The sequence below is a fragment of the Ptychodera flava genome, unplaced genomic scaffold, assembly GCF_041260155.1.
Source record: "Ptychodera flava strain L36383 unplaced genomic scaffold, AS_Pfla_20210202 Scaffold_29__1_contigs__length_4469600_pilon, whole genome shotgun sequence".
Classification (NCBI taxonomy): domain Eukaryota; kingdom Metazoa; phylum Hemichordata; class Enteropneusta; family Ptychoderidae; genus Ptychodera; species Ptychodera flava.
In genome coordinates, this window is record NW_027248351.1 from 1,158,534 (window position 1) to 1,230,622 (window position 72,089).

General features: G+C 37.8%; 5 protein-coding genes across 5 annotated transcripts; 2 read left to right on the top strand and 3 right to left on the bottom strand.

The window, feature by feature from the left end:
• Nucleotides 1-12,926: 12,926 nt before the first annotated feature.
• Nucleotides 12,927-13,994, top strand: LOC139127116 (immunoglobulin superfamily member 22-like). The gene is made up of 3 exons (XM_070693035.1): nt 12,927-12,943; nt 13,174-13,472; nt 13,744-13,994. Exons 1-3 carry the CDS (start codon nt 12,927-12,929, stop codon nt 13,992-13,994), a joined length of 567 nt encoding a protein of 188 aa, XP_070549136.1.
• Nucleotides 13,995-39,065: 25,071 nt separating this feature from the next.
• LOC139127229 (uncharacterized) lies at nt 39,066-41,729 on the top strand. The gene is made up of 4 exons (XM_070693143.1): nt 39,066-39,280; nt 39,836-39,901; nt 40,295-40,570; nt 40,733-41,729. Exons 2-4 carry the CDS (start codon nt 39,849-39,851, stop codon nt 40,944-40,946), a joined length of 543 nt encoding a protein of 180 aa, XP_070549244.1. The 5' UTR covers nt 39,066-39,280; nt 39,836-39,848; the 3' UTR covers nt 40,947-41,729.
• Nucleotides 41,730-49,040: 7,311 nt separating this feature from the next.
• Nucleotides 49,041-51,425, bottom strand: LOC139127230 (uncharacterized). Its single transcript, XM_070693144.1, has 2 exons — nt 50,716-51,425; nt 49,041-49,745 (listed from the first exon to the last, which is right to left on the bottom strand). The coding sequence occupies exons 1-2, from the start codon at nt 51,265-51,267 to the stop codon at nt 49,326-49,328; spliced, it is 972 nt and encodes a 323-aa protein (XP_070549245.1). The 5' UTR covers nt 51,268-51,425; the 3' UTR covers nt 49,041-49,325.
• A 12,700-nt stretch (nt 51,426-64,125) lies between these two features.
• On the bottom strand, nt 64,126-64,695 carry LOC139127117 (uncharacterized). The gene has a single exon (XM_070693036.1). The coding sequence runs from the start codon at nt 64,693-64,695 to the stop codon at nt 64,126-64,128; it is 570 nt and encodes a 189-aa protein (XP_070549137.1).
• Nucleotides 64,696-66,942: 2,247 nt separating this feature from the next.
• On the bottom strand, nt 66,943-68,577 carry LOC139127118 (uncharacterized). Its single transcript, XM_070693037.1, has one exon. The coding sequence runs from the start codon at nt 68,575-68,577 to the stop codon at nt 66,943-66,945; it is 1,635 nt and encodes a 544-aa protein (XP_070549138.1).
• Between the last annotated feature and the right edge of the window lie 3,512 nt (nt 68,578-72,089).

A 72,089-nucleotide genomic window follows, 5' to 3' on the forward strand; every position in this document is an offset into this window, starting at 1 on the left:
TGGTGTGGCAAGGTGTCCCATCATACCATATATGAAGGGTGTAGCACTTGTGGTTACTGAGTTATGGACAAATATGTATATTTTAGGTCATAGGTCATCGAAGTCACGTGATATTTTGTCAAAAAAACTTGTATTACTAAGTTGTCCCTATATACCAAAAATCAGACCTCTAGCTCTATTGGCTTGCTCAAAATTAGATATGTGCATAATTAATGCGGTACAATATGTGGCGTCATAAGGTGTTCCATCATACCATATATGAAGGGTGTAGCACTTGTGGTTACTGAGTTATGGACAAATATGTATATTTGAGGTCATAGGTCATTGAGGTCACATGATATTTTGTCAAAAAACTTGTATTGCTAAGTTATCGCTATATACCAAAAATCGGACCTCTAGCTCTATTGGCTTGCTCAAAATTAGATATGTGCATAATTAATGAGGTACAATATGTGGCGTCATAAGGTGTCCGATCATACCATATGTGAAGGGTGTAGCACTTGTGGTTACAAAATTATGCACAAATATGTATATTTGAGGTCAAAGGTCATTGAGGTCACGCAACATTTTGTCAAAAAAATTGTTTTGCTAAGTTATCGCTATATACCAAAAATCAGACATCCAGCTCTATTGGCTTGCTCAAAATTAGATATGCACATAATTAGTGAGGAACAATATGTGGCGTCATAAGGTGTCCCATCATACCAAATGTGAAGGCTGTAGCACTTGTGGTTACTGAGTTATGGACAAATATGTATATTTGAGGTCAAAGGTCACCAAGGTCACGTGACATTTTGTCAAAAAAATTGTATTGCTAAGTTATCCATATATACCAAAAATCAGACCTCTAGCTCTATTGGCTCGCTCAAAATTAGATATGTGCATAATTAATGAGGTACAATATGTGGCGTCATAAGGTGTCCCATCATACCATATATGAAAGGTTTAGCACTTGTGATACTGAGTTATGGACAAATATGTATATTCGAGGTCAAAGGTCACCAAGGTCACATGACATTTTGTCAAAGTGTCTGAGATATCTGCGTGAACGGATGGACTCACGGACGGACATGACCCAATCTATAAGCCCCCTGGACTTTATCTGTGGGGACTAAAAACTGTGTCACTGCATCCTTTTTGCAATATGAATACGATGAGAAACTAAATTTTTATTATTCTTGGCCTTATACATGGGAGCCTATGGACTGCCTTATACATGGGAGTCTATGGACTGCCTTATACATGGGAGTCTATGGAGGTGAAAACTAAAAAGTCCTCTAACACGGCCAAATTTGGTCGCATTGTGAAACAAATCGACGTGCATCTGTATGGGGTAGGGTATTATCCTTGTGCAAAGTTTGAAAGAAATTGACCAGGGCATGTCTGAGATATCTGCGTGAATGGACGGACGCACACATGGACGCACGGACGGACGCGCGGACATGACCAAACCTATAAGTCCCCCCGGACGGTGTCCGTGGAGACTAAAAATTGGGAGTTCGAAAGTTGAAAATGTGGAGTTGTATAGTTGAAAATGGGGAGTTTGAATGTTGAATGTTGAGTTGTATAGTTGAAAATGGGGAGTTTAAATGTTGAATGTTGAGTTGTATAGTTGAAAATGGGGAGTTTGAATGTTGAATGTTGAGTTGTATAGTTGAAAATGGGGAGTTTGAATGTTGAATGTTGAGTTATATAGTTGAAAATGGGGAGTTTGAATGTTGAATGTTGAGTTGTATAGTTGAAAATTGGGAGTTCGAATATTGGCCTTGATTACACGCCATAGGTCATAGCATAGATAGGTACTATATATAGGTGTAGGCTAGTATTAAAGGGGAAATTTACCCAAACTTTCTTAGGTAATCAGGTCGTTATTTAGTGAAAAATAAACAAAATAGCGTTGGTTTCATTCACTTTCACTTGCGCGTATTGGCGCAGTGGCCAAAAGCTGAACGCACGGAAACCGGAAGTGACGTATCAAACTTACTAGTCACAGCGGGTTCAAAGCGAGGTCACTTATGACCAAGCTCTTCTACGCCAAGTAGAGTACGCGTACGCGGTATGCAAACCTCAGCGCTCGACTAAAAAGCATAATGGCGAAGATAATCGGTAATAACTTCAAACCTGAACGAGCAATCGATGATCCAAGACTGACATCGTCAGAAAGTTACAGCGACTCGAGTTCGGAAAGTGACTATTCTAGCTCCGATGACGAAGTTATCAATCATGCCTGTCATTGTCAACCCAATCGCTGTGAAATCATGCCGACACCGAAGTAATGCCAATGCTCTAAAGAGATCGACATTAATTCTAAAAGTGCGAGCATTTTTAATGTGTTACAGAACTCCTCGATGTAGCCATGATAAGTCTAGAACCAGCGGTCCTGTCTACAGCGTTCCGTTTCTAGTGCCTGAGTGTACGCACAGTCCCATATGTACAGGCAAAGCACTTGGGGCTGGATATGCCCCGGGCAGTTTTCTTTTAGGCTAGTAGCCTAGTTCAGTAGTTGGACTTGCAACTTTCGGTAAAAGCAGTCCTTCTCAAAGTGGTATTCGCAGAAAACTTTATTTCTGCTCGACTTTAACATCGACACCGAGTGCTTGGCCCCTATTCTGTAGCCATTCTGTACACTGTAAGTGGAAAAGCTTACAGTTGCACACGTCGACTGCTTCAATGACCAAGTTTACAACGTCACTTCCGGTATTTTAGTACATCGCTGTTTGTTAGCAAGTGAGTGAAAGTGAATAAAATCGACTCGAAAGCCTTTCAATGACCATATTAGTTTAATATGCAAAATTAATTTTCAGGGTAAATTTCCCTTTAATGGGCCTGGGACATCATCCAGTTCAACGTCTATGGTACCAGCTGTTGCATGATTGGATAAACTCTGCTGCACTATCCACATAACTTTTTTTTTGTATTTAACATTTTATTGGGTTACTTGAGGTTTACAAAAAGGTTGTTTTCCAATTGTTACATGAATGTATTTTACATATCTTATGATTTTCATGTAGTAATACAGATTATAATAATAATAATACAGGTCTTGTACTTGTAAATAAAAGGAATATCAAGTTGACACACACAAGAGACAGAAAGAAAGAGAAAAAGAAAACTTATAATCTTAAAAACTGTACCCATTTCTTAAGATGAGAGTTCAACTTATTCTTTTTGTTAGCAATATGAAATTCCAAGTTTTGAATATTTTGCAGATATTTTTTGAAAGCACCCAAACTTGGTTTTTGTTTTTGATATTTTGATCTATAAATGTAGTATTTAGCAGCAAGGATTACAAAGTTTAAAAATAAAGAAAATCTTCCATCTCCAAGAATAATTTGTCTAACAGTTGGGTGACTCTGAATTCCAATTCTATTTCCCCATACCCTATAAATTCCCTCCCAAAATTCCACCACAAATGCACATTCATGAAACAAATGAACCAGTGTTTCACTCTGATCCTCACAAAAGGTATATATCTCAGAATCAACTCTGGGTGGTGTCATTTTTGATAACGTTACATTGGTTGGAAGTATATTATGCAGTTCTTTAAACTGGAATGCTCTAAGCTTCTTATCATTGTTACTTTAAAAACGTAACTGATACAACAAATCCCAATCTTCAATAATAAACTCATTAAACACTCTAGACTGAAAAAAGAACTCAGATTTTGGGGTAATAAAATTACAATCATTTATCCACTTGGACACACTTCTTGTATTACAACATTTTATCTCTGTACACACTGTGCCAATCTTAAATAAAATCTCTTGTTCAGGAACTCTAAAACTGTCAATCATCTGCTTATCTACTTTTCGTTTCCAGTCTTTTGGTTGGCATTAATAATTCCAAGCCATCGCAACACAGATGAATTTGGAACTCCCATTTGTCTTACTTTTTCTCATGAAATAATTTTACCATTTGATCAAACAATTGTCCCAGATACACAATATTTGCTAGTGCAAATTCTTTAAAGAACATGGATTTTCCCTGAAATAAAATGTTTTGATTATTCCAGATTATTTGGTAAAATACACTTTCTTCATCACATTTTGCATAATTATTAATCTCAGACCGAACCTGTAACATACATCTGAGAAAATTAGAAAAATTCACAGATAATTTCTTAACATTAAAGTTACAATTTAACAACATTTCTTTACCCCCAATTCTTTCCAATTCTTTCATAACAATTCTTTTCCATGGTGTCTTATACCAAAATCACATAATCTTCTAATCCATTTAATCACTGAGCTTTATAAATTGTTCTAATATCTGGCATAGAGATTCCCCCTTGTTCTACAGTACCAATCATTGTTTGTCGAGAGATCTTATCAGGACCCTTCCAAAGAAACTTGTAAATCAAAGAATTAACCCTTCTCAAATCAATACATGGAATTTCAATCATATTCATTACATACTGAATTCTAGAAATGCCCATACTTTTAATTATTTGAATTTTTCCCATAATAGTCAGGTCTCTACTTTTCCAAAAATTTAAGCTACATCTAAGTTTTTTCTAAGGTTCTGCTAAATTCATATGGAGAGCTCTTTCTCTATCGTATGAAATATAAATTCCAACAATTTTAATTGGGTCATCTGTCCATTTTACCTCCAAAGGTTTATCTTTACAGTGTTTTTGTTTTCCAAGCCACATAGCTTCACTTGTATTTATATTTACTTTGAGACCTGAAACACTTGTAAATCTGTCCAATAATTTAAACAGATTTCTTGCAGAATTTACATCTTGTATAAAACAAGTCAGATCATCTGTCTGAACAGTCACTTCACTGTAGTGTTCGCTTTGCATTCTAAATAGTTGCCTATAGGTATTCATACTGTGTTTGTGCATTTAAAGGAATTTACTGCACAGTGTACTAGAAAATATAAGAGGAGTAAGTTTGTCGTTTATTCCATACAGTGTTGCATTGTTGCTGTTTGTCTTTTTTATAACTTTTTTTAACTAATGTGTTTCACTGCTTTGAGAAAGAGCCCTTGTGGCCCAAAACAACCTGTACGTTCTCATCTGCGCATTGGAAGTTGGAATATTCAGGGTGGTTTATCAAATAAGTGTAATGATAGTGATTTTGAATCTATCATTAATAAGTTCGATATTGTTTGTATGCAGGAAACTTGGCTTTCTAAGTCTAATGTTTACATTTAAATGGTTATAGTTATTTCAGATCAGATCGTATTATAAAAAATAGACGTAGTAAGCGTGCTGCTGGGGGAACTGTTGTTTTCTTTAAGTCTTGCCTCAAAGAGGGCATTCATAAACTTGGATCTAATATTTCTGATTTTCTTTGGTTTAAAGTAGACAAAAATGTTTTTCTTTAGAAAAAGACATATTTATTTGTTGTGTTTACATACCTCCACAAGGATCTGTAATGCATTTATCGAATGATTACTTTGAGACTCTTCAGTCAGAGATGTTAAACTATTCTCACTTAGGGGAAATAATCCTTTTTGGTGACTTTAATGCCAGAACTGGTAAGCTTCTAGATTTTATTAAACATGATGATGTAGACTTTTGTCCCACACCTATGGGTTATGTACCTGACATTATTCAGGAAAGGTGTTCAATGGATAATGGGAAATCTTGTAGTAACTATTTTGGTAGACAACTTTCTGAATTGTGTTTTAAGAACAATGTATTAATTTTGAATGGTAGAACTGTTGGAGATTTAATGGTAAACCCACTTGCTATAAAAATAATGGATACAGTACAGTAGATTATTGTATTGCTGCTAAGAACCTTCTTGATGATATTCAATATTTTAGAGTATATGATTACACACGTTTTTCTGATCATTGTCCAGTGGTATTTCTATTGTTTTAGGTACTTGTTCCTCTTCCGCAGTTGATAGCACTGTTTGTAATCCATGTCCAAGCAGATATATTTGGAATGATGATGCAAAACAACAATTTTTAGAATCTTTGCAGAGTTCACCCATTCAAGCTGAGCTCAGTAATTTTAGTACTGTCTGTAATAGTTCTACTTCATGCGATGAGTCTGTTGCTATCTTTGAAGCTATTATCCACAAAGTTGCTGATTGTTCTTTGAAAAAATTTACACCAAGACCTAGTTCCAAAAACTTGAAATCAAAAGTGAAGAAAAAGAAACTTTGGTTTGATTATTCTTGTTATTCAGTACGCACAGAGTTAAATGAGGCTTGTAAACTTTTAAGTCGTTTCCCTTGTGATCCTTTCATTAGAGGTAGATGCTTTACTTTAAAAAAGCATTATAAAAAGCTTATCAAGCAAAAGAAGTATATTTACAAAAAGAACTTGCTTGAACAGTTAGAGAATTCTCATTCTGAAAGTACGCAGAATCATTGGAAGTTATGGAAAGAAATCATAGGCGATAGTGTTACTGACAGAAGTAACGTTTCAATTTCTCAAGGGGAATGGTTTAATCATTTTAGAAATTTAGCTGATGGTGGTCATGATGTTTCTGATAACTTTTCTGTACAGGTACTTTCTGATCTGCATTGCATGGTAAAGAGTAATTATGATAATGAATGTCCTATTCTCAATTGTCCTTTTTCTGAAGCAGAATTACTTAAAGCCCTCTGTAAGTTGAAATCAAAAAGTCCCCAGGTGCAGATGGTATCTTAAATGAAATGTCGAAATTTGGTGGACAAAGTTTGCGTACTCCACTTTGCTCTTTATTTAACACCATTCTTAGATCGGTAAGTTTCCCAGTTCTTGGAAATCAGCTTTTTAGTTCCTGTTTACAAGTCAGGTGACAGAAGTGATCCATCCAATTATCGAGGAATCTCAATTAATAGCTGTCTGGCAAAATTGTTCACTTCCGTTCTCAATTGTCGGCTTGTTAAGTACTTGAATGATAAGGAATTTACACTCCATTCCAGTCTGGTTTCAGAGTCATGAGATCTACTTCTGATAATATTTTTGTTTTGAGATCTGCTGTTGATAAGTATATTTATTCTTCGTATATGAACAAAGCTGATTGCAACTTAAGAAACAAGTATCTTTTTTGTTGTTTTATTGATCTTCATAAAGCATTGATAAAGTTTGGAGATCAGGTTTGCTTTGGAAACTTAGGAATTATGGTATCAATGGTAATTTCTTTTCTGTGATTAAGTCTATGTATGAAAATGTAATTATTGTGTTAAATCTAACAATAGCCTCACTGACATGTTTGAATCTAAAGTAGGAGTTAAACAGGGGTGTAATCTGAGCCCTACGTTATTTAACATTTACATAAATGACCTTCCAGGTACTTTTGGCTCCAGTGAGGACAGCCCAATTACATTAGATTCATTGCGCATCAACTGTCTTTCATATGCTGATGATCTGCTGTTGATTTCAGAAACTCAAGTAGGTTTGCAAAGTTGTCTTGATAAATTACACTCTTATTGTTTGAAGTGGAAGCTTTCTATTAGTACAAAGAAGTCAAAAGTCATGGTTTTTAACAAAAGTAATCACTTACTGAAAGGTACATTACTTACCTATAATGGACTTGCCCTTGATGTTGTGAAAGAGTATTGTTATCTCGGTTTTGTTATAACTCCCAATGGCAAATTTAAAGCAAATTTTCACAATCTAAGATGAAAGCTACTAAAGCTCTTTTTAGTCTTCGTAAAGGTATTTCTTATAATGGGAATTTTTCTGTGAAAGTTGCTTTAGATCTTTTTGATCATTTGATTGTTCCCATTCTTACCTATGGTTGTGAAATTTGGGGAAATGAAATTAATGATAAGAGTAATTTCTTAAATGATGTTAGCTTTTCTTCTACAGATATTTACTGGGAGTTTCAAAACATGCTCCCCAGGCAGGTATTATAGGTGAACTTGGTAGATATCCTATCAAAATTGCCATAGTCAAACGCATGTTAAAATATTGGCATAAATTAGTTTTCAGTGATGACATTCTGTTACGTTCAGCGTATCTTTCTGCAAGATATCATTCAAAGTGGTTTGAGTTCATTCAAAACATATTAGATACTTATAGCGAGGGTAATATTTGGTCAGCTGTGTGTAACATTAATGCCACTATTAAAATTGTACAGAATAACTTACGCAAGCATTATCAAGTTTCTTGGTACAGTGATTTACACAATGATAATAAGTCTCTTGGGAAGGGAAATAATAAGCTCAGAACGTACAGAGAATTTAAAACTAAGTTTGGTTTAGAGAATTACTTACTGGATATTAAGAACTTACGCTGTAGAAAATTGGTCACAAAACTTCGTATTTCTGATCACTGTTTACAAATCGAGTTGGCAGAAGGTCAAAACCAAGAATTCCACCTGAATCCAGATTTTGTAAGTTTTGTAAGTCTTCCGTCGAGGATGAATTTCACTATTTAATGAAGTGTCAAAAATATAATAGTGATAGAGAAGTTCTCTTTTCTGCAATGAAGTTGTATTATCCTATATTTGATAGTTTAAATGAAAGAGAGAAGTTTTTGTACATTTTAACTTCAGATGATACACTATCTCTCATGAAATATATTACAAACACTATGTTTTCCCCAGCAGCTGCAGGTAAAGACATAGACAACAATGTTTTATGCAATGTTTAGTTTTGTTCTTGCTATACTGCACTTTCCGAAGTGTGTTGTTATGCAAAAAAGTGAGTGAGTAAAGTGAGTGAGTGATTTTTAATTTCTTCCCCATGTACATCAATATCTTTTATATCTTTCTCAGACCTGAGAGAATAAAAAAAAATTCCAAAGCCAGCACAAATAACATTGGTGATATACAATCTTCTTGTCTGACTCCCCTGAATAGTTTAAAATAACCTGTACTTGTGCCCTTATGCATGACACAGCTTTCACTATTTTTATAACATGTTTTAATCCAACTTATAAAACTTCGTCCAAAATTAAAAGTTTTTAGAACTTGAAACAGGTATGACCATTCAAGTGAGTCAAATGCTTTTTCTAAATCAACTGTTATTAAAATACCAGGAAAATTGATATCTTCTGTGTAATCCATCACCCCTTCAATAAGTCTGATTACATCACCAATATATCTGTTTCTTACAAAAGCTGATTGAGTTTCATATATTAACACAGGAAGAATATTGTCCAACCTTTTTGCCAAACACTTTGTTACTATCTATAATCAACATTTAATAAAGTAACAGGTCTCCAGTTACGAATATACCTTTTTTCTTTCCCTTTTTTTTCAATAAGGGAAATAACACCTTGTCTTTGGGATGGTGAAAATTCACCATGTTCAAAAGAAGCAACAAGGAGTTCAACAAAAATGTTTTAACAAGTGCCCAAAATTGTAAATAAAATTCACAAGATTATACCATCATTCCAAGGAGTCTTATTTTTTCATGGATTTCAAGGCTGTTAATGCTTCATCTTCAGTAATAGGACCATCACATGAATTTGACATTTCGTCATCTAATTTTAGAATGTTACAATGATTTAGGAAAAAACCTTCATTTTCCAGCATACTACTTATATTATAGTCAAGCTTAGATGAATACAAGTTCTGATAAAAATCTTTTTTCCTGATTTATTTTATCTAGTCCCCTAATTTCAATTCCATCCTCCCTAGTAAGTTTATTTATTTGGCTTCTACTACTATTATATTTTATTAATTAAAGAAAATACTTGGTATTTTTTTCCCCGTTTTCCACCCAGTTACACCTTGACCTAATGATTAATCCCTCTATTTTTTGTCAAACTCATTTTGAAGATCATTTTGAACCCTATCAATTTCAGAAATAATTTCTTCACCAGGGGCATCACTCAATTGTTTTTTCCAAATGAACCAGTTTCTGTTCTAAATCATTTATATATTCTTGTGCTTCTTTGCTTTCTTTTGTTTAATTTTAAATTTCAGCCAGTCCCACTTGACTCGGGGATCCTCTATACACATACTTTCTTGAACCCATGACTTAAAATTATCCTCAATGAACTCAATATAAGGCCAGGAAGAGAAAATAAATTGTTCATCAGAATCGCCGCTTCTACTTTGGCATATTGGAAATTTTTTTTTTGATCGCGGCAAATTCTTACTTCCGCATTTCAAATATGTTTAGTACTACCGCTGGTGGCGCCCTACACTTTGTCGGGTTTTCGCAGGCACAGGATTTTTTGCTCACGTGTTGACACACTTGGGCATATGTTGCAGCGATGTCTGTGTGTCTGTGTGTCTGTGTGTCTGTCAGTCTATCCGTCTGTCTGACTGTGTACTCAATATCTCAAAAACGGCTCATCAGATCAGAATCAAATCTGGTACATAGATTCATTTGCAAATGGCAAGAACTGATTCGGTTTTGGTTGGTGTGGCTTGCTTACTTTTTGCTCATTTGCATAATTAATGATTTTAGAAAAAAACTGATATATATTGACAACGACCGCACACAATTTGATGAGATTCGCTACAAATGTTGATCACACCAAGATATATCAGCTTTCAAAGATATTAAGGGGTGACGTGAAAGATAATTACTAATTTGCATGTTTAATGAAATTTCCTAAGTAGGAGTATATATCTGAATTTACTCGATCAAAATTGACGAAACTTGGAATGCATATTGAAGATACTATGATTTAACCTTATTGAAAGTCATTAAGCATTTTTACTTCATGCAAATCCTAATTTGCATATTTAATGAATTTTTGAAATTAAGGATATCTATTTGAAGTTACATGACCAAAATTGATGAAACTTGCCATGTACATTAAAGATACTATGATAGAACATTATTAAATGTCATTCAGCATTTTTACATCAGCCAATTCCTAATTGCATATTTTATGAACTTTCCTAATTAGGGGTATTTATTTGAATTAACGAGACCAAAGGTGATGAAACTGGCTCTATACATTAAAGATACTATGATAGAACATTATTGAGAGTCATTAAGCATTTGAACTTTAGCCAATTCCTTATTTGCACATTTAATGAACTTTCATAATCAGGGATATTTATCTGTATTGACTGAACAAAAGTTGACAAAACTTGCTATGTACATTAAAGATGCTACGATACGACATTATTGAAAGTCATTAAGCATTTTTACTTCATCCAGCTCCTAATTTGCATATTTAATGAATTTTTGAAATTAGGGATATATATTTGAATTTACATGACCAAAATTGATGAAACTTGCTATGTACATTAAATATACTATTATGTAGGCTAACATTATTGAAAGGCATTAAGAATTTTGCTTCAGCCAATTCCTAATGTGTGTATTTAATTAACGTTCCTAATTAGGGATATATTCTTGGATTTATTTGATCAAAGTTGGCATAACATGCTATGACATTGATGATTATACCAGGTTATACCAATATTGGAAGTCATGTCGCACTTAAGTTTTCATGTCAGCTGATTAATCGTTTGCATAAGTAATGAGCTTTCAAAGTTTGGAATATATAGTTTGAAGGACTTGACCAAAGGCAATTACACTCGCTATATAAGTGGTGATACAATTGTAGCAGTCAAAGAAATTAATTATTTTTATTTCAGTCAATTACATATTTTAATACTTAATGACCTATAGAGTTAATCTGTTGTGAATATTGTTTATTATGTTGATCATAATACTTTCAATGAAGTTGCAAACATGTGGCAAATGTTCAAATTTATACATAACTGCAATATATAATGAAACACGTGAGCATTTACAGTTCATATCTGGTTAATGAGACTTCCTACGTGTTTGTACGGCCGTAGTTGACCGCCAACACGTTGTTGTGACGTCTGAATTTGGCGAATCACGACGCAAAGTGGGTCGATTTGGTTAGGTTAGTACACAGATGGTTTCATTTGTACATCAGGGCCAGGAAACATTTACAGATTGTTCTCTAATACTCCGTCAGCTTCAAGCACTTATGTCGTGTATTTCTACAGGGGAAGGGGGAAATGGCAGTCACTGGTCAAGACTGCAGACAGACAGATAGAGTGGGATGAAGTGAAAAGCATTAATGGCATAAGAATGCATTGCCATTGGTCTGTGCAAAGAGCACTTACCATAGGGTGGTTTGGCAAGTCTGGGATCTGATGGTTCACTTGGTTGACCAACACCAGCAGCATTCTCCGCAGAGACACGGAATTGATACTTAGAACCTTCAGCTAGATCAGTGATAGTATAGGTTAGCTCAGTGACCTTTTCCTTATTGACCTTGGTCCAGCGGCCACCTTCTTTGAGTTTTTCAATGAAATAGCCTGTGACCTCACTGCCTCCATCATTTGCTGGTGGTTGCCATTCAATGGTCATCTCAGTGGCATCAACATTGGTGACGTCAGGCTTGTCAGGAGCACCAGGGGGATCTTTATGAAGAGTAATCAACAGTCATTTCACTTCAGTGACATCAGGAATATATTGCCACGGGTGTTAACTCAAACATTGCACAAAGCATCGCCTCGGCATTCATGCACAATGTAGAATGGCTTGTCAGTGTATCCATGCATGCAAGAGACATCTGTCATAACTCTGTATGAGTCAAGGGAATCAACATTGTCCTTGTGTATCATGGTAATGTACACTTTAGTCACACATAACTACTAGGTATATATACTCATCCTCACATAAAATAAGAGTTGTATGAGTGTATTGTATTCAAAATTAGTGAAAAATCATGGTATGTAATATAAAAATTACAAGTGTGAACACTAGAGGTCTTGGACATTACAAAAAACGTAAGAGTTTATTTAAGTGGATATCTGAGAGAAATCCAAACATAATTTTGCTACAAGAAATGCACAGCACAAATGAAACCTCCAAATACTGGTCTTCCCAATTGAAAGGTCAAAAAATTTTTGCTCATGGTTCAAGTAATAGTGAAGGAGTTCTTACTGTATTTAATGGTATGGATTTTAATGTAAACAAAGTGGTAAGTGATCCTGGGGACGATTTATTATAACTGATATTGACATTGAATGAATGAATATGACATAAGAGATACAGTACAGTTGTCCATTATCAGAAAGTATGTCCTGGTTACACCTGTGAGATTTGTCACACAGTTGCACATCTCATTGCAAGTTAATATTTGCCATTTTATGATAAGTTGCTTTACCATTTATCTGCAAAGTCATGTGTTATAGCAAATATTACCCTAGAAAGGTAAGAATATATTTTTCTCAAAAAATTTAGCAAGAATTTTCCTTGAAATTTTTACATCTTAAATATTAATAATTAATATGTTTCTTTTGTTCTTTTAACTTCCTCTTGACAGATGTACCTGGACCACCTGGTACTCCAGATTTTCAGACATTACTGAATCATCAATACATCTTACCTGGACACCACCTGAAGATGATGGCGGTGCCGAGGTCACTGAGTACATGGTGGAATTCAATGAAACATCAAGCAAGAAATGGAAGGTTGTTGCTGAAGGTGTTACTGATCTGACATACACTGTCAAGAAATTGGTTGCAGGTTCAACATATCAGTTCAGAGTGACTGCCAAGAACAAGGCTGGATACGGAGCTCCAAGTGAATCATCAGGGTCTATAGTTGCCAAACCACAGTATGGTAAGTACTTTGTGAATGGTGTTATATCATCAACTCACTGCACTTGTGGTCATAGAAATAACCAATTCCATCAAAGTCTTGCAGAAAGACACAGCTGTTGCCAAATCATTGTCTGGTTTCCATGACTTAGTTTTTAATTGATGTTATCTGATAATAGCCCTTTCATTTTCTTGAACGGTTTTAGTTTTGCTCCTTTGAAAATAGACTTTCAGTCTGAATCATAGAAAACCAGACAGTGATAATTAACAGCTATTGTTGCTGATGTTAATAGCAAAATGGACACCACCTGCATCTGACGGTGGTTCTCCAATCACCAACTATGTCATTGAGAAACGTGACACAGCCAGAGACAGATGGTCCAAGGCAACCAAGGAGCCAGTCTCGGAGACAACTTTCACTATAACTGATCTCATTGAGGGCAATGAGTATGAATTCAGAATCAGTACCGAAACAAGGCTGGTGTCGGTCCACCTAGCCAGCCATCTGATAGAGCCATTGCCAAGCTACCATTTGGCGAGTTAAATGCAGGCTACATCACTTTCTATTCTAAATTTGAAAGTGCATATGCATGGTGATATGATCTGCTGAGTTGCTATACATTGCATTGCAAGTATAGACATTAGAGTTCTTCACAATTTCTAATAGCTCCACTCCTATAAATCTATTCAGAGTTAATTCTAGGACGCGCCATTGCGCAATTCGCGCAATAAAATCTGGAATGGCCCCCATTTCTATGTTTGATGCGCCACTAAGGGCGCAACATTATGTGAATGGGTCGATCACGCAGAGTTCACGTAGTTCATGCGTAGCTCCCCAAAGGTCATTACCTCAGTCATAGTGTGACATGTAAAACGATTCAGTTACCCATCGACCTTTGCAATTAAATACCCACTACAGCATATATGGTGGTGCATAGTAAGCTGGGTAGAAAGGACCGATGTAGGGGCAACGGTGTATTGGAGCCGTACGCATGTGGCATGGCCGATGAATGTAAACAACGGTACTGGCCGCCGCGCAATGGTGAAAAGCTAGTCGCCACTCGGATTTTTAACGCCGGTAAAGTTGATGAACCCAGAATGATCGGGCAGTCCCTTAAATTGAAGCGTTTGCAACGTCTACCGTCCATACAAACGAAACGTTGAACACTGCAAGGAAAGCATCCATGCTTGGCCGGCCAGATGATCGTTTTGAAGAGCAACAATACATCAAATATTTTAGGTCGGCACATGTATCTCGTTTTCCAGAGTAGCCAGGTCTATGCATAGAACAACACCGCTGTGTAAAACCCTTTGGTCAGAACCAATGATCGTAAATTTGCTAATACATACAAGTTATGTTTAAAAGTTGATGTATCGATCACTTTATTTAGGTCGTACGGGTTACACTCTTGTGCTGTATCAGTGTATGAGTAATTGTCGATGCGTGCAAATCGAGGGCCACTCTCGGAGAAATCCTACCGGTGCGCTAAGCTTTGATCATGATCGTTTCCACAGTCAAAATCACAGTCCTTAGCAATTTGTACAGTTGTTCAAGTCTGACATATCAATAATTCATCACATAAGTCACGTATGTGAAGACCTCTAAGTGGTCCCTGACTTCAAAGTGGTCCTCGTAGTTGTAATTGAACTGAAATTTTACGCAGTCCAGGGATTTTTCCATTCCTATATTTGCATAAAGTTGTTAAACTTTGTAACATTGCCATACTAATCTGTTATTTTGGTCCTTTTTGATATATGCGCTCACTTTTGTTACTTTTTCAAAATTCCGATGCATTTTACAATGCCAAACCAGCCCAAACTGCGCGTCCAATTTTTTATCTGGTTAGGGTGTCTCATATTAGCATCATGGGAGATTCGATTGCGCTGCACACGGCACGGACGAGACCAGCGACCGCGACCCACCGATCACTGTACGGATATATATGCGGATGTCCATATGGCCTAGCAGTTTACTGAGTGAGTACCAGCTCAAACAGTCATTAATTTCAATCTTGTTGCTCGACGTTATATTTCATACTCGCATACAGGCGTTCTGTTTACTGGGTAGCTCTGCATGGCAGGGCTGTGTGTTACCGGCGTTATACGGCCTCCCACCACATGTGTTGGGAGGTCGTATAACGCCGCGCCGCTAACACACAGCCCTGCCATGGCCATGCAGCAGAGCTATTTACTGGGTAGTTTGTTTTATGCTACGTTCCGACCATGGTTCCGACGTTCTGTTCCGTAGACTTTTACGGAACAGAACATCGGAACGTAACATAAACTACACTTATACAAACTATCCAGTAAACAGAACGCCTGTGTGCGAGTGCTGATTGTCTTCGTCCAAAATCAAATTACACTGTGAACTTACACAGAAACATCGCACAATGAATGATGGCCCTGCGTACGATGCTGTGTTTCCGGCGTTATATAACGCAGAGCTAGAACTGCTGTACCTCTCTCGGGGGGAGGGGGGAGTACTTGTTCAGAGAAGTGGTAGGGGTGTGCGGCCGCAGGTATAAAATCTCGTTGTTTTAGGACCCATTTTAGACCTTTATGACCTTTGACCCAGGTCAACAGTCATAGCGTCAACATTTTTAAAATGGAAAAAAGCAAATATTTGCGCCGGCAAAGCCTACCACTGTAAGCTTATACTGCGTTTAGAGCTATTTTGTTGCTGGCCAAGCCATGATTCCGAAAAATCATGAGGAAATACTAACAAATTTTGTGAAAGAAAATGCCTTTCACTCTCACCAAATTTTGGTCCAGCTTCTGCAAATTATCAGTCATCTGCAGTTACAGTCTGAGTGGTGTTTTTTTTTAAATTACAATTCACAACAAACCTCGCTGTTTGTCTGTAAAGCAATACTACTTCATATGGCCATGGTCGACCTGAATAATACTAGGAGCAGTAGAGCCACTTTGTTTGGGTATTTTCTATTGGGCAAAATCTGCATATGTAGAGTTCTGACAAATCAGTGACAATGTTTTAAAACAAAGTCCATATTTACTTTAAGCCAGGGGTTCTCTGTAATGGTTCCCCTGCCACAGAAAAGATATCCATGCTTATTGAGTGCAGCTCAGAACCCTGCTAGCGAGATGGGAACAGACTGTTGAAATTTGTTCTTGTGTGGCACTCAAACTTCAACCCCATTTTAGACCATGGTTTACGGTGGAATTGGCCCCCCATTTTGGACCAAATTGCTGAAATACCCACCCCATTGGGCGGCGCATATACATATTGGCAAGTAATAGAAGTGACCCCCCCCTGACTGCTCTTTGCCAACTTAGATTTTTTTTACCTGTCCGTGGTATTTGGGGAAAGGGTTTTAAACACAGTTTGTCAGGAATTTATGATGATACTTGAAAGAATAGAAATATACTCCAACACCCGACCCTGGCCCACTAAGCCCCAAGGCTGTATCATGCACGCACAGGAAAGCAAATTTAGCACTTTGAGGCAGCCATATTGTCTAGTTTCCATGTGTTGAGTTGTACTCTACATGCCTTGACATTGTTTTCATTGTAACTTAGGTCATTTCACATCATTGGTACAACGTACATTTCAGTGACTTTGAATGACAAAGTTCTTTTACGTCAAGGACTGTGTCATCAGTCTTAACTGATGTCTAGCTGTAAATTCAAGCTGTCAATCTAAACTGAATACAATATGATTGTGCTCATGGAATTTGTATCCATACACTTTTGTAATATACTGTGGTTTCAGTCGGATTTGAACTCACAACGTATAGCACCAGTCACCTAGCGCAGAAGCCATAGATAAAACCGCTGAGCCAAATCCCCATCTCAGCCTCATGTGTGTTCAGCACACAATTTGAGTCTTTACGGTTACACCTATAGTGTACTCATTTATGTATTTTGTTATGTCTCCATTTCAATACTTACCGTAGTCATAATTTTACATATGTGCTTATAATGAACAGACCTGCTTTGAGTCGGTTTTTAGCTCATATTTGGTGTGTATATAAATACCAAAAAGAGATTATATTTAATTTACATACATTTTATCTTCTGATAATGATGACTGGATTGATTTGCTTACTGGTAATACATTTTTCAATTTTAATCTCTCCAGATAACAGAGTTCTTGGAAATGATGTGGAAAGATCAGAGTTATCACTGCTTGCTGATTTGGACCATGCCTACACGTTTTAACAGGCTGAATAATAAACTGGTGACGTACTCAAAAATTGGCGACCAACAGAAAAGTAAAAAAAAACCAGTATTTCCCCGCACATACACACCATGATCATACCAGAAACAAGCATGATGCCATTTACTTAATGCACAACACACGAATGCCAACTATTTGTTGTAATTTTTATTTTCCTGTCATATGATTATTAGTCCCCAAGGACACCGTCCGGGGGGACTTATAGGTTTGGTCATGTCCGTGCGTCCGTCCGTCCGTGCGTGTGTCTGTCCGTCCATTCACACAGATATCTCAGAGACGCCTGGAGCGATTTTGTTCAAACTTGGTACAAGGATAGTACCCTACCTCATACATATGCACGTCAATTTGTTTCACAATGTGATCAAATTTGGCCGTGTTAGAGGACTTTTTAGTTTACACCTCCATAGACTCCCATGTATAAGGCCAAGAAAAATAAAAATTTAGTTTCTCATCGTATTCATATTGCAAAAAGGATGCAGTGACACAGTTTTTAGTCCCCACAGATAAAGTCCAGGGGGCTTATAGATTGGGACATATCCATCCGTGAGTCCATCCGTTCACCCATCCGTTCACGCAGATATCTCAGACACTTTGACAAAATGTCACGTGACCTTGGTGACCTTTGACGTCAAATATACATATTTGTCCATAACTCAGTAACCACAAGTGCTAAACCTTTCATATATGGTATGATAGGACACCTTATGACGCCACATATTGTACCTCATTAATTATGTGCATATCTAATTTTGAGCGAGCCAATAGAGGTAGAGGTCTGATTTTTGGTATATAGGGCTAACTTAGCAATACAATTTTTTTGACAAAATGTCATGGATTTCGTCGTGGATTTTGTCGTGGATGCATCATGGGCCAGTGGCTAGAGCAGTGGACTCACGATCAAAGGATGGTGAGTTCGAGCCCCGGCATGGCTGTGGTGTTGTGTCCTTGGGCAAGGCACTTTATTCCTCATTGCTTCTCCCCACCCAGGAGTGATGGGTACCTGGTAGGACAGAGGTTGTTATGTGTGCGTTTAGCTCTGCTGGCGCTTATTGGCTGCACATGTGAGCTGTTGTCTGCTCCCCAGGGAGTTGAGTGGTATCATATTAGGTCCAGTGACCAGGGGTAATAATAATTGTAAAGCGCCTTGATCACATCTACTTGTGGATATGTGCGCTATATAAGAACCAAATATTATTATTATTATTATAATATTATGTGACCTCGGTGACCTTTGACTTTGATTATACATATATATATGCACAACTCAGTAACCACAAGTTCTTTACGCTTCAATTTTGATAGGATAATAGACCTTAAGATGTCACATCTTGTACCTCATTTATTATGCACATATGTATTTCTTGGCTGGCCAATTCAGCTAGAGGTCTGATCTTTTTTCCCGATTTAAAACCATAACTTAGACATGCCTCTTGTTTCAAATTGGGAACAATGACATAGACCTATGTGCCCATAGATCTGAACATATACATGTACACTCCAGTGATACTTCTTAATGACCACATTTCCCTGCCCCATCAAGACTAATACTCCTATTACAAGTGGGGACTATGTCATTGTCAATGACTTGTTTTTTGAAATTCTCGGAAAATCTAAAATCATGTTAAAAGTTTGAATTTAAATGCTACTTCTTAGGCTATCGACAGTGTTGTACACTTTTTTGGTCTTTAATGTGTCTTACTTGAAGAAAACCCTTGGAAAACTGAGGATAATTTGAGATTGGTTTACAACACATTTGCTGCTGTATGGGGCTTTAAGGTTTGGCTGAAACAAAATAGAATTTTTTACACCAAAACCCCTTGTCTGACAGCACTGATATTTGTTATACAGGTTCATAGGGATGATCAAATTGTGAAATATTCAAATTTTGATAAATCCACAATTTTCTATTTTCAGGACAATTTTTAGCTCACATTTGGTGTATACATGTATGTATATTATACCAAAAAGAGTTTTTATGGTAGGTCAGCGGTGTCTACATTTATGTATGTTAGTATGTGTGCATGCTATCTTCGTGCACATCGAAAACTCAAAAACCGCAGCACTACCATTGTAGTATTTGGTGTACTGGTGCACCTGGGGGTGGAGATGTGAATTTGTTCAAATGAAAGTGTCAGTCTTCAAAATATGATGATGAGGTAAAAAAAAAGAAATGTGGTAGAAAACAGAGAAAATCCAGCAAACGCTTAAACTCTGTAACGGCAGTCTAGATTTTGTTGAAACTCTGTATGCAGGATGTTTATGGTGATTTTCGTTAGTATTGTGGTGAAATTTTCATTTTTAGCTACTATACGATAGTCTTTTGAAGCTATTGGGATGGGTATCTGTCCGGCATCCGTTGTCAGTATGTATGTATGTCCGTTTGTGAGGCGTCCAGTCACTCAAATATCTTGATAACCGCAGTATTTACTGATTTGCTATTTGTTGCGTAGATGAAAAATATGATTGAGAATATATTTTTTTTAATTTTTAGCTCACATTTGGTATTCCAATGTGAGGTTATCATATAAGCTGAATCAGTTCATTTGCATCCAATTTGCATGTCTGTATGTCTGTATATTTGTGGGTATGTGCAGATGTATGTCCGTCACACACAAAGGCTCCCATACCGCCAAAGCTACCATCTCAGTATTTGGTGTACAGGTAGATGCAGGGGTTTAGATGTGAATTTCTTCAAATGAACACATCAGTGTCAAAAATGTGCAAATGAGGTAAGAAAAAGTGAAATCCAGTAAATGTGCAGGAGGCATGCCAGTAAAAAACAGGCAAACACCACTGATCTTGACTCATTTCCTGTCATTGTTTATGAACTGTTACATATTAACAGACCAGCTGCAACCATAGACAGTAGATGGGGAAGACAGTTTATACTAAACTAAGAGGGGCTTGTTTCTGCTATGCATGTTGCTAAAGTTGACCTCCAGTACCAAAAGTTAGACCTTAATTACTTTTGTCATTCTTGTTTTTCTGGTTTAAATATTTCTTGTTGTTTTTCTGGTTGTACTGTGCAGAAATCATTGCCATAACATCAACGTAGAATTTTCCTCCACTGAACAGATAGAAACAACATTTATTGTTGATCATTGGTAACCCATACTGGTATATACCAATTCTGATCAAATTTGAGCGACACCGTATAATTGCGGTATTTTTTCTGAAACCACTCATCTGATTATTTTGAAAGTTGGTATACATGTTCCTCAGGATGACCTCAGTCAAGTTTATACAAATTGAATTGAAATTTTCATATTTGTAATTTAGGGCAATTTTCCGAATTTTTGGTCAAAAATTTTTTTATTCAAAAACAACAAATCTGATAGCTTTGATATTTGGTATACAGGTTCCTCAGGTTGATGAAAATCAGTTTTATGAATATTGTGAAGATATCTTGAATTTTGTATTTTTGCTGAATTTTTTGGTTATTTTTCTCATTTTAAGTAAAATTTCTTCTTTTCAGAAATTGCTCTCAAATTTGGATTGGATGTTTACAAGGGTGTTACCCTTCTAATTGTTGAACTTACGACAAAATTGGAAATATTACTGTTTTGGGCAATTTTTGTCATTTTTGGTCAAAAAATCTTAAAAAATATTTTCTTTTTAAAGCTCCTGGACAGACAACTTGTTCTCAAAATTACTTGTCTGATAGCTTTTTAATTTGGTACAAAAGTCCCGAGGGATGTTATTAGATAAATTTTCTGCTCAAAGTGTTGGGAACCCCCAAATTTTTATATTTTAGGTAATTTTCTCAGTTTGTGACCTTAAATGACCTACACCAACCAGGATATGTTGTGAGAGAGTTTCGAAGGCTGTGAACATAATTTTGTCATATTTAATATCAGTTTGTAGTAAAATTTGATCCAGAAAACAAAGTTGAAGTAAATATTTCATTGCGAACCAATTTTTGCAACTTTTGCATGTTAAGACACATAAGAACTGATGAGAAATTAGGATCAAGGATAATTCCAGATGTTGTAATCCCCCCCCCCCCGCAGTGAAAGGCATTTCACTATCTGTAACTGATTTAAGTGTTGTTTACATTTGAATGATAGCACTCATAGCATTAATTAAAACATCCCCAAGGTTGTAAATACATTTCCTGTCAGCTGGTTTTATTTAAGGGGTGGAACATTTGATATTCAGGAGGGGGTAGGGGCTAGAAGATTGATGAGGAGAAGATTGATGAGGTAGCATTACTTTTTACCAGATCCCTTGTACATTTTTTCCCACTCTTTATTTTTTCCCCACTCTCCCACCTTTTCTTTTTGTCAAGCTTCTCTGGCTAATTTTTTGTTGATGTTGCTTTCTGTATGTAGGATCTGCTTGTCCTGTTGCTATAGAAGAGGATATTCCCAAAGACGACCTCAAGTACCTAAGTTGCAGACCTTATTTGCTTTTGTCATTCTTGTTTTTCTGGTTTAAATATTTCTTGAATTTACCAATTCAAACCGAATGTGAGCACACTGTCCTTGATGGTATTTTTTGATATTGTTGAAAATATGCAAATTAGCGCCAAAAAAGGCGTTTTTGGTAAAAAATCTTCTTCATAATCGCTGGTCAGACAGCTTTGTTATTTTGTATATAGGTCCCTTGGGATAACCCAACTTAGATTTGTTCAAATTGTAATGAAATATGCAAATCTGTACTTTTAAGGAATTTTTTTTGTCATTTTTGGTCAAAACTTTATTTCATCAAAACCGCCCATCTGACAGCTTTGATATTTGGTATTGGTATACAGGTTCCTACAGATGAACTAAATATGATATCTTGAATATATGATGAAATCTGCAATTTTGTATTTTTGGGGCAATTTTTCCAATTTTTGGTCAAAAAATGTTTTTCTCTCAAATTTCTTGTTGGATTGCTTTGAAACTTAATACTCTTGACTCTAGAGTTGTTTTCTATATGATTTCTTAAATTGTGGTGAAATTTTCATCTTTGTGTTTTTGTTTTTTTTTTGCATTTTGGGGCAATATTTTGGTCAAAAAATAATTTTCTTTGAAGTAAATGTTTTGATTGGTTTGAAATTTGTTTTTAATGTATCTAGAGGCAACTCGGTTTATTGTCTTCAAATTTTTGGTGAATATTTTCATATAGGCATTTGTGCGCAACTTTTCCCATATTTGGTCAAAAATCATTTTCTCTGAAATCCCTCTTCCAATGGCTATGAAACTTTGTATGCATGTTGCCAAGGGTAAACATAGTTAAGTATACACACTGTGGCCTGCCTCATCAAATCAAATGAGAGCCAAGTGTCATTGATGCCATGTTTTCCATTATTGATCAAAAAATCTCTTTCTCTAAACACTACTCATCTCATACCACTGGCTGATTTGTTCTCAGGGATAATCTTACTGTGATGTTCAAATTATAATAATATTTTCAATTTGTATTAGTGGTAATGCAGCTTTTTTGACATTTTTTGAAATGTGCTATCAAAGTATCTATCTTCATAAACATATGTGTCACAAAAAGCTATTCTCTACATAGCACAACAAAACCGTATTGGCCTTTGGTAATGTGCTTCTATTTTTGTGAAATTGATGCCCTTTATCTCATTTTTCCGGTTATTGAAAGTAGTTATTTTACTTTATAGAGAAAAACTGCTCTTGTGCTTTACTCTACTGGTAAAATTTATGTACAGTTAAATAAGGATTTTTTTTGGCTAAATAATGCTCATCGTCCATTTGTATGTGTGTATGAGATTGAGTTTATAAGACAGAGTTACTTGTAGGATTATTCTACATTTCTACTGATTTATCACGCATTTGGTATTGTATTGAAAAAATACACATGACACCAAAATGTCCGTAAAGGTGTCCACGGAAATTCCACTTGATTACATGCTCCATCTGCTATGTTCAGCTTCTTTTAAGGAAAATTGAAAAGAATTGTTGACTTGAAAAATGTAACATGCCAGCTGTGTATCAGGTATAATAGGACTATAGTACACTTCCCTGGATTTTTGTCAACTTTTAGTATTGAATAAAGAAAATCAGTTTGACTCCAAAAGTGTCCTTTGACTTCAAAGTGTCCCCGGGAAAATCGAATGATTGTACACTCTGTCTGCTTTATTCAACTTCTTTTGCGTAATTGAGGCAATGTTCTAACTTGAAAAATGGAACATGCGACCTGTGAAGTATCAGGTATTGTTAGGACTATAGCACTCTTCCTTGGATATTTGTCAACTTTTAGTATTGCATAAAGAAAATCAGTTTGACTCCAAAAGTGTCCTTTTGACTTCAAAGTGGTCCCGAAAACTTGGGATGATTTTACGGTCTCTCTGCTGTATTCAACATCGTTTATGTTAAAGAAAGAATGTGTTGACTTGAAAAATGTAACATGCGACCTGTGAGGTATCAGGTATTAATAAAACTATAGTACACTTCCTTTTTTTGTCCAACTTTTAATATTGCATAAGGAAAATCAGTTTGGCTCCAAAAGTGTCATTTTGACTTCAAAGTGGTCCCCGGGAAAATCGAATGATTGTACACTCTGTCTGCTTTATTCAACTTCTTTTGCGTAATTGAAGCAATGTTCTAACTTGAAAATTGTAACATGTGACCTATGAAGTATCAGTTATTAATAGGACTATAGTACACTTCCTTGGATTTTTGTCAACTTTTAGTATTGCTTAAAAGAAATCAGTTTGACTCCAAAAGTGTCCTTTTGACTTCAAAGTGGTCCCCGAAAACTTGGGATGATTTTACGGTCTCTCTGCTGTATTCAACATCGTTTATGTTAAAGAAAGAATGTGTTGACTTGAAAAATGTAACATGCGACCTGTGAAGTATCAGGTATTAATAAAACTATAGTACACTTCTTTGATTTTGTCCAACTTTTGGTATTGAATAAAGAATTTAAATCAGTTTGACTCCAAAAATGTCTTTTTGACCTCAAGGTGGTCCCCAAAGATTTTTGATGATTTTACGCTCTCTGTCCTGTATTCAATCGTTTATGTTAAAGAAAGAATGTTTTGATTTTACAATTGAATATGCGACCTGTTAAGTATCAGGTATAAATAAGACAAGAGTACACTTCCTGTTTTTTCAAACTTTTAGTAAAGAATAAAGAAATTAGTTGACTTCAAAAGCGTCCTCTTGACTTCAAAGGTGTCCATGAAAATTCTGATAATTTTACGCTCCGTCTGCTGTATTCAACTTCTTTTAGGTAATGTATTACCTTAATCGCGTCACTTTCTATGGTAGGTATTGGATATCTTTGTAAACAAAAATTAAGAAAAATATCCCCCTAAAATATTGGCCTCGATCCCTATTCGGGTGTATTTTACATCTGTGCATTCGTAGCATAATGCTGAGGCCTATAGATTGCATTCGTGTCAAGAGATATCGCTTTAGAACCGCTGTTAATCTGTCCATAGACCTTTTCTGTAGTTTACTACGACACCAATCGGTTTTTTTATTTACCTCGCAAAATAATGAAATAGCTTAGTCTTTGAATAAATTCACATGTACCTACTTTATCTCTGACTATCTATGACTCATCTCCTACTTCCGTTAATTATGTTGAATGTGGCAACATCTATAATTTCAGCTTTTTTTAAGAGCCGTCGACTGTTTCTGCTCGGTTCTGAACTTTTGACAGACCCAAAGTATTCAATTACGCGAGAGGGCAAACGTTGCAGAATTCGTGGACGTCGGCTCACGGGAAAACGGTTGAAAATACATGTTTATATTATTGAGGTAGCTAGCAGAAGTAGACAATGGGTCGTGAACTGACCAGTGTTATAGTACCGGTCGAAGTAAACTACCAAAAATGTCTATGGGCTGGCTTGTGGCGATGAATTTTTGACCCCGCAAGTGCGATTGATACGCCACAGCAATGCTGCAAATTGTATTTCATATCCGTTTATGTATTTACGAGCAGCGATTAGAATGACTTCCAAATATCGATATGACTTCAAATGAGTCATTTTATAGATAAGTCATGATTGATGTAGACACTAGCCCTCCCCATTGTTAATTCTGTGCTCAGCCCTTATTTTGTACATTTTTCCCAACTCTAAGTATTAAATACTAAAATAGCAGCTGATATTACATCGGAAACGTCCGTGTGACAACAAAAGCGTCCATTATGCGGTAGGTGTCGTCAGACTTGAGTTTAACCCCCTATCTTACCGGACATTTAGGATGGGGACCACTTTGAAGTCGGGGACCACTTTGAGGTCTTCACACACGTAAACAATTGAATCAAACTAAACGGTTAGTTTGCTGTTGCCATTGTTGGGCCTGTTGCGTAAGTACGGGTAGCTGCTACCTCCATGGTACTGGGGACAACTTTGCAGTAGGCTTGGTTGGTCACAAAGGCCCGATCTCAATATTCTCCCTTTCTTGACTTGATAGACTATAATAGTATTTTCTGCAGAAAATTCAAGGTTTATACATGTGTGATAATGATGGCCCCCGATTTTCTAAAATGGCCCCCTTGGGACAGGAGTTGGGGCCCATAGTGGCCCTTGTTTTTAAATCCTAGAATGAACACTGAAAACTTACTTTTCTCCTCAAAAGCTAGCAATAGTTTGCATGGCTTATTGCTATTCCTTTGATATATATGGCTTCGCCCAAAGTGTCACTGACTGTACAGCTCGGAATTGTGACATGTAACATGTGCCAATCTGAAACAGTAAGACTTTTATTTTTGTAACCATTTTGAAATATATACAGAGAAAAAAAAGACAAAAACAAAACGATGCAAACAGAAAAGGAGAAAAACAAAACAAAACAGTTCCTACCTCAGTGGGAAGACATGTACACGAAAACAGCTGCAATATCTGCAGCAAAAGAAACCGAAAGGGGGAACAGGCAAAAATCGAAACTTCCCCAGCTGCACTCTAACATTACAATCTTTTATGCAATTTTTTTTAATAAACTACTTCACACTTTGTTTTATGTGTTCATACCTTTTGTCCAATCACCTCCGACAACGAAAAAGTTTACACCTGTGTTCACAGCCAGTCAACAATTCCCCTTTTATCGACAAACTTAATTCCATGTCATGCACAACAAACGGGCACGGGTGGTTTACGAAAGATGTTGCAAGCCGTGTTGACCCGGAGCAAATCCTGCTTGTTCAGCCAGAAAACACTTTCACCCTTGCTGTGCCTCTCGCCGACAGAGGCGGCGTATCGGTTTCATCATATCCTCATAACTTTTTCATGTATTGTTGTTTTATCACGTCAAAAATATTGTCAGACTGAGTTAAAAAGAGGGTTTTTCCAAAACACTTAGCCATGCACATTTCATGGGAATATGGATTTAATTTGTGAAATAAACGATTAATTATCACGCTCTATTGTGTCATAATGTCGAACAGTGACCACTCAGTCTACACACATCTTCAAAATCACGTATCATTTTAGTCTGGCTCGAACAACCAAATCTCATTTACTGCTTTGATGCCTGGACTCTCGCCTTAAGTCTTGCAAAATATCAATGGTGTACCTACACAGATCGTTCAGAAAACTCTACACAGATCGTTCAGGAAACTCCATTTGTATTGGAGATGGCAGCTATCAAAAATTCTACATGTGAGAGATAGAGGAAATCATGAAAGGGGTAATCTAAATGGATAGTAAATATCTTGGTTGCTGCTTGCTTGATAGTCTTACTGTTTGACAAAGTGTTCTTGGAGAACATAGGATCATTTTTATCATGAAAGACGTGTGAAGTTTGGGATTTTGCAGCCAAAAGCAGGCTGAAAGTAACTGATAGTGATTAATACAATGTTTACGTGAACCTGCAGTGACTGTAATCTTATTGATGATTTAATCCGGTTGGTGATGGCTGATGGTGGAAATAATATCATGGTGTAGCGTCACCAATTTGGAAATGACCAGGACTGATTATTAAAGTCTAATCAAAATCCTTGTACAATTTCTCACAAAAGTACTATAACTATACAATAGAGAAAAATCTATGAAATAATTCATATCTATTTGAGATACTGATATCACAAGTTTTTCTATTTCTGTGTTTAGTACATCAAAAACTATGACATGTACAACTTCAAGTGACACACAAGCTACACAGGTATTGGTACTCCCTAGATCGTCCCACATGAACTATGGCATTGACATGAATTGACTCAAGTGTTTGACTACAGTTCATCTTAAAATCATTGATGGCATGCCATGACTGCATTCATGCCAGGAACAGTAATGACTCTAAGTACACTGTAATTTTGATGTACTTCTGGTAAAAGCAAATTTTGACCATTCTGTTTGAATGGTTACTTGTTATGCTTGCCTTTACAAATTCATTAATGCATAATAAAAAAAGCTAATGCCCATCTGTGAACTTTTGCCAAAAAAATTTGGATGTAATGCATAAAATACAAAAGTAACAGAAAAACAAATATTTTGAGCCATTGGTATAAAAAACGTGCTATGGTTTGAGTAATACTTGAATGAATTCAGGTTTTGATAAACAACTGCCACATCTTAAATATAAACAAATGTGATATATTTGAAAAATTTAGTTTAAGAAATTTAAAACAGTTATGACAAATTTGAACAACAGTATGTTAATATTTCCTTGAGAATTTTATTTCAACTAAGAACAAAGTATGAGAAAATGGTCATTTTGAGCAAAAAAAAAAACAAACAAAACAAAAAAAACCGTTGTTTATGTATCAATGTATTGCGACACTATGAACAAGCTTTCTTTAGTCTTACAACTTTTGCGAAGGAATTTTCATTTTACTTCAAAAGCAAAACAGAATATGAAGAAAAAACAAATTTTGACCTTGTGTATTGCCATGGTTACTTGTTACACATGATAATACCAATGCATTAATATATATTAAACAAGTTTATGTCAATATGTGACCTTTTGCGAAGAAATTTTGGACCTAATACAAAAAAATACAAAAGTTACTGGAAAATAAATATTTTGAGCAATTGTCTTAAAAGCATGTTGCCATGGTTACTAGTAATAAGTGAAAGACTTTGTATTTTGGTACACAATAGCTACATCTGTAAAATAAACAAATGTGTGAAATTGGAAGAATTTGAAATTTAGTATAAAAAATTAAAATATGTGACAGAAATACTGATTTTGCCTATTTCTGTTGAAAATCTTGCCATGGTAACTTTGCAAAATCACCAATAATTGAATGAAAATTGTAAAAAATAATATCACACTTAAAAGGATTAATTTTGGTTTAAAAATAATTCTGTGGCATTAAAAAAAATTATGTGAATTAAAGTGTTACTTTTACAGCAGTACAGTATGGTAGTAAGCTGTGTAACAATGCATTCAATATTTTTCACAGATTTGACCTTTGACCTTTCAGGTGGCTGGTCAATGACATTGGTCAATGGTCAACATCATGAGCAAGGACAAAAGTTCAATGGACCAAGAGGTATAGCCTTCCACCGTGATAAACTTGTGGTGTGTGACACTGGTAACAATATTGTACAGATATTGAACAAAGATTATACCTGTGACAAAGTCATAGGAAGCTTTGATGGTCAGTTTGCAAAGCCATTCCGGCCAAAGAGTGTAGCCATCTCACATTTCAACCACTATTTCATACTTGATGATGAAAATAAACATATTGTTGTTTGTGATGAAAATGGTAAATTTATCAAAACAATTACTCTACCTGGAGAGACTACAGATGTCTTTGACATAGCTCTGATGGATGACTTTATTTTGGTCATTTTGCGTTTGAGGACATATGTGGACAGAGGTGATAGCCTGGTCAAGTACACTCAAAGTGGAAAATATGTTAAAACGATCAGCAACCAAACAGAACTCAACAGGCCGGTGTCTATGGTTGTAAACAGCAAAAATGTCATCATGGTTTATGACTGGGGCAATCACATCATTAAGTGTTTTGACAGCGACCTGAATTTTTTACATGAATTCGGATTAAAGATGATAAGGAGCACTGCGGGATATGGATGCATTGCTGTGGATGAAAATGATCATGTTTATTCTTGTGATACCTTAACTAATTCTATCTGTAAATATGGATATGATAGAGTAAGGTATTTTGAACTATTAACATATAAGGTGAGTTCACCCTGGTACATTGCAGTCATGGGTGATAAAATTGGTGTTGTAGAGTATCATCACAGAGACCAAATCAAAGTATTTTCCAGGTAAATAAAATACACCAAAATGAAGTGTATGTCTACATGACATCAAAATGTCAGAATTTGGAGGAATTTTTTTAAAGGAATAATTTTGTGAGCGTTGAAGTTTGAATGCATTGCATTGACTTGACTGCATTGTTGACAAGGATGTCATGGCAACAAGTTGATTGCAAGGTTATTTTTACAAATTTAGAAATATGGTTGTTGACAAAAATGTGATTTTGTCAGTCAATTCATCTCAGGGATGTTAGAAATCCAAAACGGAGATGTTTTGTGGATTTATCATCAACAATTTTGACCAATTTTGTCATGGAGGTATTTGACTGCCGTTGTACACGGCATACCCCCATGACAACATTGGTCAACCAGATATGAACTGAAAATGCTCACGTGTTTCATTATATATTGCAGTTATGTGTAAATTTTAACCTTTGGCCACATGTTTGCAACTTCATTGAAAATATTATGATCAATGTAATGAACAATAATCACCGCCAATCAGGTCATGAGGTATACAAATATTATGTAATTAGCTGAAATAAAAAAATATCAAAGTTCTTTTACTGCTGTCATAGTATCACCACTTTATATAGCAAGTGTAAATACCGTTGGCCAAGTCCTTCAAGCCATACATGCCGAGCTATGAAAGCTCATTAGACATGCAAATTATATATTAGCTGACATGAAAATGTGAAATGACTTTTGATATTGTTTTAACCTGGTGTTACGTGCAGAGAAAACGAACAAAAGGGTTAACTCAGTAGTTTCCGTTTAAACAAAATTTATTACGAAAATAAAACTAATTGCTAAGTTAGGGATAGAATACAACTTTAAAGTGTACAGACTACTTATCTCAGCTGGGAAGGCAAAGCTCCAGTCTCAGAGTTGTAACAGTCAGTCGGATGAATGAACAATCGTTTAGCATGCAGGCTTGAAGTTGCACAAAGTCCACAGTATAAATCCAGCGTTGGCAGTGAAGGTCTTGAAAAGTCTTGAGAATGACTACTGCTGGGTTTCCAGCACATGTAATAACACACAAGAGACACGATCCCGAAAGTCTGACGGGAAGCTGTGCACGTCCCTTTTATACACATGTGCTTACATAAGGCATATAGAACAATCTAGAACTTTTATTGACATGCTAATTACTGTTCTAAAATTATCTCTCTTACACAACTAATCAACTTTCCAGAACATTCCAAACATGACTAATTGAATTCAAGGTTGTGAGGTCATTAAGGGCAGTGACCTTGAGAATGTTCTAGACTAATTGAACTCAGGTCATGATGAGTGTGGGGGAAATGACCTACATAACACACCCCTCTTCAAAAAAAAGAAAATTTTTCAAAGAAAAATCTTTCTTTTACAAATGTAATCTTAAAAGTGTGAACAACAATAAGCTCTAAATACGAGAGAGACAGTCTGCAATTAAATTGTCTCTGCCTTTGATATGCATAATGTCAAGATTAAACTCCTGTAACATTAAACTCCATCTTAGCAATCTATGATTTTTCCCTTTAAATTTCTGCAGAAAAACAAGAGGGTTGTGATCAATAAACCACTATTGGCTGATTTGAAGAAGTAACATAAACTTCAAAATGCTGTAAAGCTAATATCAAAGATAAACACTCTTTTTCAATTGTAGAGTAGTTTCTCTGGGATTTGTTAAATTTGCGTGAAAAATAGCAAACAGGATGATCTACACCATGACTATCCTCTTGCAATAAAACAGCACCAGCAGCCGTATCACTAGCATCTACAGCTAATTTGAATGGCAAAGTGAAATCTGGTGCAGACAACACTGGGGCACTTTGCAGTATGGCTTTAAGTGTATCAAATGCCTGTTGGCATTGCTCTGACCAAACAAACGTTACTTTTTTTAAGTAAGTTAGTCAAAGGCTCAGTAATTGTGGAGAAATTTGGACAGAATTTTCTGTAGTAACCAGCCATACTGAGAAAGCGCATCAGTTGTCGTTTGCAGTTTGGTATGGGAAAACTTGAAATGGCACTGATTTTGGCATCAACAGGTTTTACCTCACCCTGTCCTACAGTATGTCCGAGGTAAGTCACCCTCGCCCAACCAAACTCAGATTTGGCAAGGTTGACAGTCAACATTGCTTTACTCAGTCTCTCAAAGAACTTCCGCATGAGCTTGATGTGTTCCTCCCAGGTGTCACTATACAGGACGACGTCGTCAACGTAAGCTACACATCCGTATAGCCCGGATATGACGTCGTTGATCATCCATTGGAACGTTGCCGGAGAGTTCTTCATTCCGAATGGCATCACCTTGTACTGGAACAATCCGTCTGGTGTAACAAAGACGGATATTTCACGAGCACGATCCGTCAGAGGGACTTGCCCAAAATCCCTTCAGTAGGTCAAATTTCGTCACATACTTGGCTTTTCCCACTCGGTCGATGCAGTCATCAATCCTCGGGATTGGGAAAGTGTCTGTCTTTGTTAAAGTGTTGACCTTCCTAAAGTCCGTGCACATACGATAACTGTGATCTGATTTGGGAACAAGTATGCACGGCGAACTCCAGTTACTTTTACTGGGTTCAATAAAGTCATTGTCCAGCAGGTATTTGACTTCTTCCTGGAGATATTTCGCTTTTGTTGGATTCAGTCTGTATGGATGTTGTTTTACAGGCTTACTGTCCCCAACATCAACGTCGTGATAGATGACGTTTGTCCTCGTTGGAACATCTTGAAACAGGTGTTTATATTTGTGGAGCAGTTCTTTCACCCTTTGTTGTTGTTCTGGCTTGAGGTGTGCCAACTTTGTAGACTCCAGCTTCTCCAGGATTTCTTAGTTCTGAAGCTTGACAGAGCCCAGCTTTGAGTTTAGAGTATTTTCATTCAAGTCAGTTTCAGTATCACTATCGTCATAATGGTTTGAACTGACTGCACTGACAGGCTGTGTTTTAGTAGGATTATCCTTATCCAAATATGGCTTAAGCATATTTATGTGGCATAACTGTTTTTGTTTTCGCCTGTCAGGTGTTATTATGATGTAATTTAAATCACTCAATTTTTTGTCAATTAGGTATGGCCCAAAGTAACGAGCATTGAGTGGTTTGCCAGGAAACGGAAGTAGAACAAGAACTTTTTGACCTGGTTCAAACTTCCGTTTTGAGGTGCTTTTATCATATTTGATTTTCATTGACTGCTGAGATGACTCAAGATTTTCTCTGGCTATTCACATGCTTTAGAGAGTTTTGTACGAAAATCTGACACATATTGCAAAATATTCAAACAATCATCATTGTCTTATAGGAATTTCTCTTTAACGAGCTTAAGTGGGCCACGGACTGTATGTCCAAATACAAGCTCAAATGGGCTAAAACCAAGAGACTCTTGAATTGACTCTCTAACAGCAAAGAGCAGAAAATGAATTCCTTCATCCCACTGCTTCTCTGTGTCAAAACAGTAGGTCCTAATCATGTTTTTCAAAGTTTGATGAAATCGCTCAAGAGCACCCTGACTTTCTGGATGATAGGCGGATGACCTATACTGTTTAATGCCTAGCTGATCCATTACTTGTTGAAAAATCCAGACATAAAGTTGGAGCCTTGATCGGACTGGACACATTTAGGGAGGCCAATAAAGTGAAAAATTTGACTAAAGCTCTCACTATAGTCTTTATGTTTCTCAGTGGTATGGCTTCTGGGAACCGAGTTGATGTACACATAATTGTCAACATGTACTCATTTCCTGATCTTGTTTTTGGTAGGGGCCCAACACAGTCTATTAGTATCCTACTAAATGGTTCTTGAAATGCAGGAATTGGCTGTAAAGGGGCCTTTGGAATGGTCTGATTTGGCTTTCCTACCATTTGACATGTGTGACAAGTTTTACAGAAATGTGCTACATCCTGCCTGAGATTAGGCCAATAAAAGTGACTGAGAATTTTATGATAAGTTTTCCTGACTCCTAAGTGACCAGCCCAGGGGGTTTCATGGGCCAGGCGCAATATTTCAGCACGATAGGGCTTTGGAACCACAATTGATGTTTTGTAGCCCAATCGTCATCAACCAAAACATCTGGAGGTCTCCATTTACGCATGAGAATACCAGATTTTGTATAATAGGAACAGAGCTATCTGAAGTTTTATCCTCATCATCTACCCTGTCAAACAAAGACAAAATATCTGGGTCTTTGTGTTGTTCTGCAATGAGATTTGATCTAGAAAATGTCTGACTTTGGTCAGCAGAAGTTTTACTGGAAGTTTCAAATCCACGAGGGATAACGGAATGATCCGTGTCAAACACCTGACTGAGAAAGGTGTCATTTAAGTCAACATCTGTGACATTATTTTTGAGAGTATTTTGATTCTCGGAAGTTTTCTTTGACATGGCTCGAGTAATAGCACATGAAGGGAAAAGACCGGAATTTCTTCCTCTATTGGCTCTGGATTCTGATCTAAACTAGGATTATCAGTCATAAGTGGATTAGTAATGACCTTGTCCCCAGCAAGGTCGTTTCCAAGAAGAAGGTGAATTCCTCCAAAAGGCAAAAAAGGCCTAATACCTAAAGTCACAGATCCAGAAACGAAGTCCGAAGACAAATAGACATTATGGAGAGGAACAGGAATGTAGTCATTACAATCTACCCCCTTACTAAGAACTTTAGAACCTGAAAATGACTTTTCAGAAAACGGCAGAGTATCTGCCAACAAAAGAGACTGGGAAGCCCCGGTATCTCTTAAAATTTTGACAGGGGTAGCGGAAGAGAAATCACTAGAAAGTGATATAAAACCATCATGAATAAATGGTTCGAAAATACCCATAATGCTATCTTGAGAAGAATTGACCTTGACCTCATTAATTGGGGATAAGAGGGGTTTAACCTCAGAAAATGTGTTGCACACATTACTAATTGAGTTGATGAAGAAATAAAGCCGGTGGGCTTAGATCCACTTTGACCACTTTGACCTTCACGTTTTCTTTTCAATTTGAAACACTCTGACATTAAATGGCTGTCTTTCTTACAATAATTACAAGAAAGTGTACCGAACTGAGAAGGAAGATTTGTGGTCAATGAATAATCATCGGCAAACGTCAGCAACCTCTAATGTATCTGCCTTTTGTTCATTGATAAACGTCTTGATGTCACCCGGATGCACTTTTAAATTCCTCATCAAAACAAGCTGTCGTAATTTGTCATAATGCTGACTGACCTTTTCAGAAGAACACCAACGATCAAACAGTTGTTCTTTTGTTCGAGCAAATTCAACATAAGTTTGATCTTTCACCTTCTCACAATCCCTAAATTTCTGACGGTAAGCTTCAGGCACCAACTCATAGCCCTTGAGAATTAATTCCTTCACAGAATCATAATTTGAAGCCTGCTCTACTGACAACTGAATGTAAATTTCTCTGGCTTTACCCACCAAAGCACTCTGCAAAAGCATAGACCAGGACTCCTTAGGCCAATTCAGACTCTGAGCAATTTTCTCAAAATGAAGGAAATATTTATCAACATCCTTTTCTTGGAAAGGGGGAACTAACCTGAAATGCTTAGTGATGTCAAAACCGTCTGAAGGGAAGAATTTTCCTGACTGTCCAAGCTCTAAACGTTTCATTTCTAATCTTTCTTTCATTTGTAATTCTCTCTCTTTCTGTCTTTCTTCCATTTGTAATTCTAGTTTCTTAATCTCCAAATTTGTCTGCAATTCTAATTCTAATTTTCTGAGTTCAGAGGTAGACTCGGGCTCATAATCTTTCAGGGTGGATTCCTCAAATTGGCCTAAATCAACTAGATGTTTGGCAATACGGTACTGTATTTCCCTCTTGCGCATAGATCTTTTGACTTCTACTTTAAGGAAATTGGCCAGTGCTATGAGGTCGTCTTTTCTGAGGGAATCAAATGTGTCCTGATCAAGGTCATCCATTTCCTCTGGTTTAAATTCCGCCATGATTAAATTTCGCTGAGTTCACAGTATACAGTAGTTTTGAAAAGGCTGTCAAAATGTTGTCAAACGGCTCAAAATATTCGTATCCCGGACAAGCCCCCAATTTGTTACGTGCAGAGAAAACGAACAAAAGGGTGAACTCAGCAGTTATCTGTTTAACAAAATTTATTACGAAAATAAAACTAATTGCTAAGTTAGGGATAGAATACAAGCTTTAATGTGTACAGACTACTTATCTCAGCTGGGACGGCAAAGCTCCAGTCTCAGAGTTGTAACAGTCAGTCGGATGAATGAACAGTCCTTTGGCTTGCAGGCTTGAAGTGCACAAAGTCCACGTATAAATCCAGCGTTGGCAGTGAAGGTCTTGAAAAGTCTTGAGAATGACTACTGCTGGGTTTCCAAGCACATGTAGTAACACACAAGAGACACGATCCCTGAAAGTCTGACTGGAAGCTGTGCACGTCCCTTTTATACACATGTGCTTACATAAGGCATATAAGAACAGTCTAGAACTTTTATTGACATGCTAATTACTGTTCTAAAATTATCTCTCTTACACAACTAATCAACTTTCCAGAACATTCCAAACATGACTAATTGAATTCAAGGTTGTAAGGTCATTAAGGGCAGTGACCTGAGAATGTTCTAGACTAATTGAACTCAGGTCATGATGAGTGTGGGGGAAATACCCACATAACAATAGCATGTTTGCCAACTTTGATCAAGTAAATCCCAGTATATATCCCTAATAAGCAAAGGTCATTAAATATGTAAATTCGGCATTGGCTTAAGTGAAAATGCTTCATGATTTTCAACTATGTTGTATCATGGTATCTGCAATATATGTAGCAAGTTTTGTCAACTTTGGTCAAGTTGATTCAGATATATATCTCTAATTAGGAAAGTTCATTTAATATAGAAAATGCTTAATAACTTTTAATAATTTGTATTATAGTGTCTTTAATGTACATAGCAAGTTTCATCAATTTTGATCAAGTCAATTCAGATAAAATATCCCTAATTATGAAAATTCATTTAATATGCAAATTAGGAATTGGCTGAAGTAAAAATTTTTTTTTTAATTAAAAATATTATATCACAGTATCTTTGATGTATTATAACAAGTTTCAACAACTACAATCAAGTTAATTCAGATGTATATCCCTAGTTTGGAAAGTTTATTAAATATGCATGAATTGGCTGAACTATAAATGTTTAAAGACTTTCAAAAATGTGGTATCATAGTAGCTTCAATACATGTAGCAAGTTTTTATCAACTTTGGTCCAGTCAATTTGAATTTATATCTCTAATTAGCAAATTTCATTAGATATGTAAATTAGGAATTGGCTGCAGTTAAAATGCTTAATGACTTTTAATAATGTTAAATCATAGAATCTTTATAATATGCCAAGTTTGGTCGATTTTGATCGAGTCGAATCAGACATATATCCCTAATTAGGAAAGTTCATTAAATATGCAAATTAGCAACTCTCTTTCATGTCACCCCTTAATGGTTCCCACAACTGATATATCTTGGTGTGATCAACATTTGTAGCAAATCTCATCAAATTGTGTGTAGTCGTTTTTAATGAATGTCTTTTTTTTCTAAAATCATTAATTATGCAAATGAGCAAAAAGTATGCAAGCCACACACCAAAAACTAATCAGTTCTTGCCATTTGCTAACTGAATCTATGTACCAGATTTGATTCTGATCTGATGAGCCGTTTTTGAGATATCGGACCAACAGACAGACAGACAGACAGACAGACAGACAGACAGACAGACACACGGACACAGACAGACAGACATCGCTGCGACATATGCTCACGTGTGTAAACACGTGAGCAAAAAATGTTTGTTGATATTTAAATATTGGCGTTATTTTCATTTTGAAATAGGGATTTTTGATCGGACAAGCTTAGATATTCAGTCGCTCACTTCTTTTGTATACGATGAAACAATCTTTCAAATTGTGTGAAATTTTCGGCGAAAATTTGGTCAACTCCACAAGGGGTTGTGTACAGGCAATAGTACAGATACACCTTCCATTACATCGCCATAAATATCGGGCGGAATATCAATTGTGTGTGCAAAATAAGATGAGATAAAATACCTGCATATCTAATGATGTTAATTTTGTTGAAATCTGTCGATATTTCCATCCGATGGAGGAAGATTACTCTGATTGAGATTATAAACAATGACTTCAACCTTGGTGATCGACGCCATTCTAAGTTCAAGAACTACGTTGAGGGCGTTGTATCCAGGTCGATCTCACTATGTCGAGAGGGGGGTCGACTGCGGGCAATTCTTTGTGTTTAGACTTTTATCGGGTAGTTTGATATATTCACAGTGCTTTTTCTCACAAGTGTGTCGCTTCTTACTTGTATTTTCAATAGTTTTTAGACAGTTTAATAGTGTTCTTTAGGGAGAGAATAATCGGTCTCCTTCCTGAGAAAAGTGGTTGCTGCCGTATGAAATTACAATAGTGTCGAGAAACATTATATCAAAGTTATAGTAGTAACTAAGGACGCTTACATCCCAGACGTGTGTAAGATGTAAACAAACATGAAATGTGACACCAGCGTAGATCACGATTTATAACGTTGTCGTTTATTTCTTGTGAAGTTCATGATACCAAATCTTTATGTTTTAGATTTCAACCCAACTTTTACCAACATGTACAGGAATAGGTGAGCGTCACCTCGTGATTTTGATATCTACAACAGCCATGTGATGATATTGTACTTTTATCTATACTGACTGTAGCATCAAGTTTTGATCCGAAAATTAAATACTTTGTACTCTCCTACGTAAGAATTTTGTTGCGAGAAACATCACTGCTGTTTCAAGTAATAACGCATTTCACAGATATATATTTTTATGATGAATGTGTTCCTGCAATTTTATTTCATATATTTTGTTCGTGAGTTACGAAAACATTACAAGTTTATTTTCGAATACGTTGTTGTGTTGCTTATCGATGGAAATCAAGATATCAAAGTTCAATTTAAAGACGCAAGTCGTTTGAAAATCATTGCACAGATCGACTGTTCAGTAGATTCATTTGTCAGCCAGTACAATTTGAAATGTATTTTCCAGTACTGCAGTGTTGTAGTGGCAATATTTTTGTCTTATGTGAAGTCTTCCATAATTTTAAAAGTAGCGTATGTTAACAAACAGTGGTTTGGGTATATTCAGATGATAATTTTAACACATCTATGTTCGTATGTCAATTAAATGATCTGAAATAAAAATAAAATTGTTGTATTTCATCACTAATTTTCTAATATCTGCTCGTATTATTGATCTCTGTTTTCTGATTTGCTACGTTGCCATGATGAAACGCAGTTCCTCCTGGCAGTCTCCCAAATCGCCAAACATGGTAATAATGAATTATTCATAGCGAGGTCAAGGGTTGCTGTCTCGACCAATCAAGTTTGTGCGCATTGCCAATGCGCAAGAGATTGCCATACGATGCATGTAAACCCCGGGGCCTGCTAGTTTCGCGGTAAAAACATCGTTCATTAATTCTCCAACTGAACTGTTTTCGATCGGCTACAAACACCAGATCAGGTAAGTGATGCCGTACATTTTGATTGCAGATGAAGTTTCAAAGTCCTACAACAATTCGTCAGGGCACGTACGTACTGATTCTTGCTCTCCTCATGCTCATGGTGACGACTTCTCCACAGAAATGATTACGAGACTATCAGAGACAGAGACGAGACGGCAGTGCATTGTGAGCCTATTACACAGTACACGTGGTAGTGTTTCCCTCTCACTGTGACACAGTGCGACAGTGAAAATGAACGTTAACGCAACTTCCACGCGATATTTCGAAACGGAACATTGACACTGGACGTAGAAGCAAAGTTTTGCCGTTTCGGTGTGGTCGCCATTTACTGTTAATCAACCAGAGGCGTTCATCATGCATTCTGATGGTCGGACCACTGACGAACGATCATTACGTAAATGTAAGGTCCTGTCGGCTCATGCGGCTAGATATTATGTGAACACGAACTTATAAGTTATAATTTAGAAATACTGAACTCCTGCACTTCTTGCACTTCAATGCTACGCTGTTATACTTGCTTGAAGGCTAACGTCATCATTATTTTTTTTCTTCAGTTTTTATGATATCATGGCCGAGACAATTGAAAGGATCACAATTAAGGTTCAGAGTACCATAAGTGGGTAAGTAATTCAATTGTGTTGAAATCAAATGCATTTATGATTGTCACTTTGTGGTAATATAAAGACCCCGATTCATTTGTACATTCACCAACGCTAGTTACAGTTTTCAAAGTTGATTGATGGTTTATCCAATTTCTGTCTGAACTTAGACTGCATCATTTAATAGCCTAAAATTTTTATTATATCAGCAAAGAGGAATATTTTACATCTCAAAGTTTTCAGTGGAAAACATCATTTATTTTCTTGTAATTGTACACTGTAGGTTAACAAGTTGAACAACTTACTGAAATATTGATATAAATTTTAGATCAAAACATAATAACTAGAAGGAGAATACATTTAGGATGCATCAGCTTTGTTGCTTGACGGGTATGTCCTTACTATATATTTCAGGTATCACTACTTCCATATTAGGCCACATGTAGACATCCAACTTGTTGTGGCCAAGGAGCCTAATAACAAGAAGGATCCCAAGGCCATGTCAGTCTTGATGCCAACATTGGATGACATACCAGGGTATCTACATGAAACCATAACCAGGGAAGCTGACAAACGCAATCCGAAACAAATAATAAAGGATATTGCAGGCAAGCAGGTTGGCCGTGTTCCAGCCAATCTGTGTGGGGCCTTCAGGAGAGTGCTGGATGAAGGGGAGGCTAATATCTCCTGGTATGTACTCTGTCCTTTGTCACATGCATATTTTGTGGCCTACAAGCAGCGTAACAGTTTTCCTTTATCTGCTCGAACATCCTTGAAGTAGATATGTCTTTTTTTTCACAATTGAGATAAAAATTAATGCAAGCCTTTGTGCCTCACTTTTTCCTTCCTCAGCCACTATCTTGGAATTACACAGAGAAGCCAAGCCCCTCCAGCTCATCAGAGTTACCAGCGTGGCAAACGATTTGATAGGCAAGGTGGTGGGGCTGTGTGCCTTTGCAGATATGATGTCATGGTGCCACGTGGAAGACGTGTTAGTGTTCTGAACATCATCCAGGATGCCATTGATAAAATGCAGGGTGACAACTTTATCCTAAAAGATGATTAGGAGTCATGGTTTGTTTTTTTCATAGTAACAGTTTTTATTAGTGTTTAACAGAACAAAAGAAACAGTTTAACCAAAGTGTCAGTAATGTTTGTCAACTTCCCTCTTTATGGTACAATGTAGAAAGGCTGGATAGCATCGAGGGTTGATGTCAAAACTGACAGGACATTCAAGTCTTTCTTTGACTTTACAAAGTTTTACATTTTACAGTTGAAAACATTTACTTTTTGAACATTTTTAAGATTCATGAATAATATATAAATAACAAAGAAATAAATACTTAAATATATATGTCATAATTTAAGATTTAATTTAAGCTCAATTACTGTTGTGAATGATTATCATGATATAAATTACATATATAAATCATATATATATGTAAATCTGTAATTTTTTACAAAAATATATATTATCACAGTAAATGATTGGAATGTTTTGTGTCTTAAGTAATTATAAATCTAAAATCTACAAAAAATATTCATCAGTACTGCCTTGATTTCATGTGATTGCACTTGATTTTTAGTAATGATTTGTTATTGATTTTTAGGAGTGATTACTTCAAAATGGAACTCTGATTTCTGGATCCTTTTCCAGGTTGCCTCTATTGCAACAAATGAGATATCGCATTTGTCACAGTTTTAAGAGTGCTCATGTTGTTTCAGAAAGTGGCAAAAGGCCACTTATCTCAGGTACAAGACATGTGTTGCATCTATGCAGTACTCAGCTGGAATGTTATTTAGAAAAAAGTTACCCTGTTTTGAATAAAAATATATATGTATTCTTAAATCATTGTACTTTGTTGTCACTTTGTGCTTGGTTGAGACCCTGAGAAAAGGTTTTCAAAAAAAACTTCTATTTGCCATTTTCATTTTGTGCATTTAAGACACTGAACTCAAAAGTGGCTAATTCGATTTGATAGTGCACCAAAATTACTCTACAAGAGTATAGTAGGTCTAATAGTGACTCTTTCTTTTTTGCCTTTGAAAGTTGATTCCTAAAATCAACTTGTGCCTCACTTGGTAGCATTGATAGCAGAAGACTTATTTCTTGTTTGAGTTGATCATTTGTTTTTTTATCATCACCCAAACAATTGGTCTCCTCCTCCTGTGTCACACAAACAGGGTTCACATGAGGCATCCGTTCGGGGTATTTTCTTTGTGCAAGGTAATCGGTGATGATAGCAAATCGTCTGTCTTTTGCAATGTTTTCAAATTGAAGCAGTTGTGTAGACAAGAAACTACCAGAGACAGATATGAGTTTTCTACCAGGAGTTGGCATCAGGTACTCTCTTCTACGAAGTAAAACACGAAATTCCTGCAAATCGTAATCATAATCAGGCCGATTTCTGATGTGGGACTCACCATAACTGAGTGATAGTAGGTTGAAAATGGCCATTCTCAGTTTTGACAAGTCCTCATAATTTGCAATTACTCTTTCCCATAACTCTGAATTAGCTGTGTGTCCAACAATCCATCGTTTCACATTTTTGTTGAATTCTTCTAGAACGAAATCAAGACCTTGATGTTGATTTGAACGCCCTGACCTAGAAACTGATTCAAACTGAGGTAACACTGATGCCAACTCTTGGGGATAACACATTCGGTCAAATTCATCCCATGCCTCAATAACGGAGTACTTGGGATGTCTACGCCCATTGAAGATTGATGAAGCTAATTGCCGGCCTGATCTCATCAAAATGGAGTCATTGTTTCTGATTCCTTTTCGAAACATGACAATCGCCATTATGTGTTGTAGCATGATGTCTGTCACAAACCTGTAGGTTTCATCATTTAACTTGTGGCTATTCATCCACTCTACAAATTTGTCATAGGAATAATCTGTGGTTGAACCATCCATAACAAAGGGGTAGATCAATTCATCCCATACACCATCATGGAACTTGAGGAAATTGTCGTATGCAACGTGATGGTCATTGCAGCCTTTAAAGAATAGCAGTGCCTTTTCGGTTTTAAAGCCCTGGGTTTCCGCAAAATCTTTGTACAGAATTGGCCAATACATTTCTGCAAATGATTTTAGGATGTTCATTTCTTCATGACCTGGGCCTGTGCGCAACAGAACCCAGTCAAATTCACCATCCGTAGTATTAATCACTTTCTTAACCAAGCCCCAAGGCAGTCCATCACATCGTATAAGGACCCATTCCCTTGTTCCATTACTATCATATTGTTTAATTCCAGCATGTTTACCGATGGCACGCAAGACTCTTTTCACTGCATCAAAACTGGATGGATTAACAAACACAGGATTAACCAACTGGATATTGGGTTGTTTTACAGTTTTGGAATCATTCACTTTTTGACTTGTTATATCTCTCGCTTCAGCATTACCTTCCCCAGAATACACATGAAATTTTAACTTAGTGTCTTGCGATGCCCTCTTGCTCTTTGGAATAATCCTAGTATTTATTGGGTCATCATTTCTGGCCATGGCTTTAGTTTCTTTCATAATCCAAATATCACATGCCGTACACTTTTTTGTCTTTTTACTGTATTTTCTCTCACACTTTGGACAGATTTTAAACTCTTCTCTTTGTATTTGATCATTCACTTTTTTTGCAACTGTGTCAGTATTTTTGCTCTTTTCTACTAATATTAAGTCAAGCCTAGCCAGAAATGATGACCTCATTTCTCTATCAAGAAGGTGTTTCATTTCAGGGGTGAGATATTTCATTTTGATTATTTCTTCTGCAGGAGGAATGTTCCACTTTGATGGCTTCAAGGCTTCTATTTCCTGCAATTTACAATCACAATCCAGCTGACAGACAATTATATTAGTTAAAATATCAAGGGTTTGTTTGTTTCCCATCCTTGATAACCAAGTTCTCATTAGCCTTTGCTCGTTATCAAAGGCATACTCAATTAATCCACTGGGAGGTGGGGGACAACTACTTTCCATGGATTTTAGCCAGTTGCTTAGAGTAACTGAACTTGCACCAGCAGTGCAATGACCAATTATGTTGGTGGACAGGTCACTTTTAGTGACAGAATGGTTAACAGCCTGCATAGCAAATGTAATATCGGATACAGTGTGCGAAATTAACGTCGGTCCGATAGTCCGAGACCGACAGATTTCTCGTCGGGCCGACGCAGCAGAGGTCACATTTAAACATTTATTTTTTGAAAAATTTTGAAAGTAATCCATGCGTCATATCAAATACATACCAGTTATTACTCCCTTCTATTTTACATTACAATAAAAAAGACATAGTGATCAATGTTTGCATAAAACAATTATTCATACACTTATGACTGTTTTCAGGGTACTAAGTTATTCACTCACTTTCTACCACTCGCGTTGGCTAATTTCAGAAGTGATTTTCAGCTCGCCAAACATTTTCAAATCACAATATTACATACCCTGGTGTAGTGTACAATTGTACACAGCAATGTAGAGAACACCATTCCCCATAGAAAGTCATGAGAGACAAATTTTCTCGCTTTCATCGGCCACATGTTGCCAGTGCATGAGCCTGTATTCCCCGGCCCCTTGGTGTTTGACATCATTTTATAGTCCGAGAGTGGGGGATTTGACATGGCTAGAAAAAAATGTCAAATTCTCCTGTTAGTCCCCCCCCATAGTGGAAGACATTGATAAATGTGTGCGCATGACAATAAGGAAGATGAGGGCTGTGATCTTTTTCAGATTCCAGATCATGTAGATGAATGATTCATGATCATTCACTTACACTATTCTGCAATCTATGTGAACAATAGTCCCTTTGAGCAGGTATGTAAGGGTGCCGGAAATCGACAAGTGCGGGCCAAAGTGGGCTAGCACAATCAAAGTGCGAGCGAATGTGAGGGCTTGAAGTGAGGGCTCTCACAATCGAAGTGCGAGCAAATGTGAGGGCTTGAAGTGAGGGCTCTCATAATCAAAGTGAGACCGTATTTGAGGGTTGAGACTTGCGAAAATCAGTACTAAATTCACCTTGATCGAATGAAGACTTGTGATCAAAGTCACTGCTAAAAGCGCGATACGATCTCCACTTAAGTGTAAACGGCGCAGCCCTGTGTATGAGCATGCATGGAGCTATAACAGCATCGATCGAAGCTTCACGATATGAGCGAACGGCTATTAAAGTACATGACGTCCCTGACGGAAAAAATTGTCAAACACCGTAAAAATATGAATGAGGCATTTTGTAATCTTTACATCGTTGAATTTCTTGAAGAATATAATGTCTGGCTGATTTTAAAAATCGGCGACTGACTGATCAGGCAGGGATCGCACATTCAAAGTGCTTGTCAAAGTGAAATCAAACGCTATATGTGCGACAGGCAGAAATATTAAAACATCAGTCATCGCCATGATTAGGTTATACACTGTCAGGACTGAAAAACACTTTCTTGTAAAGCTTTTAAACTTGAGACAAGCCCATCGGGGGATTATCGTTATTGAAATTAATGCCATGACAATGACACACGACTGATCACGTCGTTCAAAATCTCAAGGTCTCTCGACACTCATGAAGGCGCGACTTTGCACAATTTTTAAATAACGGGTATTTACAATCTAGTATCGAAGTTTGACATATCGACAATTTTGGGACTATAGAATCGATACTAGAATCGAATGAACTGTGGTTGTCCCATGGGAAGCCGCGTCTGTGTAACCGCCGATGTTCATCGGCGTTTTTGGGACTGTAAAATCGATACTTGACGATACCAGAATAAATTGCTTGGTGCCATGGCACGCCCGGTCTGTTAAATCGACGATATTTATCCGATATTATCGGCGATTTGGGGATTCTAATATCGATATTAGACGATACTTGAATGACTTGCCCTGTGCCTCGGCACGCCGGATCTGTGAAATCTCCGATATTTACCGTATATTTTTCGGCGATTTGGGGACTCTAATATTTCGGGAAGGGAAATCCGACAGAAATAATGCAAAACAGATAGTATATTTTCTGTTTATTATCCAGGGTTCTGTACACATACTAATGACGATTTCACAGCGTCAGTTTATCTATTAGTTTATTTGTTAGTTAAATGAAGCTATAACATGCAAATCTGACCTTTCCGTTGTTTTTTATTTTATGTCGACTTTGACATTTAACTTTGGTCGTAGACCCTCGAGAAAAACTGTGATCTTCATCGTTACCAGAACATTCACCATGACTGGTATCAAAAAACCCTCAAAATTCTCTGTGTCATTACTCGGAACGTGCCATGCAAGAGCAAAGTGTACATATTCAGAACGTCAGTTTGATCGTTAATGAGATTCAGTGTTAAGTACGAAGTATTGTTGTCGGGAACCGCTTGGCAAATAAACTTAATATATTCCAAGATAGATCGCACAAAAAAAACCAGCAGTTGCCTGTCCCGTTTTTCTCGAGGGTCTATGCTTTGGTGTATATATAGAAGTAGAACCACGGAATAAAATGTGTGTTGTAGCAGAATTACAGAACACATCGTGTCTGCTTGTCTGTCCATCAGTCACACCAAGACGAATTTCCCTTCGCCACAAATATCGATACTAAACGATACTAGAATGACTTGCCCTGTGCCTTACAGTTCTGGCCAAACCCGACTTCCAAGGACTGACTCTAGCTTCGATACTAGAGGATACTACATTTTGTCAAATCGCAAGTAAATATCCGATATATATCGGAGATTTCACGTCAAACCCGACTTCCAAGGACTGACTCTAGCTTCGATACTAGACAATACTAGATTCTGTCAAATCGCAAGTAAATATCCGATACATATAAGATTTCACTACCTTACAGTTCTGGTCAAACCCGACTTCTGAGAAATGACTCTAGCTCCGATACTACACGATAATAGATTCTGTCAAATCGCAAGTAAATATCCGATATATATCGGAGATTTCACCACCTTACAGGTTTTGCGTCAGGGTAGCGTCAGGGTTCAGGTGTCCGAATTTAACGTGTTCATCGGGTCAATGGCATATTCAAGCCAAATACCGTGATGTAATATTTTTCCACTCATACTCTCGCCATTGCTGCATTGGTAAGGTTGAAAAAATACGCAGAGTCTTTGAGGTCGGCAGTATTGCTCTGTCTTATTTATTGTTGACAGTACAACCGGCTTAATTTTGAAAGTCTGAAAATTTCAACGGTGAGTTTTAGTTACACGTTCAGTATTTTACACGTGCGCCCCTTCGGAAGCAAAAACCGACTTTTATACAAGCTGATAACTTGCTCCTGACCATGACAATAATTAATTAAGTGTCTAGTTATGATGTTTGGCCAATTTCAAGATTAAACTGCAATGATCATTTCCATCTAACACAAATTAGAATGACGGTACGCTGAGAGACCACACCCGATATTGACACATGAGAGAGAGAGAGAGAGAGAGAGAGAGAGAGAGAGAGAGAGAGAGAGAGAGAGAGAGAGAGAGAGAGAGAGAGAGAGAGAGAGTGTTACTGGAAATAGCCACTGCGTTCAGTTGAAATACATGTATGTTTCAACACCACCTTTCTTACGATCGACTAAGTCTAGGTTGTTGTAAACGTAAATGCACAAAATGTCTTTGGCATCCTACATGCCTGTCACAGAGTTTATGTTTATCTCAAGGCTGATACACGATGCATGCATAGGACGGTGATGCATATTCGTTTTAGGCGTACAGCAAGTGATTCAGTCGCGATGTGTTGCTCGCCGATAGATTGCTTGTTCTAATCATCAAGTCGTTGGCTTAAAAGTTTCAGAGCCAGAGACGGCACAATCATTTCCGCTACTGACAAACAACATATGAATGTGATGCAAGGTCGCAGAGCTAAATTTCTGATTATATAGTATGAAACAAAGGAGACAGTCAAATTTCTATCTAATGACTGGTCAATCGCTGACTACACAGAGATAGCTATGATTTCTGTGACAATATAATTGACCATGAGATTGATTCAGTGAACAATATTCAAGGGCTCGTTGACCAAAATGGCATTCTTTTTTGAGGTAAAATATCCATCATTGTTAACAAAATGTAAAAGTTACAAGCATTCATGACCCTGATATTCTGATGCAATTGATCTTTGAAATGATTATCAAACTTTGTGTACAGAGAAAATAAAAAGCATACTGTCAGTACAAACGTAAAATAGAATTTGTCATTGCTGCTGTCTGATTTCTCAGTTTTAGTAGCTATTTATTATTTTTTATCCTCAAAAAAATCAATCATAGAGAACCAGACAAGTCTCCAAAAATACATTTTCCATGATCTTACTTTATCTGGTGAACAAGCCACTCTAAAATTTCTTCAAAAAAGTTTCCTCTTTCTTCGAAAATTCTCCGACAAAAACTCCGCATACGACGCCATGTCGGATAAACAGTATCAGAGTTCACGTGCCCAGGTCGTGAACTGGTTTGACTGAAGTCACATTTATCAGTCGCGCTATAGTCGTACAATGGTACCAGAAGAAGTATCGCTCGCTTGAGTTGCATGTATTAATAATAAAAAGGATATCTGTGATATTTGAAATGCAATGACTAAAAAACACGAAAAGGTTAACGAAAAAGACGGAAGTGATGTAATGGGTCATGATCTGTACCCAGGTCATTGTGTACTCGTTCAACTGTTCACAGGGTTCACAGAGCTATGCCGCGCCGCGCCGCGACTGTGTTCTTGAGATAGTAAGTTTTCATTCAACGTTGAAAACGACTTTGACTCTCATTTTTCGTATGCCTGAGCCCGAATTTGATCAGTTCAAGGCGCCTCTCACTTCAAGCCCTCACATTCGCTCGCACTTTGATTGTGAGAGCCCTCACTTCAAGCCCTCACATTTGCTCGCACTTCGATTGTGAGAGCCCTCACTTCAAGCCCTCACATTCGCTCGCACTTTGATTGTGCTGGCCCTCACTTTGGCCCCGCACTTGTCGATTTCCGGCACCCTTACATACCTCCAGACTCTATTGATAAAAGGATATGAAAAATTAAAAATTACAACATTCAAAAGCATGGTATTGGTGGAGAAGTTGACTTTAATGGTCGTTAACAACTGCATTTATTGAGGACCGGCAGTTTTCTGTAAGGACCTGAAGCTTTGGCTTGGTGCAGGTCCTTATGACCTGAAGGTATTTTCTCTTAATTTCGCACACTGTATCGGATACATAATTTAAATTTCTGGCAGCATACATATTTTCAATGGCTTGCAAACGAAGAAGGTCAGTTTTCTGTTTAATTCTATTGTTTCTACTATTCATACCAAGACCCTTTTCTGTTCCTTTCGCTGTTAATGCATGGACAAATTCATAAACAACTTTGTTCCTATTTTGAAGTTCCCTATCAACTGAAATGTTACAAAGTCTATCAACATTTCTACTTGTTTTGTCTTCAATCGCTGTGACGGTGTCAGAGAAGATGACACTATTTTCTATCATGCCAATCTTTTTCACAGCTGCAACTCTTTTTCCTCTGTCTGATACAAGGTGTCTTTTTCATCTTGTAGCTGTTCGTTCCTCTGTAGTAAATCTACACGCTCTCTCTTCAGCATGTCAACTTCTTCAGTCATATCATTCTTTTCTGTTGATAATGTTTCAATTCTTTCTTGTAGCTTTTGTACCTCTTTTCCATACTCTGTACAGTGTTGGCAAGTGTCAGACGATTGAATAGCTGTTGTTGTATGCTGTGTGATCTCACCTCTTCTGACAGACTGAACGTAATTTTCCTGGATAGTGGAATGTTTAAAAATTAGTTGTTTCCTAGCATTACTGGTACTCACATGGACTTTCGCTGGTGGAGGACTTGTGGTTGGACTGTTTTTGTTAGGACTGGTAAATTTTCGTTTTGTGGCAGTAGTTTGATGCACTTCCTGTAGCAAAAATAAGATACATAAAGTAGAAGTTAAATCAATATCCCATACTAATCAATATTTAAATCAAACACAAATTGAAAATTCAGCAAAAAAATTATTGCGTGTAGTTAGAATCACATCCAGCCTGTCTCAATCCATAATTGAATGTCCAGATATACATGATATATACTAACAACATGCATGTTGCATTTGCTAATATTTAGTTAGTATCCTATGATAAGACAGTTGTTAATCTAAGTCAGAACAAACAAATGGAAAAATTATTTGCAGCACCACGAGACTATTTTTTTATGTAGGAATCAACGATTAATATTGAACAATAGCTTTTGTTACTTTACCAGTAAGTTTTTAAAGCCTTAAATAGAAGAAAATATTTAGCAACATTGCCACAGAAAGTAGTAATATACCTTTCTAATTTTCAATCTTAACCAACGAATTTGAAATCTATTATTGTTTCTTGAAGTGCATTCACTTTAATTTACGCAAGCCGCCACAATAAAATAGCCTCCTAAGTCGATCTTGGTGTTGAATAAATGATCGATAATAATTTCCAGTTTTGATTATCGCTTACATCTTTTCATCCTCGCGATGATCAAACGAAATAGAATATTGCTGACGATGGTAATTCCGATCCAGCCATGCTAATTCTAGATAAATATACTATTTACAATATTTCTAGGCACAACAGTCATGCAACGGGTAATAATGTATACATGTACCTTCCCGCCCCCTCAGAGATTGCAAACTATTATTGCTGGGTTCCGTGTATTTCGTATTTCAATGCTGGACCGGATGCACAAAGTATCTACCTTATGCCACTAAAAACATTATTTATTGTTCGTGTTACACGTACATGTACATATAGTTTAAACGCTATACAATTTCGTACCCGTAGTGATTTTTCATCAGATCTGATCTAAGTATTACACGTATGTACATTTAGTTTATACGCTTTACACTTCTATACCTTGTTTCGCCCCTCGCTTGCGGTGGATCGCAGTTCCTTTTCCTTTTCCTCATGTTCCTTGTTCTCTTCTAAAATTCTGATGCAGTTGGAACAAAATCTCCTCCCAACGGCCCCGAGTTCCCTGAATTCGTCAATGATGCGTCTTGGTATGAACGACGGAAATGTCAATGTTGCATCTGTCGCGGACGTTCTTGTCCAGTTGTTGTGGTTTGGATTCCCGCATTTCTTGACAAAACGACCGTGTTGGCCTCTTTGCACTTGTTGAGAGACTATTATTGCAAGTAGTAGTAAGATACATACCACTCCCGTGTTCTTTAGATAAACGAAATACCTGGTTTCACTCGTCATGCTGGACTGGGAATCCCCAGCGCTAGGGGATAGAATGGGGACCGGGGCCATGGAGCGAAACGTCCGCGAGAAACACGCGATCGCAACGGTGAAAATTTCCCCTTCTCTGATATATTTTACTAAACACTTAGAGGGCCTCATATGCAAATAAATAGCTATTTTCACCGTAAGATATTTGCATAACACAAGGCTGAACCCATTCATGTCATTCCCATTGACGGCCTATGTATTGAACTACGACATGTGAATTCATTGTGTACAAGCCATTGCGCATTAGCAATGCGCACGTCCCTGATTCGTCGAGACTGACACCTTTGACCTCTATATGAATAATTCATCATTACTATGTTTGGCGATTGGGGAGACTGAATGGTGCGTGGTGACGGTGCGATCATTGCCTGAACAGGGGTCATCTCAGGTCACGTCAGTTTTCTACACACTGCACAGACTTAGGAATCGTCTGCCGCATTCTTGCAGAAACAAGTTTATCATTGGCATCAACTTGATTAAACACTGTGGGTGATGTGTTGTTGATATACGGGGGGACAGATAGGTATAATTTAATTCACCGAATTCTCTGTAATTGGTTTTATCTCATACAAACGACACCGATTGGTGTCATACTCATGGATCTGTTTAAAATTAGAACGAGGCTTTCTTGCATTTTGTGGCCACTCGCACATGTTACATGCTTACATCATAGACAGTAGAAGCGAGATCGAGTGTATATGGTTATGTTCTAGGATGTGGTTAGATTTGAACTGTAAGATTTATTATGACTTTATAGAGTATTTTGATAATGAGATACTGACACATGTATGCCGGCTGCAGAGTACTGCACACAGTACCATTGGTAATAGATTGTAATGGCGGTGTCATTGTTCGAGTGTACACAGCTGAACTCTGGCCGATATCGCCTGCAATACGAACGTACATGTAACCGACTGTTTGTTTAATACCATTTTGTCAATGTGTCAGAGACAATCATCATTTTTCAAGTTATTTAGAAATCTTGTAAATCAAATCCTCCGCTGAAGTCTGGCCGATATCGCATGTAACTCTGACCTTTTGTTTAAATACCATTTTGTCAATGTGTCAGAGACAATCATCATTTTTCAAATTATTTAGAAATCTTGCAAATCAAATCTGCCTCTCCTGGCGCAAATCAAGCACAAACACAGGTTTGAGGTTTGCACATTTACAGAGCGCGCTGGTCATAATATATTTTGACTGTTAACACTAACTTGTCACTGAATTAGACACACTTATCTTCATTTGATAAAGAAATCTTACAGTTCCAATCTGATTACCATCCTAGAAATGTAAAATGTGTGGTGACTGTGGCAGACATGACCAGACGTAACACTCTAACAGACCGCACTGTGTGATGTATGTCGAGTGTTAGCTGCCGTAGCCCACGGCTTTTTATGCTGTGTTGTTGGCTGTCGCACGGTCCGTGGGCTACAATCAGCTAGTCGAGTGTCAATCAAATACTGAATGCTTTTTACGTGACACGTCGTTCTACAAAGATAGTTGGTGTTGTATTGTCATGAAATTCTCCTGAAATACATTAAACTGAAACTAAAAGCGTTACTTTCGAACCAGAAGGATGGCTATATTACGCGAAATGTCCAATCAACCTTATAATGATCATTTTACGTTTTGCTGTATTGATGGAAACAATGATTGACAGATGTAAACTTACAATGTATCAAAATAAACAGTCCACGTGACTAAATCTGTTGTAATGACTTGGGGGCGATGTCAAAAGTTCAATGTAGATAAAAACATATCCTTTTTGAACGAATTGCGGGGCTCTTTCTGTGTAAAGCGAAGCAAATGATCATTCGATTTAGCGGGTGAATACGACTTTATGTGTATTTACTTAACTACAAACTATATTGACTGTCGAAATTATTTAAGAAAAGACCATACTACCAATTCTGACAGATTGAACTTGTCCTTTCAGCACTGTAATACTTTATTTTACTTTTTTGCTCAACAACACACTCAGTGAGTGTGGTAAGGCAACCATTACAAGAACTCAAAGATCCAAACTTCAACAAGCTATAGGCTAATAGGGTATAATAAAACGTACTGGTTCTGGTAAATCTATGATTACGAGAGGCGACTTGAAAGCCCCTTTCTAGTTTGTTTGTTGGTTTGTTTGTTTGTTGTTGTTGTCGTTGTTGCTTCTGTTTTTTGCATTTTGAAATGATGACACGTGACTTTTCTTCCAGATAATGTCATTGTTTCAGCATAAGAGTAAAGCGAAAAAAAATAAAATGTTATGTTAAGATACTGAACTGGTAAGTCAGTAACATACAAACGCACACTCCTTTTTGGAAGATGGGGTATTTTTCTCAATTTCCTTTTTACAATTCCCCATACACAATTGAATTTCTCTCTCGTCTCTAGATATACAGAAACGATAGCTTGGAGCAGTGGGCGGCAACGGAGTGCGATCATCAATGAGCTGGGCGTTTAGAAGGGCGCCCCCAAAGTCTAACAGTTTACACTTCTTTTGTTTTACACGCCACACACAATTTTTGAAGATATTTCTTGATTAGAAACTGTACGTTGTGGGGAATATTTTCTGTAGAGATATTCATTACGCGATCGATAAAATATTTCCATTTTTAAACGCATGGACTTGACTCTACATCTGCACAAATCTCTTATGTTTCATATTAAATATACAATCACTTATTACATGAATAAAAATGGTTGATTTGAATGATTGAAAGACAACGAAGAGAGTAAAATTCTTTCAGCACGAAGAATCAATATCAATGCGAGAAGTGAACTTGATGAACCCGTGACCTGAGAGTAAACATGATGGCTGCTCACAGCTGGGCCGGCAAAACAAAACGTGTTGGACATTGGCAAAGTAGCATACTGGATTTTCGTTTAGCAGCTGGGGATGTAGTATCATAAACTTCAAATGTGTGATCGGCAATAGCTCTGATGCTGAATACATTGATAAAAGTCTTCACCTTAATCCATGTCATCAGATTTTGTTAGGGACATCGCTGCAGGGAGACAGCAGACCATGAAGGGCATCCTAAAATGAATGTACGGATCTTTTGCTCAGAGTTGTAATACAACCGTGGTCACATGCTGTGCTTGGAGGTAACGGGTCCTTGCTTTAGACATTGAATGCATTGACATTAACTTGTCTGTTTCTTAATTAAAAGTTCTCGTCTGTCGACATTTGTAAGGTACAAATTTGCGGTATTGATTAAAACTCTACGACCTGTCCTTGCTGCTCATTTACAAAGAGTTGTACGTACAGATAAACGTAATTAAACAACTTTTCGTTTGAAACTGCATTATAATTTTGGTGTGAAAATATTATGAGAAACTACCGGGCTAGACTTACAAGACAGAGAAGTCCCTGTTTAAATTATTTGCTTTCCGAAAAATTCTGCTGTTGATCAAACCATGATTTACCCAACCAAAATTAAATGACATAGTTAATGTCACTACACATGCAATACCCATCCTAAAATATTGTTGCTGAGTTTTATCGATTTTTAGGAGCAGATTTGAGTTTACAATTTAATTAATAATAGGTTCATTGGGTTTTAAAAATAAATGAATATAAATGAAAGATAAATTTTGCAATTGCTTGAACATGACCGGTCACACACTGTACTGCCTGGTAATGAAATACAGTTACTTCATATTTGTAGCAATAATATAGGAATCAGTCAAACAGGCAGAGACATTTCAGGTATCACAAGAGTTTTCATGGAAAAAATACTAAGTCATGGATTGGTATATTTCTGGTATACCAGTCTTCAACTTGACCATACATAGTAGAAGAGGTACATAATAGGTACTACCTGTTTCCTACCTAAAATGAACTGGTACATGTTAGGTATACCTGATTTATACCTGATTACTGAGGTACAGCTTTGGTACACTGTATCAAAAATCGACCTTGAAAATAGGTACTCATCTGGTTACCAGGAGTATACCAGAAGTGCTTTGGTAGCCTCGTCGTATTTCATGACATGGTGGCAGCGGTAAACTACTGAACACCAAAGAAAAGGAAGACGAAGATGGCAGCACAATCGAACGTCAAGTCTCCTGAAAACTTCAGCTTCAAGCCCCCAGAGTGGCAAGAATGGAAGCAGCGCTTTTCAAGATACCGGCTCATAACAAAGCTCAACAAAGAAGACGGAGAAATCCAGGTAAATTCTCTTATCTATCATATGGGAGCTGAGGCAGAGAAAATCCTAACGCGATTCAAATTCGATGCAGAAGCAGACGCAAACGACTATGAGAAAGTATTGAAGAAATTTGATGAGCACTTTGTTCCCAGAAACAATGTCGTCCATGAAAGGGCACGTTTCCGCCGTTGCGTACAAAATGCAGGGGAAACCGTGGAGGCATACGTGAGAGATCTTTATAGTCAACAAATGTGAGTACGGTGACAGGGATGAGCACATCAGAGATCAGTTAATCTTTGGCATTCAGGATAAAGAACTGTCACGGAAACTACAGTGTAAACCCAACATAACGGTAGAAAAAGCTGTAGACATGGCAATGTATTCTGAAACAGTGACCCACCAAGTAGCAGCACAAGGAAAAGCCCAGGCTTTAGATGAAGTTGCACAGAAAGGCAAAGGCAAATTTCGGTCTGGTAAAAACCCCCATAGAAGTAAAAGGGAGGAAAATTCCAGAGGTGCCTGCAGTAGGTGTGGCCGTAAACATGAGAAGGGTGATTGCCCAGCCAAAGGAAAGCAGTGTAATAAATGCAAAAAGACCGGACACTTTGCAGCTGTCTGCAGAAGTAAAGGTGTCAAAGAGGTCACTACCGCCGAAAGTGGTGATGAAGTTGGGTCAGTAAAACATTCACTTTTTCTCGGAGAAGTTTCCAGCGCGGGAAAAAGACAGGGTGACTGGCAGGTAAATTTGAAGATTAACGGAAAAGTGATTAACTTCAAGATTGATACCGGAGCCGACATCACGGTTATCTCTGAGAAAGCACACAAACGCATTCCGAAGTGCGCAATTTTGAAACCCCCAGATACCAATCTTATCAGCCCAGGAGGTAAGCTGAACTGCAAAGGATGGTTCATTGCCGATATAAAGCACAAGGGGAAAATATATCATACCAAGGTCTACGTCATTGAGGGAGATCATGTTAATAATCTACTCGGACGAGAAGTCGCTTGTGAGATGGGCCTAGTAATCCGAGCTGAGGAAGTTGTCAAGCCTGATAGTCCAAAACAAACAAACCAAAGCGTGTTTGGAGACATAGGCATATTCAATTGCAAGCCAGTAAAGATACAGCTGAAAGATGGAGCGAAGCCATACAGTGTCAACACAACAAGGCGAATTCCATTTCCAGTCCTTCCCAAAGTAAAGGAAGAATTGCAGAGAATGATAGAGGGCGGAATCATCGAAGAGGTCACTGAACCTACAGAGTGGTGTGCCCCGATGGTGGTGGTCGCAAAATCGTCAGGGAAAGTTCGTATATGCGTGGATCTGAGGAAACTCAATGAAGAAGTGAAAAGAGAAAGGTATGTGCTTCCAACTTTAGAAGACATAGCCCCTAAACTAGCAGGGTCCAAAGTTTTCTCGAAATTAGATGCTTCGAGTGGATTCTGGCAAATTCCATTAGATCCAGCAAGTTCAAGGTTGACTACATTCATCACACCATTTGGTCGATTCTGTTTTAAAAGACTGCCATTCGGAATCACCTCCGCACCAGAAATATTCCAGCGTTTGATGACAGACTTGTTACGTGACAATGAGAAAGCAGAAGCGATTATGGATGATATAATTATACATGGCGAGACAATGCAAGACCATGACATCCACTTTGACAATACGCTACAAGTCATCGAAAAGTCAGGACTGAAACTAAACAAGAGTAAATGCGAGATAAGAAAAACAAGTATTAAGTTCTTTGGAGGAATAATCAGCGCCGATGGGGTCAGCGCGGATCCAGAAAAAGTAAAGGCAATTCAGGAGTTGAAACCGCCAACAAACAAACACGAGTTGAAACAACTACTCGGTATGGTAAACTATCTGGGAAAATTCCTACCAAATTTGTCAACAGTGATACAGCCAATAAGTGAATTACTGAAGACAGATGTAGCATGGGTCTGGAGCGTAAAGCAAGCGGAAGCATTCCAGAAAATGAAGCAATTGGTATCAACTACACCAATACTTGCATATGCATATGCTTCACGTACACTAACGAAAGCAGAACAGCGGTACGCACAAATCGAAAAGGAGTGTTTAGCAGGTGTTTGGGCTTGTGAGAAATTCTCCCGATACATCACTGGTCTAGAGTCATTCATACTACAGACTGACCACAAACCACTAGTACCACTGATCAACAGTCAAGACATCGACAAAGCACCACTAAGATGTCAACGCTTACTACTAAGGTTGATGCGATTCAATGCAAAGTCAGTATACGTACCTGGAAAAGAATTAGTAGTGGCAGACACACTGTCAAGAAATCCGATTCAGTGTATAGAAAAACCTGATACGGAAGGTGAAATACAAGCACATGTTGATAACCTGGAAGCAATGGAACCAGGAACACCAGACAAGATGGAGGAAATCAGACAAGCAACGATGGATGATGAACAACTGAGGTTAGTACTAGAATATACCAGTCTAGGATGGCCAAAACGAGCAAAAGAAGTGCCAGACGAAATTCAACAATACTACTCAGTGAGAAACCAGCTTTCATTGAATGATGGCAAACTCATCTGTCAAAACAGAATTGTCATACCACCACGATGAGAGAGGAAGTCCTGGAAAAAATCCACGAGGGACATCAAGGTGTGACAAAATGCCGTGAACGAGCAATTCATGCAGTATGGTGGCCAGGCATCACCAGTGATATCAAGAGAAAGATAGCTAATTGCAAATTCTGCATGGAAAATAAACCAACACAGCGAAAGGAGCCGATGATGGCAACACCATTGCCAGAGAGACCATGGCAGAAAATAGCTGTCGATCTATGCGATCTTAACAATAATAAATATATGGTCGTCATGGACTACTACAGCAGATACTTAGAAATCGTACATATGACAAGTACAACCAGCGAACAAGTAATTGGAAAACTGCAAAATCTGTTTGCCCGATGGGGAATTCCAGAAGAAATATTCTCCGACAATGGTCCGCAGTTTTCATCAGCAGATTTCCAAGAGTTCGGCAGAAAGTATGGATTTCGATGCACCACATCTAGTCCACATTACCCACAATCCAACGGGGAGGCAGAAAGTGGAGTACGCATCGCGAAGAAAATCCTAAAGCAAGATGACGTATTTCTTGCATTAATGAGCTACCGAGCAACTCCAATAGCAGCAACCGGCATGAGTCCATGTCAACTGATGACGGGACACCAAATTCGTACCACATTGCCTACAATAGCAGCAAAACTAGAGCCAAGACAACCTGACTTGGAAGTAGTCAGAGCTGCAGATAAAAAGGTAAAAAGTGCATACGAGCGAGCATTCAACAAAAGACACGGAGCCAAAAGTTTGCCAGAGCTGTTACCTGGAGACAACGTCCAAGTGAAATTGGATAGAGAAAATGGATGGGAAAACTCCAGCCAGAGTACTGCAAGCTGATACAGCACCACGCTCATACATTGTGCAAACACCAAGTGGTACTCTGAGAAGAAACCGAAGACATCTATTATTTGTGTCAAGGCCAGACAAAACAGAGGGGAAGACCCTGGATCTATCAATGTTTGACAACGATGAGTCAGCAGATCCAGTTACACCAACCTCAGTGGAGAAGTCAACGCCCACTGTGGAACAACAACAACCACCGGTTGAAAATATCTCACCGCCTATGCCAGAAGCTCAGGGAAAACAAACAGATGTAATCAGAACCCGGAGTGGAAGAGCAGTTAAGAAGCCTGTGAGATACTACGATGAATACTGTTAAGTAGATAGCAACCAGATTGCCTTGTGCGGGGCAGAATAATCCCCAGGCAACTGTTCGACTTAGGATAGTCCACCCCTAAGTCTCGTTAGGCGAACCTATTTAGTAGAATAGAAATTTTGCAAATAGGACGACAATCGACATTAGAAAATTTATTGACAATTAGACAAGGACAGAACAACGTATTGACCATTTTGATTGGATGACGAACACTGTTCAAAGTGAACTCAAAAGAAAGGGAGATGTCTTGAGTTACTGAGAGTTACCATGACTACAATGCTAATCAGTATCAGTATCAGATTACTTTACATAAGATTACATGAGACAGCGACACGTTGGTAGTTAGTCGACAGTCTATTGAGTTGTGTATATAGCTTTCGTAGAGCTAGTAATAAATGTATTGAAAACGACATCGAGCCTCGTCGTATTTCATGACATCTGGTATACCAAAGAGATACCTAAGCTATACCTTTTGTGGCGAGAATTGGTAAGGGGAGATTACAAGTTTTAGAGTATTACTTTGCACATGACTATATTGAAAACCCGTTAGTTTACGAAATATCTGAGAATATACTCTCCTAGAGTTATTAAACATTTTCATAGAAAATTTACACCACAAGTAAGAACTGTACTGAATATCACAAAAAAAAACCCAGAAAATAAATGACACTTAACCGACAAAGAAGCAAATTTAAATCGCAAGTGATAGCGTTACCTCTAGCGTACAAAAACGAGTCTGTGCCTGAATGTCTATATTGTCTTTAAGGTCACAAGATATTAAATGACCAAGGTAATTGTAAACATTAACATAAGTCAGAAGTCTACCATTTAGATAAATTGGAACCTGTTTGAGTTTCCGAACACCTGGTTGAATTAACATACTGTCTTTTCTCATTAAAATGTCGAGTTTGTACTGCCATAACGACCACAACAATTGACTAACATTTGCTGACCGTAAGCTCCAGTACAAAAAATAACTATATCGTCAGCGTAAATTAAATGGTTCACCCTGTAATCACCAAGAAGACATCCGAACAACAGCATTGAGAGGTTCCTACTGAGATCATCTAAGTAAACAGTGAAAAATATCGGTGATGAAATTCCGCCCTACTTAACTCTGTTTTTAGACTGGAATGGTGCAGATAAAGTACCGTTCCATTTAACAACAAAATCTTGAATTGTGTATAAATAGAGAAGAATTTTAATTAAGTAAGGCTCAACTCCCTTGACATCAATTTCTGAAAAGAACAACACCGTGACGAACATAATCAAATGCTTTTGAAGCATCCATCAAAGTAATAAAAACAGGCGTGTTATGATGTTTATAATAAAAAGAGACAATAGGACATGCACCCGAGACGGTGCATATTTTAGATGTTCAGGGGTGATCTCATCGATACCAGATGATGCACCTGTTTTCCGATTTGTAATCAAATCACTAATTTCATCATGGTGCACAAGCATATCATGACAAACGGAATGTTAGGTAGGACAGGTGTAAAATCTACACCAGTTTTTGTCAAAATATCCTTTTAATGATTTCTCCACATATTCACAACTTGAGTATCACCTGTACAACAATCTACCAATTATGGAGTTGGTGTTTTACCTTTACGCGTAGCAACCTCTTCCCAGTACACTTTTTGATCATTATTTAAGCTCTCTGCTAAAGCCTGCGCACAAAGTTCTTTCTCGGCTTTCTTGTATTGAGCAAGTTGCTGTTTGAACTGCGCCCTCGACTTGCGCATTAGCTCAAACAAAGGCCCGGATTTAGGAGACCCATGATCACTCCAAAACAGAAAGTCACTTTGGGCTTTATCGTGACTATCTTTAACTAATGTATTCCAACCTGGGACAGAATGATTATTGAAACACGCAGTTTTCGGAATAAACCTTTCTGCTGCAGATTTTAAAGCAGAGACAATGTCATTATAGAACATATCAATATCATCAAAATGGACACAACAGTTAGGGTCTGTGCAAACTAATGCTTCAACTGGAATTTTCACATTTGAGAGAAGTTTATCACACAACGAATTATAACGTGAAAGATGGGTTTGAGTTGATTTGTTCCAACAGGGCCTACAAGCATAATTCTTTGGCTTTGAACTATTCTTTGGTAGCAAGTCAGTTTTTAGCGTACAAATTAAAGGGAGGAAATAATCAGAGAAAATGAAATCATAGTTAACAGTGACAGAATCAAAAATGTTATTTGCCGCTCTTGTACAAATAATATGGTCAAGCCAGCTGCGAGCTCAAGTTCTGTATTACATTACATTCATATGACAGAAACAAAATTTTATTTGTTTTAATAATCTTGAGACATACAGAAAAACTAAAATATAAGCAGAATTTATCATTTGTTGAATTTAAATAAGTTGTCACTTTACAATAACAGCGTTACACCATAATTTCAATACACTGGTATAGCACTGTGTTGCAGCCAGGATGCACCCTTGCGACAATGGCCCAAAATGAGATCTGTTTTCCCACATTCTCTGCTACCGCCGGTCAACTCGGGTACATTCATGAGTCAACTGTGGTGGGTGTAGTCTGCAAGTAATATCTGTTACTGACAATGAATTTTGATTTTTAGTCCCCACAGACACCGTCCAGGGGGACTTATAGGTTTGGTCATGTCCGTGTGTGTGTGTGCGTCCGTGCGTCAGTGTGTCAGTGCGTGCGTCTGTCCGTGCGTCCGTCTGTTCACACAGATATCTCAGAGATGCCTTGAGCGAGTTCATTCAAACTTAGTACAAGGATTACTTCATATGTCATACAGATGCACGTTGATTTGTTTTGTGACACAATCCAATATGGCTGCAAGGCGACCATTCTATTACGATTTTTTCATGTACAGAGCCATAACTCAGGCATGTTTCAACAGATTTTATTCAAAGTTGGTACAAGGACATTGACCAATGTCATACATATGCACGTTAATTTGTTTTGTGATACGATCCAATATGGCTGCTGTGCGGCCATTTTGTTATGATTTTTTCATGTACAAAGCCATAACTCAGGCATATCTCAACCGATTTTAATCAAAGTTGGTACAAGGACATTGACCTATGTCATACATATGCACATTGATTTGTTTTGTGATACGATCCAATATGGCCACCATGTGGCCATTTTATTACAATTTTTTCATGTCCTGAACTACAACTCAGACATGTATCAAGCGAATTTATTCAAAAATATTTTTATCACAGACCTAATGAAGAGGACTCTATCCTCTCTGAGGACCTGTAATCAAAGTACCCATTAACAAGTGGGGACTGTGTCATCAACGATGACTTTTCATTATTATTTTGAGGCTGATACTTATATACTTTTGGAAATATGATTAAAAGCAATTAATACGCGGAACTTGATGTCGTAACTTGCTTGTTGTCTAGCTGAGATCTGATTGGTGGCAGACCTAAATTCAAGCATAGCGATGCAGTCACCGTGCCTTGAATTTTGTTTTGTGAAACTAGTTTGTTACAAAATAACTATACAAAACTTGATTGACAACTGATGTTTGTTGTCCCCAAAATTTACAAAATGTCTCCAAATAGAAATGGTACTGTAACACAGGGTCTCTAGGTTTAAAATTCCTTGGCTGCAACACTGGTATTGAATGGATGACTTGGCAAACAAAACTTACAAGTTTATTGAATATTTGGCAAACTTTATTCATTCAATAAAAATCAACATAACCATTGTGAAATGCATTTCATGGGATATATAGTGAGAAAGTTCATTGTAAAATAGGAAAGTTTTCAGTGTTTTAAGTTATTTATTTATGGTGTATAGGGTTTTACTTAGCACTTGATTCAAATACAAAAGCTGACTCCATGAATACACTTTAAAAAAAATCGACCTCATTGGTTATACTGCTGTATGTTACATAACAGAAGTCCATTCAGGAATATAGTATTTTGAAGAATGAATCAAATTGTTCTTTCACACACTTGTTTCAACATGTCCTGTTAGAACTTTGCTCAAATTCATTATTACAGCTGAAATAATTTTAGTTGTGTATATTTTAGTGTTTGTTCAAGTGTCATTTATGTCAAGACTGAAGAGTGACTCATTTATACATTTTTAAAAATATGTTGGATAAAACGTAAAGCACACTAGCAGGCCAGAAATGGAGATTGAAGGTGTGACATTAAATATTTTCAGTACAGATTAAAAGACATCCTAAAACACAATAATGACAGTGGCACATATTCACTTTAGTCTTGAAATAAATAACTTTGAACAAATAAAAAAGAGTGACATTAGATATTGTATTTTTGTCTCATACTCCATGACACAAGGTGTGATATAACCGAGGTTACGTTGGTATTGACGGTTATGTGGTAGCGTGTCGGGGCCGGCAAGGCTTGTATTCCAATGATGAAGGGATGTAAAGACGACTGGAAACAGCGAGTACTATATAATCTAAGATGCTACTTTATTACACTAAGCTCTAAGCTGCGTACATAGTGTGGTGGTAAGCTGGAGACTGGCTTGAGTACATGTGGGCCAAGAGAGATATACATGCCCTCATGAATAGTAATGACAGCTCATGAATAATAATCACATGACACTACGTCACATTCCTCCCTCCTTATTTTGATGGAGACAGGGAGTCTACATCACTAGTACGGCAAAATTATTCAGAAAATCAGCAAAAATCAAAATAAAATAATACAATGCTAATACTACTGAATCTAAAAGAAAGTACATGACAAAAAACTACTGTCTAAGTCGGGTACAGCAACCTGGGCAAACACCATTACTATAAGGGTTGAAAATTACTTAAGGTTGAAAATTCAACATGCATTTTTGAAAACAGTGTATATCAGGTCACTACAGCCCTTTCACTACATCATTCATGCACCTTCACTCACTACCGTACATCCGAGCTCCACATTCGCGACAATGCGTCTGCATTTGTATTTTCGCTGCCCTTCTTGTACTCAATCTTAAATTGATGCTCTTGCAGTATTAAACTCCATCGCAACAACCTACGATTTTTACTACACATTTTGTCTAACCAAACCAATGGATTGTGATCTGTTTGAACTGTAAACTCTCTCCCGTACAAGTAAGGATTCAAAGCTTCCACAGCCCAAACAATGGCTAAACACTCTCTTTCTATAGTTGGGTAATTTCTCTCCCTGGGGAAGAGTTTTTTGCTAATATACTAAACCGGATGTTCCTCTCCCTTGTCATCATACTGACACAAAACTGCACCATACCATGGTCAGACGCGTCTGTCTGCACCACAAACGGCTTATTATAATCTGGGACCGCCAGAACTGGTGATGATGCTAAAGCGTCTTTCAGCTTCTGGAAAGCATCCACACAGCTCTGAGTCCATTGAACATTGGCTGGGCTATTTTTACACGTCAGCTCAGTCAAAGGGGTTGCAATGTCAGAGAAATTTGGGATAAACTTCCTGTAGTATCCTGCTAATCCTAAAAATGATCTGACGTCACGCTTTGTCACTGGTGTTGGATAATTGACAACAGCATTAACCTTATCTGCCATAGGTTTTATTTTTCCACTTCCAGCACCGTAACCAATGAAAGAAACCTCACTGCCACCAAGATAGCACTTAGTTGGTCTAGCAGTTAGTTTACAACTACGCAACCTCTCAAATATGCTACGCAGGTGTTTAACATGATCTTCCCATGAATGATCATGTGGACCCAAGTCATCCATATATGCTTTTTCTCTGGGCTGATTAAATGTCTTATCCATTAACCTCTGAAAAGTTGCTGGCCCATTTTTCATCCCAAATGGCATAACAGTAAACTCATACAGTCCAAAAGGAGTGATAAGGCAGACTTCTCCCCAGCACGTTTGCTCGAGGGAATTTGCCAATATCCCTTTGTGAGATCGATCGTCGATATATAATTCGATCCGCCGATTTCCTCATCAATTCATCTGGTCTAGGCATCGGATATGCGTCAGATACCGTGACCTTATTTAGACCTCTATAATCAACGCAGAATGGAACTCCGCCCTGTTTCTTCTTGACTAAAACAAGAGGCGAGGCATAGGGACTCTTTGATTCAGTGATAATTCCAGCTTTTAGCATTTTCTGCAGTTCCTCTTTAACTGTCTGTTTAGCTGCCTGCGGTAGACGATATGGTTTCTGACAAATTGGCGTTTCGTCAGTAGTTATCACATCATGTTCTACCTGATCAGTACAACCAGGCACGTCAGTTAAAACATCACTGTACTCTTGCAGTAAGCGTAACAGTTCCGCACGCTGATCCGCAGTTACCGAATCCACAATTACTACATCTCTCCAAGTCTCTGTGCTCTGATCCTCCGGTGTGTAGTATAGAGTTTTCTATGTCCTTGTTGCACACAGCATCAACAGTGTCAACAAAATACACCGGTTTATTTCTTTCTTTCCATGCTCTCAGCATGTTGATATGATAAACCCGCTTTGGTTTTCTACGGCCACCCCGCTCAATTTCGTAATCAACGTTTGAGACTTTCCTCACCACAGTGAATGGTCCTTGCCACTGAGCACTCAACTTATGCGTGGAGGAAGGTAAGAGTACAAGTACTTTATCACCGTTCTTAAAAGAACGTTTCCTTGCTCCCCTATCGTACCACCGTTTTTGTCATGCTTGGGCTTTTTCCATGTTCTTTGTGACAATTTTCTCATGTCGGCAAGCCTTTCTCGCATCGTTATTACGTATTGCGCCAAGTTTTCCTCCTGTGAACTTTTCTCAGTCCACTGATCCTTGATCACAGCGAGTGGTCCTCTTATACTTCGACCATACATTAGCTCGAAAGGTGAGAAACCAGTACTCGCTTGCGGTACTTCTCTATACGCAAAAAGAAGGTACGGCAAATATCGGTCCCACTCCTTTGGGTCTTCTGCTACAAAACGTTGTAACATTGCCTTGAGCGTTCCGTTAAAACGTTCAGTTAATCCATTGCATTGTGCGTGATATGGGGACGTTCGAATTTTTGAGATCTTCAACTTCGCACACATATCAGTCATAAGGCGTGACATGAAGTTTGTACCCTGATCTGTCAAAATTTCACCAGGTAGTCCCATCCGACTAAAAACTTCGATCAACGCTGTCGCAACAGTCTCGGCTTCCTGGTCTGGCATAGCCAAAGCCTCTGGATACCGAGTTGCATAATCCACAATGACTAAAATAAACTTATTTCCGTGTCGAGTTCTTTTCAATGGACCCACAATATCCATTGCAATTAACTCAAACGGTATATTTATAATAGGCATCGAAATAAGAGGCGCTTTCTCAGACGCTCTCCGTCTTGCAGATTTTTGACATGGACTACAAGTCCTGCAGTATTCTGCAACATCCTTAAAAATACCAGGCCAGTAATAGTATTGTAGCAACCTTTGTTTAGTCTTTTCAATGCCAAGGTGTACTGACAGAGGTATGCCGTGTGGCACTGTTAGCAATGCATTGTGGCATTCCGTCGGTACTACAATTTGTATAACTTCACGCACCTTATGTGAAAAAATCCACTTGCAATACAATAATTTCTCATGCCAAAAAAATGCAGTTTGATTTTCCGACGATTGATTTGCATCTGCATGCTCTTGCACCTTTGCAAGAGTAAGATCGGCCGATTGAAGTTCTCTTAACTTATCCCGATCTAATCTTAATATTTCAGCATATTCCTGCTGACATTTTAATCCAGTGGAAATATTCTTGGACACTTTTGAAGTGACGTCATCACTTTCCTCGTCATCACTGATGTCACTCAGATCTGATAAAGTCTCATCAAACGGCTCGTCAAGGGCTGATGCATCATGGGAGGTATCATTACACTCACTCTCACTGTTTACATCATCCGCTTTCCAATCGTTTAAATTGTCCTCATCAAACAATCTAGAGATACCCAGTGAATCATCGTGTTCGTCACGTGACCCATTTACCTCTTGGATTTCATTGACCTTGTCAATGTGTTTTAAGCACTGTTACTTTCATCAGATGATTCTACTTCCTCATCAAAGTCATCATCACTTTCTTCTGCTTCACTGAGAGTCGGCAATTCCTCAACAGGTATTGCTTTCACGCCAGACGCCAATTCATTTTGCTTAACTATAGCCTCGCGCTCGTCCTGCGCTTTCTTTTGACGTCTTGTGACCACTAACGCACGGCGATCCTGCAAGGCAAGCGCGTCCTCACCTAGCAGAACGTCCTTGGGTATACCTTTCCATACCCCCATACGCAAAGGTCCAGTGAAAATTTCACTTTCGATGTGGGCTTTGACAACAGGCGCCTCGTGCACTGTTTCGTCTGCAAAACTAATATTGCAAGTCTCTCCAGGCAAATAGTTAGATTGTTGTACGACCTCTGGCTTTACCAAAGTTTGACAACAACCTGTGTCCCTCTGTATACTCACTGGTTTACCGTCTAAACACCCAATGTAAGTATTTCTCCCAAGTAGATAATCGTTACCAAATTCAGCCCAAATATCATAGCCTTTGTCATCCTGACTTTTGACATGGCCAACGACCTTTGTCTTTGCTGAACCTGCATTTTTTATCAGACTTTGTTCGGGACAATTTCTTGCCAAATGACCAGTTTTCCCACAAGTATAACATGCAGCTGAGGGCTTTGACTTCTCACCACTCTGAGATGAGTTATCAAACTTCTTTCCCTCACCCTTTTGCTGCTTGTTCTTATTGTTAAAACTTTTGAAACCCCGCTTCCGCTCAGTCTGATCGCTAGCAGCGCCAGAATGTGCAGATTTATAAGTCTCACCAAGTTTTACCAACTCCTTATAGTTTTCAGGATCTCTTTCCTTCAAATATGTTTGCATTTGCTTGGGCACGCCTTCAACTAATTGCTCCATTATAAATAGTTCACGTACCCGTTCATATTTTTCTTCACCACTTAAAGACGGAACCCCACTTGTTTCCATCCAGCGGTCAAAAGTATCGGCAACAATATCACCCCACATACAGAATGTCTCTTCATCTGTATGTTTGCAAGCTCTGAATTTAACTCTGTATGACTCTCTGGTGAGCTCATACTTCCTAAGTATAGCAACTTTGACCTTATCATAATCTAGGGCATCGTCTTCTCTCAACCTAGAATATGCCTCCTGGGCCTTACCTACAAGAGTCGGAGCTAATTTCTTTGGCCAAATCTTCTTAGGCCAACTGTACGTTCGAGCTAGCCTCTCGAATGTACGCAAATGTGTGTCCACATTGTCACCTTCCTTGAACTGAGGGAGCTTAGCAGTCCAATCATTGAACTCACGATCCATATCAGGCGACTTTGCTTTCGCTTGTTGTACATCTAATTCTTTCATTTTCAAATCGTGTTCGCGCTGTTCCCTTTCTGCCTTTAGTTGAATTTCACGAAATTGTTTTTCTTGCTCAAATTTCTGTTTTTCTGCATCTATACGCATGCGTTCTCTCTCTAAATGCTGCGTGTGATTTGCCTGCTCCTGTTTATACAGATTCAATTTGAGCTGAAGAATTTCTTTTTGATGCAACAGGTTTTCAGCTAATTCCTTTCCACTTAAACCGCTTGTTGCGCCATAATCATCAACAGGCTCTTTTTTAACTTTAGGGTCTTGGTTTTCTGTCATACTGGGAAAGCTTACTTCACCCTCCGATACTTAACCCTCCGTATCGGACATACTCATTCATTCACTAGCACACAGCTGTAGTAAGAGATATACACTTACCTGGTCACCCCTAGAATGCAATGGTATCAACCACAAGTGTGTTGACCCCACCCAGTCAGTGTAAATTTCTTAATTGAATGCAACTGAATGATAGTATTTCCCACGGCTTCTTATCTTTGTTTTTCACTGCTAATGAAAAGATACTCAAGTGCACAATCACAGAAATGCAAATTTCTTGTCGTACGATTTGCACAGGTACTTAGTTAAGGGGCGTTCACCCCAGAAAAACAACCTATCTTTAGATCGTTAAGACTTTGTTTCAATAAGTGTTTATCTTAGTACTTACAGTCTTTTGTGTCAACGGGTGTGTCTTCCCGCGTATACTGAAAGATTAATTAAACACTGAAACAAAAAGATTGTGAAAATTCTCTGCACACAGAAATTTTCGAGAAATTTCAAAGTCATAAAAAAGCAAGTCCGATTGCTTCATTGACAGTGTCCACGGCAAGGTTCAATTAAGTTCACTTCACACAAAAGTTCTTTTGTCTTCTTTAATTGTCCCCCGTCTTCTGTGAACTTGCTTCTGCTGGCTTATGGTTGAGTTCTCTTCAAGGTTGACACTGCTCACAAAATCCAACTTCTCGTCTCTGGTTTATCAGCTACGTCCACACGGCGACGTCTGCACCAGTATTTAAGTTGATCAGCAAATTCAGTTCTGCTGGGCTATCTCAGGTATCGGAGATTCTGCTATGCATTACCACGCTAATGCATACATAAAATGACAACAGTCTCCCACTGCAGATAACTTTCCAAAGTTCCGGCAGATATTTAACTTGCTGCTTGTAGCCAAGTCAGGTTACAACAACCATAGAAGCGTTCGTTCCGAGTCTCTCAGCTTTTAGTAGCACACAGTTATTTGTCAAAGTTCCGAGTGTGCCTTACACACGGCTTATAGTGTCTTTAAAGTACTCACGGGTTAAGCTTTGTTACAACCAGGTTTCCTCCAAGTCCGTCTTGAGAATGTGAGTTAGAATCACAACCGCTGGCTCCAATGTGATATAACCGAGGTTACGTTGGTATTGTCGGTTATGTGGTAGCGTGTCGGGCCGGCAAGGCTGGTATTCCAATGATGAAGGGATGTAAAGACGACTGGAAACAGCGAGTACAATATAATCTAAGATGCTACTTTATTACACTAAGCTCTAAGCTACGTACATAGAGTGATGGTAAGCTGGAGACTGACTTGAGTACACGTGGGCCAAGAGAGATATACATGCCCTCATGAATAGTAATGACAGCTCATGAATAACAATCACATGACACTACGTCACAGGCATGTATTCTAATACATAGGCTCTATGCCTATGTAAGTGTCTGTCAGGCATGTATTCTAATACATAGGCTGTATGCCTATGTAAGTGTCTGTCAGGCATGTATTCTAATACAAAGGCTCTATGCCTATGTAAGAGTCTGTCAGGCATGTATTCTAATACATAGGCTCTATGCCTATGTAAGTCAGTGTGCGAAATTAAGAGAAAATAGCTTCAGGTCATAAGGACCTGCACCAAGCCAAAGCTTCAGGTCCTTACAGAAAACTGCCGGTCTCAATAAGGGCAGTTGTTAACGACCATTCAAGTCAACTTCTCCACCAATACTATGCTTTTGAATGTTGTAATATTTAATTTTTCATGTCCTTTTATCAATAGAGTCAGCAAGTATTCACTCCAAAGTCCTATTGTTCACATAAATTACAGAATAGTGTAAGTGAATGATCATGAAATATTCATCTACATGATCTGGAATCTGACAAGATCTGTCATGCGCACACATTTATCAAATTGAATGTTTTCCACCCGGGGGGGGGGGGACTATGGGACTAACAGGAGAATTTGACATTTTTTCTAGCCATGTCAAATCCCCCACTCTTGGACTATAAAATGATGTCAAACACCCAGGGGCCGGGGAATACAGGCTCATGCACTGGCTACATGTGGATGATGAAAGCGAGAAAGTTTGTCTCTCATGACTTTCTATGGGGAATGGTGTTCTCTACATTGCTGTGTACAATTGTACACTACACCAGGGCATGTGATATTGTGATTTGAAAATGGTTGGCGAGCTGAAAATCACTTCTGAAATAAGCCAACACAAGTGGTAGAAGAGTGAGTGAATAACTTAGTACCCTGAAAACAGTCATGAGTAAGGGGAGTGTATGAATAAATTTTTATGCAAACATTGATGACTACGACTTTTTTATTGTAATGTAAAACAGAAGGGAGAAAATACCTGGTATGTATTTTGATATGACGTATGGATTACTTTCAAAATTTTTCAAAAAATAAATATGCTTAAATATGACCTCTGTTGCATTCATGAAGAAACAGATGAAATTATACTTTCAATTAAAAGGACAAGTATCGTAACTTTTTCTCAATTATAGAAATTGCAGACAACATGAATGGCACACGTCGCCACTCGCGGAAATGAATGCATATTTTCTGATCGAAAAGTTTTGCCTGAGCGATTGCTGGGTCTCATCGCCCTTTGAAAGCTTAAAGTTATTAAAATGACTCTGAAAAGTTTGACAGACACTCGATACTGCTGAAACCATCGACACGATCAGTTAATGATACCGTAAAATCTGAAAAGACGTAATTTTTTGCGACATTTAGGCCTATACAGTCCAGGATGACGGTGAGTTTTGCCTGCCTGTCGTAAAACGGTATACAACGAAACAATTTGAAGCGCTACTCTCGGCCTCTGAGAGTATATACGACGGATCGTGCAACTCGACAAAAACTGTTAATGATAAGGCCGCTCTGTTTTATAAAATGTACACTTGTTATCACGATATATCGTGGTAACAGTCGGCCTTGTGAACTTTGGTTAAAGACCAACGAGCAAGCAAGATGTTTTAGCGGTCCAGAAACAAACGCAGCGAAACGTGAACTTGCCTGTCGACTGCGGGTAGCACAATTAGGCTGTCGTGTAACATCTAGTCCTTGTATCGGGCGTAGTTCAAAACCATGATGTAAAAAAAATACCTCCATGTTCAAAACCAAATATGTTTATTTTAGTCAACAGCACTGTTCTCGTAGTAGCTTTTTTTATGTTTGAGCGCTTCGATGGAAAATCAAAGCGAGGAAAATGGAGTCAGTTCGATAAAATTAAGGGCTGTATTATGTACATTTGTGTACATGTAAATTCCGAACACTTAAAGTGTGGAACTAGTGAAGTGATACTGGGTGTTGTTATCATATGACACAGATATGCTAACATTACCAGGGTTACACTCACTAGACGAGTATTATTATAATATTGTGTCACATTGTTGCACCAAAATCAATCCATTCCATCATCGCTAGAATCTGCATGCACGGACGTAATTCATCCTGATCTGAATGTAATCAGCTTCACCGTGCTATGCGCGTCGATCAGAGGGATTAGACTCTTTGTAAATGTAAAAAGTCGCA

What these genes read in the sequence shown, in the direction of transcription:
- LOC139127116 (XM_070693035.1), top strand. An exon ending in AGTTGCCAAACCACAGTATG is followed by an intron (nt 13,473 to 13,743) that starts GTAAGTACTTTG and finishes TGATGTTAATAG; the next exon opens with CAAAATGGACACCACCTGCA.
- LOC139127229 (XM_070693143.1), top strand. Translation starts at nt 39,849, where the DNA reads ATGGCCGAGACAATTGAAAGGATCACAATTAAGGTTCAGAGTACCATA. An exon ending in GTTCAGAGTACCATAAGTGG is followed by an intron (nt 39,902 to 40,294) that starts GTAAGTAATTCA and finishes TATATATTTCAG; the next exon opens with GTATCACTACTTCCATATTA. An exon ending in GGGGAGGCTAATATCTCCTG is followed by an intron (nt 40,571 to 40,732) that starts GTATGTACTCTG and finishes TTCCTTCCTCAG; the next exon opens with CCACTATCTTGGAATTACAC.
- LOC139127230 (XM_070693144.1), bottom strand. Translation starts at nt 51,267, where the DNA reads ATGAATGGGTTCAGCCTTGTGTTATGCAAATATCTTACGGTGAAAATA. An exon ending in CAAGCGAGGGGCGAAACAAG is followed by an intron (nt 49,746 to 50,715) that starts GTATAGAAGTGT and finishes TTTTTGCTACAG; the next exon opens with GAAGTGCATCAAACTACTGC.
- LOC139127117 (XM_070693036.1), bottom strand. Translation starts at nt 64,695, where the DNA reads ATGGATGACTTGGGTCCACATGATCATTCATGGGAAGATCATGTTAAA.
- LOC139127118 (XM_070693037.1), bottom strand. Translation starts at nt 68,577, where the DNA reads ATGACAGAAAACCAAGACCCTAAAGTTAAAAAAGAGCCTGTTGATGAT.